This window comes from Anomaloglossus baeobatrachus, chromosome 12 (genome assembly GCF_048569485.1).
Source record: "Anomaloglossus baeobatrachus isolate aAnoBae1 chromosome 12, aAnoBae1.hap1, whole genome shotgun sequence".
NCBI lineage: Eukaryota > Metazoa > Chordata > Amphibia > Anura > Aromobatidae > Anomaloglossus > Anomaloglossus baeobatrachus.
The window spans coordinates 108,832,119-108,904,207 of NC_134364.1; the positions used below are offsets into that span (position 1 = coordinate 108,832,119).

The 72,089-nt window shown below is 42.6% G+C and overlaps 4 protein-coding genes across 5 annotated transcripts; 3 read left to right on the forward strand and 1 right to left on the reverse strand.

Annotated features, from left to right (window-relative positions):
* The first annotated feature begins 2,801 nt into the window (after positions 1 to 2,801).
* LOC142257665 (olfactory receptor 5AR1-like) lies at positions 2,802 to 3,755 on the forward strand. Its single transcript, XM_075329801.1, has one exon. The coding sequence runs from the start codon at positions 2,802 to 2,804 to the stop codon at positions 3,753 to 3,755; it is 954 nt and encodes a 317-aa protein (XP_075185916.1).
* Positions 3,756 to 15,371: 11,616 nt separating this feature from the next.
* LOC142257780 (C-reactive protein-like) lies at positions 15,372 to 53,236 on the reverse strand. Of its 2 annotated transcripts, none has more exons than XM_075329974.1 (3): positions 53,198 to 53,236; positions 49,751 to 49,881; positions 15,372 to 16,094 (listed from the first exon to the last, which is right to left on the reverse strand). In XM_075329974.1, exons 2-3 carry the CDS (start codon positions 49,779 to 49,781, stop codon positions 15,439 to 15,441), a joined length of 687 nt encoding a protein of 228 aa, XP_075186089.1. In that variant the 5' UTR covers positions 49,782 to 49,881; positions 53,198 to 53,236; the 3' UTR covers positions 15,372 to 15,438. The 2 variants fall into 2 exon arrangements, with proteins under 2 accessions (XP_075186089.1, XP_075186088.1); XM_075329973.1 differs by lacking the exons at positions 49,751 to 49,881; positions 53,198 to 53,236 and adding exons at positions 28,993 to 29,051; positions 32,733 to 32,789.
* On the forward strand, positions 52,214 to 53,152 carry LOC142257666 (olfactory receptor 6F1-like). Its single transcript, XM_075329804.1, has one exon. It carries the CDS (start codon positions 52,214 to 52,216, stop codon positions 53,150 to 53,152), a length of 939 nt encoding a protein of 312 aa, XP_075185919.1.
* Positions 53,237 to 62,782: 9,546 nt separating the features above from the next.
* Positions 62,783 to 63,721, forward strand: LOC142257667 (olfactory receptor 6F1-like). The gene has a single exon (XM_075329805.1). It carries the CDS (start codon positions 62,783 to 62,785, stop codon positions 63,719 to 63,721), a length of 939 nt encoding a protein of 312 aa, XP_075185920.1.
* Positions 63,722 to 72,089: the final 8,368 nt, after the last annotated feature.

Consider the following 72,089-nt stretch of genomic DNA (forward strand, 5'->3'; position numbering starts at 1 on the left):
TAAAACATATTTATGGGATATTTTTGTAAACTGCCTTTGAATGCTTCTAAAATCAGACAGCATCATCCCAATAAATAGTTCCTTCTCTCAGAGTCATGCAAAAAATGTTGAGACATTTTCCCTCAGATAGTGTCTAACTTGAAGCCAAGAACATTTGCATAATTGATTAAGAATATAGACACAGTATTGTGATATACAGAGTTTTTACTGTTTTTTGTGTATGCCTCCATACAAAAATTAATGCATATGGCTCTTGAGTCTTGAGCTCCATGAAAGATCTTGAAGGAAAAGCATACCAGCTTTGGATGCATTAAGGTCCTTGGTAAGATGCTTAGACAAAATTCAGCCAGACTTGTTGACATGATGGATAAACAATCTAATGTGCATGGGGTCTTTCTTTCTATCCACATTTATGTGACTTAGTAATGGTTGGACATTTGTTCTCTTGGCCCCAACAATGTGATCTTAGGGTGCCATAGCAGTTGATCATCTACTGAAGGCCGCCTTCACTATCATGTTTGCGCCTCTAGCATTGAGGCCCCGTCACACTAAGCAACATCGCTAGCAACATCGCTGCTAACGAACAACTTTTGTGACGTTGCTAGCGATGTTGCTGTGTGTGACATCCAGCAACAACCTGGCCCCTGCTGTGAGGTCGTTGGTTGTTGCTGAATGTCCTGGACCATTTTTTAGTTGTTGCTGTCCCGCTGTGAAGCACACATCGCTGTGTGTGACAGCGAGACAGCAACAACTAAATGTGCAGGCAGCAGGAGCCGGCTTCTGCGGAGGCTGGTAACCACGGTAAACATCGGGTAACCAAGAAGCCCTGTCCTTGGTTACCCGATATTTACCTTTGTTACCAGCCTCCGCCGCTCTCACTGTCAGTGCCGGCTCCTGCTCTGTGCACATGTAGCTGCAGCACACATTGGGTTAATTAACCCAATGTGTGCTGTAACTAGGAGAGCAAGGAGCCAGCGCTAAGCATTGTGCACTGCTCCCTGCTCTGTGCACATTTAGCTGCAGCACACATCGCGTAATTAACCCGATGTGTGCTGTAACTAGGAGAGCAGGGAGCCAGCGCTCAGTGTGCGCTGCTCCCTGCTCTCTGCACGTGTAGCTCCGTGCGCTGGTAACCAAGGTAAATATCGGGTTGGTTACCCGATATTTACCTTAGTTACCAAGCGCAGCATCTTCCACGCGGCGCTGGGGGCTTGTCACTGGTTGCTGGTGAGCTCACCAGCAACTCGTGTAGCCACGCTCCAGCGATCCCTGCCAGGTCAGGTTGCTGGTGGGATCGCTGGAGCGTCGCAGTGTGACATCTCACCAGCAACCTCCTAGCAACTTACCAGCGATCCCTATCGTTGTTGGGATTGCTGGTAAGTTGCTTAGTGTGACTGGACCTTTAGGCTTTGCAAGAGATTGGAAATCTTATTATGGACTGCAAAAATAAAGTATCATTGTTCAAGTGATCAAATGAACACTGGTTCAAGGAAGAAAATATATATAAAAAAAAAAATTAAAATAATATCAATAAAATAAAAATAAAAGTTTGATTGATTTCCTGTTTTCCCATAAAAAAATAAGAGTGAAAAAAGTTAACATATATGGAATCATTATGTTGATAAATTATTTTCAATGAAAAGATAAAATTATTTAACCCGTTATTACTTTTTTAAACCACTTAACTACATACAAAAGTAAACAAGTCTACCATTGTCATATTTGTACTAACGTGAAGAATTATGTTGCAAGGTAACTTTTACCACATAATGAATGATGTAAAAATTAAACTTAAAAATTAAATCGGGCTCCTCCACTACTCTCCGTGAAAGTTAGACAGGATTTTCGGATTATGAGTCAGTGGATGTGACCTCTGGTGAACTGAGTGACGTCACCTGCTCCCAGTTGGGCTCCCCCGGCTACTGTCAGTGTTTCCTGGAGCCTGAGGAGAGTGGACATGTTTTTTCTCTCTCCAGGCTCCGGATGTAGCATTGCAGGGATCGTTGTGGAACCTTGTATGGATAATGTCAGATCTATAATTGTTTATTTGTTGTTAATAAAGTGGTGAAAAAGGGTCTGCTATGAGAAGGCGTGAAAGCGCTTCATTTATTCTAATAACCCTTGGTGAGCCATATGTTACCTCCCCAGGCACTCCCCACTTTTGTGAATTTCCATGCGTGGTGCAGCAAATACTTCAGTATGAATAAGACCTTGTGTTAATCCGCACTCTCTATACGTATCTATGTGTGCACCTGCAATGAGTTAAAAAATAATAAAAATAACCTTACAAAATGTAAATTAAGGAGTGTGCAGCAAAATTATCTTTGCTTGGATATATCAGGGGCGCAAAGTAACCCCCTTCCTCTTGCACCTCATTTTACAACTGTGTGCACATCATTATTCCATTGGCTATCATAATGTGCTGAAATGCATTGTCTGATGCTGACCACTAATTGAATCTAATTGTCTGTCAGACATACACAAGGTGGCTATATTTATTTTTATTAAAAGCTATGTTTTAATGAAAATGAATGCCTTGGAGTGATACGCTGGAAGGATTTATATCTTTTTGTCAAGTGACTAATGAGTGTGCTTCCACCATCCATCTCTGTGCCGGATGCGCCAGTTACTTAGCAATCACACCGGATGTCTGACTGGGGTAAGCTGACTGTTTATATGTCATTCAATAAATGAAGTTGTGATACATTCTTTGAGTGAACGTACCAATAACAGCATTATTACATTATATTTTATGTCTTTGTTTATTCTGGTCTTGATAATGATTACCAGGTATCTTGACGATGGGATCCTTCAACCAAACTAAAATCGAAAACTTCATATTGATTGGACTCTCCAGGGACCCAAAAACAAAGATTGCAATGTTTATAATATTCTCTTTGGTTTACGCTACTTCAATAACTGGAAATATAACATTGATCATAGTTACTCAACTTGTTAACGAGCTCCAGACACCAATGTACAGATTCATATGCAATTTATCTCTTTTGGATATCGCATTTACATCGGTAACTGTTCCAAAAATGCTCATCGGGCTGCACTTAGACCGGAACTACATATCATATGTTGGATGTTTTACTCAGCTCTATTTCTTTCACTTCTTTGGAAGTTCTGAAAGCTTTTTGTTAAGTATTATGGGATACGACCGATACGTTGCTATTTGCCATCCCTTACGGTACTTTCAAATCATGGACAACAAAACCTGTATTCTACTTGCTTTGGGTTGTTGGGTAACTGGGTTTCTTTACTCATTTGTTCATACAATACTTACTTCAACTCTATCTTTTTGCTCTTCTAAGGAAGTAAATCACTTCTTCTGTGACATGCCACCCCTACTGAAACTATCGTGCTCTGATACAAAAGTCAATGTCATCGTTATTTTGGGTTTAGGTGGTCTTGCTACTACTGCCTCCTTTTTGTTGACCCTAATATCCTACTTTTATATTATTTCTACAATTTTACAAATCCGTTCTAAGGAAGGCAGATATAAAGCCTTTTCCACTTGTGCATCCCACCTTCTAATTGTGTTAATATTTTATGGCACCATCATAATTATGTATCTAAGACCCCAATCAAGTTACTCTATGGAACACGATAAAATGCTCTCAGTATTTTACAATGTAATAACTCCAATGTTAAATCCTATGATATATAGCATGAGAAACAAAGAAGTCAAGCGTGCACTTAGAAAAGTTTGTATGAGGAAAAGAATTTGGCAAAAAAACATAAGCTATTGAAATTGTAACATTTTCATCCTCTTAAAAGTAAGAAAAAAATCTCCTAAAAATGTACAAGAAAAAAATAACAAAAAACATGACATTTTAATTTGACAGGGTAATTTGTTTTGCATCATAGTAGTTCTACATGGACCCCAAAGCATAACTAACTAAAATTGAGTGGATCATGAAAAATATGAATTTGCGTGTTCTTGTGGTTTTTTTTCACAGAACAGAACCTTTATGCACTGGAGATAAAAATTAGAGAACAATGTTTGATCACTTGCTTTTTTCAGAAATAATGTAATCTACATTCATCAACATTTGAAGGTTTTTTGTAAGGCGTGCACCATGCCATGGGAATAGTGTTTTACAAAAGATCCATAATTTATCAATATGAAATTTTATTTTGACCAAAACATGATGAAAAACATTCTCCTCACCAAAGGTGTGTCTAGCCTTTTCATTCTTTCTGCTAATGATAGGTTTGGTCACTGCGGAGTGGGCTTTCAGTCCAAATGCTCTTAAACATCGTGACACTGTATGACAAGGGAGATCCTTACCCTTTTCAGTGTTGAACTGGTGAGCAATTCCAGCTGCAGTGTTGAAATGTTTATGCATGGAGATTCTCTGTCCTCTCTTGCATTTGCGTTTTGAGGGTGACCAGCTTTCTAGGGGGATTTGAAACAGTTTGTGATGTTGTAAAGATGCAATATTCCTGAAATTACAGACTTGGAATGACCAACTTCTCTTGCTATAGCTGATAGGGTCACCCCTTTGGCCTTCATCTGGACAACGTGCGGCCGGAGGGTTTCAGTCCCTTTGGAATGGCACACCCTTTTTGCAAAGTCAGTGCAAACTGGAAAGTTAGGCTAACAGTTACATAGGGTTTGAAATCCTATAACAGGACAAAAAATAGAAGAGTGGCTCTACTCACGATAATAACAACCTATAGTGAACACGAGTATATGAGCCAAGATACATTTGAATTAAAAGAAAATAATTATGTAAACCTTTTTGTAAAAATATGGGAATTAAAAAGAGGAGGTCACTAACAGAAAGCCCAAGGTGGTCAAGACAAAGAATTATTTATACATATTCAAAAATTGTCAATATATCATGAATTTACAGTATCCAGGTACATGCAAAAAAGATTCAGAATAGAATCCATACAAGTCAGATGAATAGGGTAAACAATAATCTTCAAAGAATGGTGGTATATATAAGAAAAATGATCTATCAGTATCGTATCTGCATAATATATGCTATAAATAAATCTCAGATAATTAGAAGACACAAAAATGAGTGCCACAGAGAACCAAATTGAATGTAACCATACAAGGGGAACAATTATTGCAAAGGAACTACTAGTAACACTATAATTTCCACAGGAAACAAATTTTGCCCCAATCCTGAGACAAAGAACAATTCTCCATGGTGAGGACAACAAAATATAGATGGCAAAAAAATAGATGATCCAGAGGATGCAGTATGGAAATAAGATGTTTCAAAGTTTGGTAATAAATATGTATCTGCAAGATATGTATCTCAGAAAAATACAGGACACAAAAAAAGTCAGAAAAAAACAGCCTGAATATAAAAAAAACTGTCTTGTGGCCGGGAAAAAAACTATTAACCCAAAAATATCCAAACAATTAACCAAACATAAAAACTATTAACCCAAAAATATCCACACAAAAACATGTAGTCCAATTTCAGGGTTAAATAGGGAAAAGACACCCCAGGGTAGGGTAACAAGACAAGGACGGATAGAAGAAAAATAAGCAGAAAAAGAGAAGTCGCAATGTTCTCGATATGTCCACATGGTGGCAGTAATCTCAGAAAAAGACAATTGTAATATAATTAGCATCAAAGCAGAAAGGAGCATCTAGAAAGAAATGTAAGATATGCAGAGAATAACTGCAACACAACCAGGGAATATCCAGAGAGAGATATTAAGAAGGTAAATATACGGGTATGAACCAGGAAAAATATTGTGGTAGACAACCTGAAGGTCAAGAAAGTACCCCTACACGCGTTTTGCAATATGCTTCTTTCAGGGAGTCTGGAAAAAGCATCATGTGAAACGTGCATAGGGGTACTTCTTAATATCTCTCTCTGATGTTCCCGGAAGCTTCACAGAAGTTTATAATGTTGAGCTGTGAAAATAAAAAAATAATTTTTTTACCACAAAATTGTTACTTCAAGCAGATATCTTCATTTTTTTTTTTTTTTACAACAGTAACAGGAAAAAATGCACCAAAAATGTATTGTGCAATTTCTTCTGACTACGCTGATACCTCAGATGTAGTGTAAATGAATTGTTTGAGCGCACGGCAGGGCTCGAAAGGGAAGGAGTGCCATTTGACCGCAAAATTGGCTGGAATCATTAGCAAACACCATGTCGCGTTTGGAGAGCCCTAAGGTGCCTAAACAATAGAGCTCCTCTACAAGTGACCCCATTCTGGAAACAAGACACTTCAAGGCTTTTATTCAGCGGTGTAAGGAGTATTTTGAATCCACGAGTACTTCACAGAATTTTATAACCTTAGGTTGCCATATTGAAAATTTTCATTTTTTTCACAAAAATGTTGATTTAGCACCAAATTTCTCACTTTTTCAAGAGGAAGCACCAAAAAATGGACCACACAGTTTGTTTTCCAATTTCTTATGAGCTCAGGGATACCCCACATGTGGCTAAAAACCTCTGTTTGGACAAACGGGAGGGCTTGGAATGGAAGGAGCAATATCTGAATTTTGGAAAAGTTTAAATAAATTGCGAGAACCATGTCACATTTGCAGGGCCCCTAAAGGTACCTATACCGTGGAAACCCCCACAAGTGACCTCATTTTTTAAACTAGACCCCTCAAGGATTTTATTCAGGGGTATAGTGAGCATTTTGAATCCACAGGTACTTCACAAAAATGTTGCTGTAGTGCCAAATTTCTCACTTTTAGGCTATGTGTCTTTGATCTGGTAACACTGAGTCTAGTACACAGTGCCAGCTGTCCTGCAGAGATGTGAGTGTTGTCCACAGGAAAACACATCTGCCCTTCCCCACGATCAAGGTTCAGGCTGCTGCGGACTATAGCTCTATTCTCCCCATGGAGAACACTCTCATCTCTGCAGCATAAACTGACATGCTGAGGCTCGGGAAGCTACACCACAGGTCATTTTATGCTGCAGAGAAAAGAAGAACAGTGGGCAGGAGATTTCTAAAAATCCTTCCACTGCCCTTGTACTGCACAACAGAGCTTTATGGATGCTGTGAAAACACTTTGCGCCCAAAACGGTGCAAACCCTGATCATGGTCACGCAGCCTAAAAAGCTAGGATGGATAGATGTCAAACATATATAATAACCTACCCCCTGCATATTCTAAGCTGCCACCCTTTAGTGACTTTCATATGGCACTAAAGGGTGTTTAACCTTGTATTTAGCAAAACAATAAATAAATAAACTATGTGGGGTCCCCCCATTTTTGATAGACAGTGAGGGTAAAGCAGACAGCGGCAGCCTGCAGCCACAGCTGTCAGCTTCACCTTGGCTGGTAATCCAAAATGGAGGGCATCCCAGGTTGTTTTTTTTTAAAAACATTTATAAATAATTAAAAGAAAATAAAAACGTGGGGTCTCCCCCAAATTGGAATCACCAGTCAAGGTGAAGCTGAAAGCTGGGGTCTGGTATTTTCAGGGCGGGAAGAGCCACGGTTAGTGGACTCTTCCCAGCCTAAAAATGGCAGGCCGCAGCCACCCCAGAAGTGGCACATCCATTAGATGTGCCAATCCTGGCACTGCGCACTAGCTCATCCTGTTGCCCTGGGGTGGTGGCAAACGGGGTAATATATGGTAATATACTAGCAATGTAATGTTACCTGGCATCAAGCTCAGTGGTTAATAATGTAACAGCGTTTATTAGATACCCGAGATCACTGACGGACAGTAATTAAAAAAAAAACATGATAAAACAATTATTTGAAAAAAACACTCCCAAACATATTCCCTCTTTCACCAATTTATTGAAGAGAAAAAAAAATCCAGTCTGCCGTAATCCATTTTGGAGGTCCCTTGATGATTCTAGACCTTCCAAAATATGGGGGTATGCTCAGGGAACGTAGCCACCATTTTATGGAAGTGCAGACCCTCCGTGAGAGGAATGTGGTTACACCCACTCTTCTTGGGTCCACAGTAGGGAGTGCAGCATGCTCAGCATCACTGAATGGAGGAAGGCGGCTGACAGGCACTTTGCACATGCGGCCAGCATCTTGTGTGAAGGAGGAGGATCAATGCTGAGCAAGGTACAAGGGACACAGGGGAACACCGGGGGGTTATAGGTGGTGACCTAGCTGGACCAGGGGAGGAGTTTTCTGTCGCATGTGTCATGACACATGCAACAGAAACCAGAGGAGGAGGATGAATGTGGTTGGTGCGTGCCACCATCTTGAATTATGGAGAGGTGGTTATAGGTCGAGGGGACACTTTGGTGACTCTGAGGGACCGAAGGGGACCAGGGGAGGAGATTTATTTCCCATCTGACATGTTTGATCATGGCAGGTGGGATATAAATCATTTTTTACCAGCGCCGCCATTTACTGTAACATGACCATCATTATATGGTGTATAACAATGATCATGTGACAGTAGCTGAAATCCCGGATATTCTCTGACTCTGGGGGGTGCTATTTATTTTTTTCTTGCTTGCGTTTATAAATGGCGAAACAGAATAAGTACCCTATTCTACCGCTGTTTATCTCCGTAAGGCTGTCATAATGGGGTTAATCTCCCAGATGCACTTCTGAAGAAGGACATGGGTAAAGCATAATATCAGATCACTGTTGCTGCATTTCTTCAATATAAACATTCTTCTATCCAAAAGAATCTTTGAGTGAAATCTTTATTATTATTCAGCTGATTAACCCTGAATTGCAGATCTCCAGGTAATTATTTATTTTTTATTATAATTTTATTTTAGTTTTTTTCTATTACAACTTTGGGAGGTGTTAGGAGTGGATTTTGTTTGGCAATGCTGAACTAATAAGCCTTTTGCGGAACAAACCTTTAGCATGGGGTACAAAAGAGAAGGATTCTGTTAACAATAAAAACAAAAAGAAAGAGGGAGCGCTCCCTGTGTAAAACCTGTAAAAGTTTTGAGTGGGCTCAAAGAGGTGATTATACCCATTCAAACGGAACAATACTCCCTGGAATCTTCCTCCTGCAGCAATATCCCAGTCATCGGTCATTTTCCAAGGCAGGGAGTGGACTCAAAGAGGTGATTATAACCTTCCAATTGGAACAATACACCCCCAATTCCTCCTTCCACAACAAGATCCCAGTCATGGGTGATGGTCTAAGACGGGGAGTGAACTCAAAGAGTTGATTATAACCATCCAACTGCAACAATATTCCCCCAAATCCTCCTCCTGCACCAAGATCCCAGTCATCGGTGATTTTCCAAGGCAGGGAGTGGACTCAAAGAGGTGATTATAACCCTTCCAATTGGAACAATACACCCCCAATTCCTCCTTCCGCAACAAGATCCCAGTCATGGGTGATGGTCTAAGACGGGGTTTGGACTCAAAGAGGTGATTATAACCATCCAACTGCAACAATACTCCCCAAAATCCTCCTCCTGCACCAAGATCCCAGTCATGGGTGATGGTCCAAGGTGGCGAGTGGGCTCATAGAGGTGATTATAACCATCCAAACGGAACACTACTCCCCCAGAATCCTCCTCCCGCACTGAGATAAATCAATCTGTCTATATAAGATGGGGTTATAGTGTTTATAACTTATGCGCCCAAGGAAGATGGCATATCTGCTCCGAAACGCGTAGGGCCTTTTTCTTAGTAAATAAAAATAATTTGTATTTATTTTTTTGTCTCAGTACACACCTGTGTAGCAGTGCAAGACCATGTTGCAATTTTTTTTACTTACTCTCCTGAAGGATTTTGTTAAGACATGTTCCTAATGGTGAATGACACAAGGGGGCACCAACTAGTCTCTTTGCCTTACACTGGCTATTTAAAGATAGGGATATAAAAACAAATGTCATCTTTGCCCCCAAACAAATAAAACATTAACTAAACCTCTGCCTTTAATGTCAACCATTGTAAATTAAAATTTAACAAAAAGTAACTAGAAATTTCACTCAGTTGCATTATCCTCATATTCTGCTCACAAACTCTCATTTTTTTGGTACATTTCAGAACCTGAGATTGAAAAATATCCACCCAAATAAACAATTAGTATCACACAGAAGAATAATGTAGAGACATAGAACCTGATTCCAACAATGTATCACTTACTTTACTGAGTGCAGAAGTTGTGTTACAATCCCAGTTTTCTAGCAGAGCTCTAAATGCAGAGTATTTCATAGGCCCCACTAACACTACTGATAGGAAGATTTCTGTGTACATTGTATATTGAGAAAAAACTGCTCTGCTAAGCAGTGGCTATGAGCAAGTTTGGACCAAAAGGCATGAGACACCTAATCATCTCATGATAATCTCCTGCTGATAAAACTCAGATTTTATTGAAACAAAAACATATTCCATCTCAGACCCTAAATCGTGGCGCTCTTAGATCACATAGCAAACATTTTAAGGTAACTACTACCAAAACAGAGGCCTATACGAAAAATGTGGACAAAAAAAGAGCAGAATAGGGTTTATCAGGTAGGGTTTATAGGGTACCTTATATATACTATAAAACAAAGGCCTGACAGTGTTCAAAGTGAAATTTTACAAAATTTCAACCATCCATAAGCTTTAATGTTAACATAGTTTCAGGGTTTAGAGTTGAAATTTCACAAAAACTGGAAAGTCTCAGACTGGTGATCCCTGCATCAACTGTATACATTTTTTTTTCCATATGGATGAAGTCATAAGATTTTCATTATTGTATTTAAAATTTTGTCAAAATTTTTCAATAAAGGACTATTTTTGGCTCCAGTGTTCCTAGGGCATAGCAAAGTGGCAAAAACTTACCTACTGTGTCTGACACAGCAATGTCTGCATGTCCTATCCCTTTAAAGGCTTAAATGGACAATAGTAAACATGGAAACATGCATGAGCTGACTGTTACTGTACTGAAGAGAACCATTGACCAATATTCTTTCCTTGTCCTAGATTATGAATGCTCATTCCCCAAAAATCTCTTTTAATTCAACTGTGGAGCTAAGTGTTTGATCTGCAAGAAATATGTCCCAGAGGTGGATAAGATGCAGCAGTTGACTAATTATGGTAGGAAAAGATTCAATATACTGGTCAATTTTACACATCTGACATCTGTGGTCTAAGTACTGACCGTGATGTCCATAACAGCTCTAAATCTCCAGACCTGAAGCCTCTTTTGATATAAAAGAAGCTTGAGTTTGGTTCAGTTGAACCTCAACCAATGTGGACATCATTGTCCATACTCAATTCAATATCCAGAACATATATGGGTCTTCTAAGTCACATTTAACATCCTCATAGATATATAAAAGCCTGTTGAATTGAAGTCTAGAAATCCACAGCCAAACTTTAAGTCAATGTTGGACAAGTGAAACTAGCATTGCTCATTATCTTACTAATTGTAGCAGTCAAGTGAGCAGTCACAGTCAGTGATTGTTAGGCTATCCTGTATGTCTTCGTATTTTGAGATAACATGAATAATCAGTGACCTTTCATAGAAACATGATCAAATAAAGTAGAAGACAGGAGTTATAATGCCCAGGATGCAAGTTCAGAAGCAGAGGAGCAAAAGAACACACGCACATTCCTTTCCCAATAAGCTACAAAAACACTAGTGCATGCCCTCATTATCTCCAATCTGGACTATTGCAACCTTCTACTCTCTAGCCCCCCTTGTAACAATCTCCCACCCCTACAATCTATTCTAAACTATGCTGCCCGACTAATCCACCTGTCCCCCCGGCACTCCCCGACCTCTCCTCTCTGCCAATACCTTTACTGTCTTCCCATTGCCCAATGACTCCAGTTCAAAACTCTCACCATTACCTACAAAGCCATGCACAACCTGTTTCCCCCTTACATCTGTGACCTTTTCTCCTGGTACTTACCCGCAAATAACCTTGGATCCTCATCAGATCTCCTTATCTACTCCCCTCTTCCCACCATCGCATCCAAGATTTCTCTTGTTTATCTCCCATACACTAGAACGGTCTTCCCCAACACATCAGACTCTCAACTATCTTGACAAGCTTCAAAATGGAACCTGAAGACCCACCTGTTCCGACAAGCCTACAACCTGCCATTTGTTCCTTTTATATTGTTTTTCTCCCTCTATATTATTATTACTATTTGTAATGGAATTACGTTCGCTGTCATCGTCTTGGACTACCAACTTCACACACCTATGTACCTTTTCATAGCTGTATTATCCATTATTGAGATTTGTATTGTCACAACGGTCTACCCAACGATCTTTGAACTTTTCCTCAAAGGAAGGGCATATATTTCTTTTGAGTGTTGTTTTTTGCAAATGTATGCTTTTGATGCATTCTTAAAAACAGATAATTATATGCTGAGTGTTATGGCTTATGACCAATTTGTAGCTATTTGTAAGGCTCTCCGATATCACGCGATAATGACTTTAGAATTATGTAAGATACTAATATGTTTGTGTTGACTTCTCAATCTGCTGAGTCCTTTGACCATGATCACCATGGTTTACCGGCTTCCCTTCTGTAGCCCAAATGAAATTGATCATCTATTCTGTGACTGTTCCCCACTGGCAACACTAGCTTGCATTGATAGTAACCTTAAAGTTACAATGGACTTAACAGTTAGCTCCTTCTACATTACCTTGAATTTTATCTTTCTTGTTTTAAAACATGCAAAAATCCCAGTCACAATACTGAAAATGAAGACATCGGAAGACCGAAGAAAAGCCTTCTCCACCTGCATGTCTCACCTTTTTATGTCTCTTTTATTCTACGGAAGTGTTACCTTCATGTACATCAATCTTCAGTCAACTTATTCTCCTGCTTATGACTTAGCAGCATCGGTATATCTTTCTGTGTTCGCTCCACTTTTGAGTCCGCTTGTCTACAGTTTTCAAAATAAAGAAATCAAAAACTATTTGAAGAAACAACTTCAAACCAAAAGTCTTCTTATATGGAAGAAAAACAAGACTCTCAGAAAAAAAATGGTTGATGTGAAATGAGTATTGTTTTATAGCTTTTGAACTCTTCTGTCTGTATGATTATATAAAAAAAGAATGGGAACCACAATGTGAATTTTATTGTCATATTCTTATGACTTAAAGATTTGGGCTTACAAAATTTATTCCCCAAAATGAGGTATTATATCATAACAATATAGATGTGTTTCCTCTCACCAGGTTAAGACAGGAAAGTTTTTGCTTTTATTTTATTGCCGCTGCTCCCTTAATCATTGTTTTTTCTTTTCTCCTTATTCAGTAGAAATTTTGATGGTCTTAGCTAAGGGTCACAGGTCATTTTGCAAGCAGAACTGTGGAAATCTTGTAAATAAATTAGGGGTCCTGTCTAGGGATGATTGAATACCTCAATTATTCGGCTTCACGAATATTCAACGAATAGGTCACCGCTATGTGAATATATGATGCACAATGTAAGTCTATGGGGAGTCCGAATAGTTCCGAATAGTTGTTATTCGGGTTTCCCATAGACTTACATTTTGCATTGAGTATTCGTGAATAGTCGAATAGCGGCAACCTTTTCGGAAAATATTTGCGAAGCTGAATATTTGAGGTATTCGATCATCCCCAGTCCTATCTTTGCGTAATCCTTCTTCGTCCACTATTTTTAATTGAATGCCTCCTGGTATGTATATTATGCAGGTGTCACACTTAAACGGGAAGTCTGGAAAACTGAAAAAAACATACTAAATGCTAGAGATGAGTGGATAAGGCAAAATTCGAATTCGCCTGTTAGCTCGGTTTTTGACGGTAAATTTGATTAGCAGAGAAATTATTCTCTGCGAATTTAATATCTTTTCTTATGCTTTTGGGAATGCCTACATCACAGAGAATAATGAAAGTAATATATAAAAGATAAAGTAGATCCTTATACTCACCTGAACACTGACCCGTCCACTCCTCACCGTCTCCCATCCAGTCCTTGCCACATCCTCAGAATGCTGCCGATCATGCATAAATCCATGGGCTTCTCATGGTGGCCGAGACTTCCAGTTTTGATGGTCCATCAAAGTTCTACACAAAAGGTTATGGTTAACTTGATAATGACTCCGGTCTGGAACTGAAAACGGATGTGTGTTTTAAGATTTTTCTAATAAAAGAATTACACCTAAAATTGGTAAGAGACTTCTTTATTTGAAGAACAGTGAACTCTCGAAGACCAGCTGTTCACTTATCCTAACCCACTTGGAGGACCGAACGGGGAGATTTCAGTGCTGCAGTTCCTCACAGAGGCGAGTGTCTACCACACACTTACTGTATATGCAAATATAAGATGTATGTTACTGTTTTAACCTGTAAAGCTCACCTGCCTCCTGAATTCATCATTTACCAACAAATAAAGCTTATACCAGGCTTCATTAAAAACAGGACAGACGGCTAGTTCACCAACAGATGAGATTGCAACTGTCTTTAGATGTCTATAGAGAAGAGAAGGGGGTGGTGTAAAATGAGAGAGGTAGAGAGTCTTCTAGTAAGTGTATTATTTCACTCCAATCCTAGGCTCACTGCTGCTGCAAATTGTGTGCCTTGTATTATGAGAGAAATAGGTGACCAGGAAACCCATATGTCTCTGTGTATTGTGTATGGGAGATATCATGGCACCTAATCTTCACCCACAAGCTCACTTGCTTAGACAGTATTGCTAGGAGAGCTTGTAGAGAAGAAAACTGATGTAAACTGTACGACATAGCAGTATAGCGAGGGACAGGGAGCTTTTTTACTGTCCCTCATGCTAGGGGACCCTAGGCTATCCCTAACCCCAGGGTTACCCCTAATGGTAGAGATGCCTGAGTCCATGACTGACTATTGTCCTGAAAAGAACTAATCTGCCCCCCCCTCTCCCAGGGAAGGAAGAGGCAGGTGTGTGCTGGCGACACAAAGACTGACAGGAAAAAAAAAACAAAACAAAAATAAGGCACACTGCAAACTGAAACATAGGAGAAAAGCAAGAGGAGTAAAGAAGCAACAGAATGACAACAAGGTGTAACTCCACAACTGATCACAGCTATAAAGTACTACAACTATCAGTATGTCCAGATCACACCAATTCTTCAAACCTGTATAGACTAGCTATAGCTGGCTTTAATGGAAGCGACCAGCCAGCATATATACAAAATGAGCGAATGTGAAGGGCTCCCCCACAGCATGTGATCAAAGGAGATTAACAAGCAGTCCAGCAGAGATTAATTCTTGCTAGCCTGCCTGTGAACTAAAAGTCTGTGGGTCGACGCCTGAGTCTCCCTGCGCTGGCCACAGACATCAGAGAAGTTAACAGGCAGAGTGCAGTAATCTTTAGTCTCCACAGATCCTGAACCCACCATAACAGTTGGCGATGCTTGCAAAAACCTCCTTGTGACAGGCACAAGTCATTTAAAGGTCAAAAATAATGTTATTCATTGCATACACACAACATTTTTTTTTCAAAAAGTCAGTCAAAATTGGATTAAACTTTTTTATTCCACATTGAAGATTATATTGTCATGCAAACGTCATTATAACCTTCTGTAGTTTAGATATCTGATCAACTGAAGCATTGAGTATACAGTGATGCGGTATAGCCCCAGGATTTACATTGAAGTTTTGGTTGTATCAAGACATTGCCATGAATTTCAAAATTTAAAGCTTTCCAGTTAATGACATTTCCGGGATAATCATCGGCGACCACTTTTTGAATGTTGTCTGGCGTCAGCACATAATCCCACATATGGACATCACTCATCTCACCCATGAAGCTTTGGTTTGAGTCAAAGTCACCCCCAAATGAGTCCTGATCCTGTCCAAGAATAATTCTCATTTCTGTTTTATAAGAAAACCCTTTATGTGACACTCTTCTGGGAAACAGTTTACCATTGATCCAAAGCTGAATGACTCCAGTTTCTGAATCCCACGTTACACATGTATGTTTCCAATCGAGAACATCCACATCTGTCTTGATTTTGTGTTCTTCCTGATTTATAAAGACATAACTAAAATCAGGGGGCTGAGGAAAAATGAGAAATGCATTATCTTGATTTGAACCAGACAAGGCCAAAGAAAAAAGGCTGTAACTGCGGGAAAGTTCAGTGTAAGACCTCAGGCAAACAGAAAACTTCTGGAGAGGAGCTTTTAGTTCTGGTTTTAACACCACATACGAATTCCAAGTTTCTCTTGGGAAGAGGAAGACTTGGCTTCCCAAATCTAAAAATGAAATAAAAAATAATCAAACAGCATAAGAATTTAGTAGAAGACTTACAAATCTAAAAAGTAACTAACCTTACATGTTAGTGGCTTTCAAAATGCTGCTTTTCATTAGTCCATTGCGTGCCTTCAGCTGCACTGATATCAGAATGTACTCCTTTGGAGTACAGATGATGGCAATGTTGGGTCAGCTCAGCACCTACAGTACAGACCAAAAGTTTGGACACAACTTCTCATTTAAAGAGTTTTCTTTATTTTCAGGACTCTGAAAATTGGAAATTCACATTGAAGGCATCAAAACTATGAATTAACACATGTGGAATGAAATACTTAACAAAAAAGTGTGAAACAACTGAAAATATGTCTTATATTCTAGGTTCTTCAAAGTAGCCACCTTTTGCTTTGATTACTGCTTTGCACACTCTTGGCATTCTCTTGATGAGCTTCAAGAGGTAGTCACCGGAAATGGTCTTCCAACATTCTTGAAGGAGTTCCCAGAGATGCTTAGCACTTGTTGGCCCTTTTGCCTTCACTTTGCGGTCCAGCTCACCTCAAACCATCTTGATTGGGTTCAGGTCTGGTGACTGTGGAGACCAGGTCATCTGGCGTAGCACCCCATCACTCTCCTTCTTAGTCAAATAGCCCTTACACAGCCTGGAGGTGTGTTTGGGGTCATTGTCCTGTTGAAAAATAAATGATGGTCCAACTAAACGCAAACCGGATGGAATAGCACGCCGCTGCAAGATACTGTGGTAGCCATGCTGGTTCTGTATGCCTTCAATTTTGAATAAATCCCCAACAGTGTCAACAGCAAAGCACCCCCACACCATCACACCTCCTCCTCCATGCTTCACGGTGGGAACCAGCCATGTAGAGTCCATCCGTTCACCTCTTCTACAAAGACACGGTGGTTGGATCCAAGGATCTCAAATTTGGACTCATCAGACCAAAGCACAGATTTCCACTGGTCTAATGTCCATTCCTTGTGTTCTTTAGCCCAAACAAGTCTCTTCTGCTTGTTGCCTGTCCTTAGCAGTGGTTTCCTAGCAGCTATTTTACCATGAAGGCCTGCTGCACAAAGTCTCCTCTTAACAGTTGTTCTAGAGATGAGAAGGTGTGTCCAAACTTTTGGTCGGTACTGTATGTGTAACTAACTCTGGGGATAAGCTGCAGTTGGACAATGTTCTAGTAACCAGAAGATTCACAGGTGGAGACCAGTGCTGACTCATCACTGCTAGCATCGGACTCCAAAGGAGTATATTCTGATATAACTGTGGCTGAATGGAGGAAAATGGACTGGGGAAAAGCCAGGATTTAGATGCAACTTACATGATTTTTTTTTTACATGAATGAAGTCAAATTCCCCAATGAGATTTGCAAAGTTTCATAAATTTTCATGCTGGACAAAATTATTAAAAGAAAACCTGAAAGTTTAGTTATACTTTAAAGGAGTGATCTAGCATTTCAAATACATAAATAAGTAAATAAAATAGCAGCAGATGTGATAAAATACATATAATGTATACTAAACTCTTCTTTTCCCAGTGATAAAGCTTAGAGGTTTCGGTAGTCCTAAACTGGTCTTTGTTTACAATCAACCAGCATGTGACCGCTGTAGCCAATCAAGCAGTAACATACTTATACATGTGACTGCTGTAGCCAATCGAGTGGTAACATACTGACACAAGTGACTGCTGTAGTCAATCAAGTGGTAATGTACCGATACATGTGACTACTATAGCAAATAATGCGGTATCATACTGATATATGTGACTGCTGTAACCAATGAACTGGTAATGTACAAATGCATATGACTACTTTAGCCAATCAAGTGGTATCGTACTGACACATGACCGCTGTAGCCAATCAAGCAGTAATGTTCTGATACATGTGAGTAATGTACTGACACATGTGACTGCTATAGCTAATGAAGTGGTAATGTATAATACATGTGACCGCTGTAGCCAATGAAGTGGTAATCTACTAATACATGTGACTGCTGTAGCCAATCAGGCGTTAACTTACTGATACAAGTGTCTGCTGTAGGCAATGAAGCAGTAACGTACTGATAGATGTAATGGCTGTAACCAATCAAGCGGTATAATACTGATACATGTGAATGCTGTAGCCAATCAAGCAGTAACATACTGATACATGTGACTACTATAGCCAATGAAGTGGTAATGTACTAATACATGTCACTGCTGTACCAAATCAAGTAGTATCTTACTGATACATGTGACTACTGTAGCCAATCAAGGAGTAATGTACTGACACATGTGACTACTATAGCCAATGAAGTAGTAATGTACTAATACATGTGACTGCTGTAGCAAATCAAGTGGTATTGTACTGACACGTGACCGTTGTAGTCAATCAAGCAGTAACGTACTGATACATGCGACTACTGCAGCCAATCAAGGAGTAATATACTGACACATGTGACTGCTGTAGCCAATGCAGGGGTAATGATGTGACGTGACTGCTGAAGCAAATTAAGCAGTATTGTACTGATAAATGTGACTGCTGTATCCAATTAGGAGGCATCCTAGTGATACATATGACTGCTGTAGCCACACAAGCAGTATCATACTGATATTGCTACTAGGTGATGGGAGTCATGATGCCAGTGATACAGCATGTCCCTGGAATATTGTGAGCACTATATCGATAATGCACCAGCTATTTACAAAGACTTGGGACAATGTCAAAGCTTCTGTTTTGGATTGCTGGGGACAGGAAAAGGGACTATAGTTTTTTATTTATTTTTTTGCTGTATTATCAAATCTGTTGTGGTTTTGTAAGAAATTTGTATGGACTGTATTAATAAGGTTTAAATGAATGCTACTTGTGGTGGTCTGAAGGTCACAGAAAGATGTGTCACTTTGACTAATGCACAGATTGCAGCAATTATTAACTGGGTAATCTCCGTTAGAGACATCAAAACTAAACTGTGAAAACACTTGTGCAGACATTTAGCCAAGCATGCTGAAAAAGTGATCTTTTTTTTTTTTGCTTAAAAGGGTTTTCAAATTAAAAAGGATAGGTGGTAAATGTATAATAAAAGGGTTCTGACCAGTGGGGTAGCAACTGCTTTTGCTGCCCGGGGCAGTCGCCAAATTTGCCACCCCCCTCCATTGGCCGTTGATAATCCAGAATATATATAACTTGGGTATCTTGGGTATTGGGTGACGGATGGAGGGGGGCAGCAGCTGATGGGGAGAGCGGTGGCGTATGAAGGGGGGCAACGGCTGATGGGGAGAGTGGTGGCATATGAAGGGAGGCAGCGGCTGATGGGGAGAGCGATGGCGGATGGAGGGGCGGCAGCAGATGGAGGAGGGCGGTGGCAGATCGGAGGCAGTAGTGGCGGAGCATCGGGGACAATAACTATTGCGGCTGGGGCGGCGCGGCTGAAAAGGGGCAGTGGCGGGGGCAGCGGTGGATCGGGGGCACTTACCAAATGGCACTTGCAGGGATCACTCTCATCAGCTTTCACGGATGAAGTGAAGCTGAGGGGAGTGGTCACCTACAAGTCACCGGCCCCAGATCCAAGGTGATTGGAGAGATCGGTCACAAGGCCGATCTCTCCAATCAGAGCTGGGGGCGGGTGAAACAAAATTCACCCATCTCCAGCCAGTGATCAGCTTGGCAAAGTACTTCGATATTTCGTTCCTGAAACAAGAACCACAACGCACAGGCTTACTTCAATGCATTATGTATGCAGGCACCGCAGGGAGATCCATTCTCCACCTCTGAATGGCTCTCCCAGGGGATAAAACAACGTTCTCGGATGCAGTGTGACACCCCCGCCCCCTTAGTATCTCTCTCGAGCTGTGAGTGACTGCTGAATAGACATACATGCTGTCACTCTCAGATCAGGAGTGCCAGCTAATTAGGTGAATGCATATTCTCCCTCTTCTCCACCCAGAATCCCGCCCATTGCTCAGAGTCCTGCTTGGTACCAAAACTTTATGCCTTCTGTATTGTATAACTGTACCAGGATTGTGTCGCAATCCTTGGTGGCTCTCCTGAGCTGAGAGTGACAGCTGCATAACCATACACGTTGTCACTGTCAGATCAGGAGTGCCGCTGATGATTGTGGTGACCAAGCGCATGGCTAACTAAGAGAATGAATATTCACCCTCTTCTCTCATAATTCCGCCCACTGTTTTGAGTCCTGCACTGTACCTGCACTCTGACTGCTGTATTACCGACACTGCCAGACCAAGGATCACATTTCAATCATCAGTGACTTTTCTGGCTTGAGTGTTACAGCTGCATAGACATACACGCTATCACTCTCAGATGAGGAGAGGAATGATGCGATCCTCAGGCTGCCGGTACCGGTAATACAGTAGGCAGAGTGCAGGTGCAGTGCAGGACTCAAAGCAGTGGGTGGGGTTATGGGAGAGGAGGGTAAATATTCATTCTCTTAATTAACCTGAGTTTAGAGCAACACAAGGGGACAATAAAAGTTATATATCCTGAAATAGGGCTGCACAAACCTTATTTCAGGATACTGTTAGTGTGATTACCTAGCTAGAGCTTTTTTTGGATCAGGGCTTATATTTCAAGCCTACTCCAAAAAGGTCAAAAAATCCTGCTAGGGCTTATTTTCGGGAAAACATGGTAGATGGTAGTTGAAATCTATAGCATAATGCCAGATCTGAGTAAAAATATTCATAGGAACCTGGTTCACTGATGCAGTCGGTAGTCTGTAGTCAAAGGAACAGAATCATGTGATCCTTCTACTACCAGCTGGCATCTGTAACACCTCTGCTGAATAGTAGGCTCACCTCATTGTCACAGATAAGACATGCCGCAGAATAGTGATGCTGTGGGGCCAACCAATCAAAAGAGGCTTTGGTAACATCAGCGGGTAGTAGGAGATTCACAGGGTTTTGATTTGCTGGTTACAGAATACCAATGTTGCCTCTACCTATTACGGGGGGGACCGGCAGTTTAGGACCAGGGGGTATATATCGCAATTGCCAGTCGAGGCCTACCGTGCTCCAGATGGTAATGGAGCTGCTGGCACCCTGTGGGTTAGGTGGAGACTATAGAGCTGATGACTCAGAGATAACCCAGCAGACCTGGGAACTGGTCACGTGTGTAAGGCGACGTCAGACCGGACGACAACCCAGTTAGCATTTCGGTGGAGCGGGCACTACTCCGACCACGTGTGAAGGGAACACGTCAGGCCGGGTGCTGACCAGGTAGCGTTCACCGAGAAGACTACTGCGACAGCGCCCTGTTGGCCACGTGTGTAAGACACGTCAGGGCGAGCAGTCCTCTGATTAGCGTTTCTGGTCACCACTCGACTGGCTACGTGTGTGAAGGACACATTAGACCAGGTAGTCACACCAGTAGCACTTGACTGGGAAGCCGAGGAGGGAAATAGGGTTCACACACCCAATTCAGGAACACCCTGTTAACTCTACAGGGGTTCTGTAATACGCTGTCCGTGCGCGTAGAGGGCACATCCGGACCAGTGGCGCAGCAGGTACGCTGTCCGTGTGCATAGAGGGCACTCTTTGACAGGTGATGCAGCAGGCATGCTGTCCGTGTGCGTGGGAGGCACAAACGGACAAGTAACGCAGCAGCCGCAGTCCAGTTAATGCCACTGAACTGCTATAGCACAACTGGAACGGCAGCAAGGAAACACGGCGCCCGACCCTGATGTGCTGAGCCACGAATTTTGGCGTGACAGGCACCGTTCGCCTAGCCCTACCAACCACTTCCAACAAAGCTTATGGTACCATGAATTCTAAGTGAAGACTGCGCACCTCCATGTTGTCTCCAGCCCCTTTTATAACCTGGGTCTGCCCCAAACCCAGGGTGGAACCACCAAGGTCCAATAGCAGAGTGCCATGTCATCAGTGATGTCACCAGCGGCCTATCCGGAACCGCATGTCATTGATGACCTCATGGCAGCCACGCCCCAAACACTTCACCAGTCATCTTCTGACGACCAATGTTGAGGTGCCAGATCATAGGGGCGGACCTCTGCGAGACAGTCCGGAGTGGCCACGTCATCAGGACACCTGACACCCTCTGCCCTATCAGGACTTGCCACCTCACGGACATGCCCAGTGAGGTCCTTACCGGACCTAGCCTCTAATGCACTAAGTGCCTGAGCATGCTCAGTAGCCTGAACAACAGTCTCGGAAATCAGACTATCTGCCTGAGCATGCTCAGTAGGCACAACACAGGACTTAGACACGACATGATGACCTAGTACCTGTGCAAAGAGGCTTTCGCACTAAAGGGGGCTTTACACGGTAGCAATATCGCTAGCAATTTCTAGTGATAGCGACCGTATAAGTACCCGCCCCCGTCGCGCATGCGATTGTTTGTGATCGCTGCCGTAGCGAACATTATCGCTACGCAGCGTCACTCATACTTACCTGGTCGGCGGCGGCGCTGTGACTGCCGAACAATCCCTCCTTCAAGGGGGAGGGACGTTCGGCATCACAGCGACGTCACCGAAACGTCACTAAGCGTCCGGCCAATCAAAGCGGAGGGGCGGAGATGAGCAGGACGTAACATCCCGCCCACCTCCTTCCTTCCTCATTGCGGCCGGCGGCAGGTAAGGAGACGTTCCTCGCTCATGCGGTGTCACACATAGCGATGTGTGCTGCTGCATGAGCGATGAACCACAACGCTAAACAACCCATACCGATTTTTGACTTTGGGACGACCTCTCTATGGTGAACGAATTTCACCATTTTTGAGGTCGCCTAAGGTCGCTGGTAAGTATTACACGCTGCGATATCGTTAATGACGCCGGATGTGCGTCACTAACAACTTGACCCTGGCAACCAAACATTAACGATATCGTAGCGTGTAAAGCCCCCTTAAGTGTAGGAGCAAGCTCAGTAGCCTGAACCGAGGACTTAGCCTCAGAAATGGCACTATCAGGCTGAGCATGCTCACTAGGCGAAACACTGGACTTAGACTCTGGCTGGGGTAAATCGGGGCGCGCATGCGCACTAGCCGCCTCTCCCCACTAAGACGGGCTTTGCACACTACGACATCGCAGGTGCGATGTTGGTGGGGTCAAATCGAAAGTGACGCACATCCGGCGTCGCTGGCGATATCGTAGTGTGGAAATCCTTTTACATATTATTAACGAGCCAAAAGCGTCATTATCGTATGATCGGTGCAGGGTTCGACATTTCCATAATGCCGCTGTTGCGATGGTACGATGTTGTTCTTCGTTCCTGCAGCAGCACACATCGCGGTGTGAGAAGCCTCAGGAGCGAGGAACATCTCCTACCTGCATCACCGCGGCTCATGCCGGCAATGTGGAAGGACGGAGGTGGGCGGGATGTTTACATCCTGCTCATCTCCGCCCTTCTGCTTCTATTGGCCGCCTGCCGTGTGACATCACTGTGACGACGCACGACCCGCCCCCTAAGGAAGGAGGCGGGTCGCCGGCCAGAGCGACGTCGCAGTGCAGGTGAGTGAATGTGAAGCTGCCGTAGCGATAATGTTTGCTATGGCAGCTATCACAAGATATCGCAGCTGCGACGGGGACGGGGACTATCGCTGCAGCATCGGTAACACATTGTTACCGATGTCACAGCGTGCAAAGCCCGCCTTAGACATGGAGGAAGAAGCAGCCAGCTGGACGACCCGAGGCACTGCCAAAAATGGCAGCCGGTGTCTGGGCGCAACAGGAACCGCAGCAGGCTGCTTGCGGCTATGGCGGCGCCGATTCGTAACACTACCTTTAATTTTTTTTTTACTGAACTCAGAAGCAGATTCTGCAGACTATAAAAACTCATAGTTGTATAGCATGTTTGACAAAACAATTTCTAATGGTCCCACTAAGGCTAAAGTGTATCGGTTGATAGAAATTTAGAAGCAGGTTTTTGATATGTAATCTGAGAGCAACATGATGTAGGGATAGAGAGCTTGATTTCAGTGATGTGTCCCAGGGCTGTGTGCTGTTGTGTCAATAAAGTAAATAATAATAAATATTATAAAAAATAAAAAAAATCAGTGATTTGTCAATGAGATAGTATCACTAAAGGACTAGGTCTATTGTGCCATTTAGTTCTCCTGTTCTGTGTAACCACGCCCCATCACTGATTGGCAGCTTTCTGCCTATGCATAGTAGTGTAAGAAGATTAAACAGGGATTAGTAAGTATTATATGAATCAGGGTCTCTGTCCTTATATAATGCTACTCTTACAAAGCAAGACCTTGTGGAGAGATAGCCCGATAGCAAATGTTACAATGTGAACTGCATACGTTATTATATGCAACATTATAAGCGCACCAATCACCAGAATTTTCGTATATAATCTAAAGCCAGTGCTATACTGGTACTATCAGGCTGATTCTATACATACAGTGCTATACTGGCACTATCAGGCTGATTCTATACATACAGTGCTATACTGGCACTATCAGGCTGATTCTATACATACAGTGCTATATTGGCACTATCAGGCTGATTCTTTACATACAGTACTATACTGGCACTATCAGGCTGATTCTATACATACAGTGCTATACTGGCACTATCAGGCTGATTCTATACATACAGTGCTATACTGGCACTATCAGGCTGAGTCTATACATACAGTACTATACTAGCACTATCAGTCTGATTCTATACATACAGTGCTATACTGGCACTATCAGGCTGAGTCTATACATACAGTGCTATACTGGCACTATCAGGCTGAGTCTATACATACAGTGCTATACTGGCACTATCAGGCTGAGTCTATACATACAGTGCTATACTGGCGCTATCAGGCTGATTCTATACATACAGTGCTATACTGGCACTATCAGGCTGATTCTATACATACAGTGCTATACAGGCACTATCAGGCTGATTCTATACATACAGTGCTATATTGGCACTATCAGGCTGATTCTTTACATACAGTACTATACTGGCACTATCAGGCTGATTCTATACATACAGTGCTATACTGGCACTATCAGGCTGATTCTATACATACAGTGCTATACTGGCACTATCAGGCTGAGTCTATACATACAGTACTATACTAGCACTATCAGTCTGATTCTATACATACAGTGCTATACTGGCACTATCAGGCTGAGTCTATACATACAGTGCTTTACTGGCACTATCAGGCTGATTCTATACATACAGTGCTATACTGGCACTATCAGGCTGATTCTATACATACAGTGCTATACTGGCACTATCAGGCTGATTCTATACATACAGTGCTATATTGGCACTATCAGGCTGATTCTTTACATACAGTACTATACTGGCACTATCAGGCTGATTCTATACATACAGTGCTATACTGGCACTATCAGGCTGATTCTATACATACAGTGCTATACTGGCACTATCAGGCTGAGTCTATACATACAGTACTATACTAGCACTATCAGTCTGATTCTATACATACAGTGCTATACTGGCACTATCAGGCTGAGTCTATACATACAGTGCTTTACTGGCACTATCAGGCTGATTCTATACATACAGTGCTATACTGGCACTATCAGGCTGATTCTATACATACAGTGCTATACTGGCACTATCAGGCTTAGTCTATACATACAGTGCTATACTGGCACTATCAGGCTGATTCTATACATACAGTACTATACTGTCACTATCAGGCTGAGTCTATACATACAGTGCTTTACTGGCACTATCAGGCTGATTCTATACATACAGTGCTATACTGGCACTATCAGGCTTAGTCTATACATACAGTGCTATACTGGCACTATCAGGCTGATTCTATACATACAGTGCTATACTGACACTATCAGGCTGAGTCTATACATACAGTGCTATACTGGCACTATCAGGCTGATTCTCTACATACAGTGCTATACTGGCACTATCAGGCTGAGTCTATACATACAGTGCTTTACTGGCACTATCAGGCTGATTCTATACATGCAGTGCTATACTGGCACTATCAGGCTGATTCTATACATACAGTGCTATACTGGCACTATCAGGCTGATTCTATACATACAGTGCTATACTGACACTATCAGGCTGAGTCTATACATACAGTGCTATACTGGCACTATCAGGCTGATTCTCTACATACAGTGCTATACTGGCACTATCAGGCTGAGTCTATACATACAGTACTATACTGGCACTATCAGGATGATTCTATACATACAGTGCTATACTGGCACTATCAGGCTGAGTCTATACATACAGTACTATACTAGCACTATCAGTCTGATTCTATACATACAGTGCTATACTGGCACTATCAGGCTGAGTCTATACATACAGTGCTATACTGGCACTATCAGGCTGAGTCTATACATACAGTGCTATACTGGCACTATCAGGCTGAGTCTATACATACAGTGCTATACTGGCACTATCAGGCTTAGTCTATACATACAGTGCTATACTGGCGCTATCAGGCTTAGTCTATACATACAGTGCTATACTGGCACTATCAGGCTGATTCTATACATACTTGTAGTGGTCAGCTCGGATGTTTAGGTTTTGAAATCAAAGGAAGTAAAAATTATAAAATGAGCTGCTTGTTGAGTGACAGCAGCTGAGGATCAGATAATAGCTGGGGGGTATTCATAATTATCCCCTCCTTCTGTTAGAATTAGCATAAGTATTATACAAACAATTCACTTTGTCTCTTGCAGGACCTGTGTGAGGTCATACCCATGTGACCATAAGGGGCGGGGCCTCAGCCACTAAAGCTGGATACCAGATCACATGGGTATGATCTCACACAGGTCCTGCAAGAGGGGGAGGGGATAACTGTGAATATATTATCTGCTCCATTGCAACTGTCCCTCAACAAGCAGCTCATTTTATAAGCTTTACTTTTTTGGAGTTCAAAACCTATACATCCGAGCTGACCACTACAGGCATGTAGAGAATCAGCCTGATAGCTTCAGTATAGCACTGGCTTTAGCAGGTTTTCCATAAGCCAGTGTGGACCTGTAGAAGTGCTGTATAGCACGAAACGGCCGTCGTCCTGAAGGGACCCGCATCCATCTCTCCTCTTGCCTTTTATATGCAGTTTTGGAACCAATAAAAGAATTTGTCTTCTGGAACTGGTTGATTCCCTACTTTTCCTGATGGCTTTATGAGAATTTAATTTCTACATCAACGTGCACCCATGACCAGTGCTATATGGGATAACAACCTGATCTGACCTCCTCTTTTCTGGCATTAATGCGGGGCGCAGTGTGGTGGTGCGTGGCCATTCCTTCTCTTTTTGCTTGACTGGCTTTAGCTTATATACAGAAATCCTGCTGATTGGTTCCCTTTAGGTTAAAGAACCATGTCAGAATAGCTCAGTGGTTAGCACTGCAGTCTTGCAGCGCTGGGGTACAGGGTTCGAATCCCACCAAGGACATCTGCAAGGAGTTTGTATGTTCTCCCCGTGTTTGCGTTTGTTTCCTCCAGGTTCTCCGGTTTCTTCCCACACTCCAAAGACATACAGTTAGGGACTCTGGATTGTGAGCCCCAATGGGGTCAGTGTTCCTGATGTATGTGAAGCGCTGCGGAATATGTTAGCGCTATATAAAAAAAAATAAAGAAAAATAAAGCTGTAAAATCCTGATATTAAAATGCGAATTTTATGTCTGGATAAAGAGGAGCTCATGAGTGAAAATGTATTTAGTGTCTGCCCACTCAGCATGATTGACAGGTGCAGCTTATACTACCTAGTGAGATAATAGTAACAAGACAGACACTGAGAAGCTGCTAATTTTTTTTCTTCTTCTTTTTTTTTTTTTTTGACTTGTTGGGTAGAGGGTAAATTTAAACTTTAATAAATTAGGACACCATCATTCCTACATGGATTTCAAGGTAAGTATATTGTTTGCATTTTATATTTTTAAATATTGTGACACATCCACTATAAACTCCAAATGTGTATCTTTTGCCTTGAATGCAAATATGTGTGGTCAGTTATTCTAAAGCGGGCTTTACACGCTACAATATATCTAACGATGTGTCGGCGGGGTCAGTTAGTGATATTGTAGCGTGTGAAATCTCGATTGCGATTGAACGTCAAAACGTTGATCGCATGCACGTCGTTCAATTTCTAAAAATTGAACGTGTGGTTGTTCAATGTTCCCGAGGCAGCACACATCGCAGTGTGTGACACCCCGGGAACGATGAACACAGCTTACCTGCGTCCGGCCGCTATGCAGAAGGAAGGAGGTGGGTGGGATGTTTACGTCCCGCTCATCTCCGCCCCTCCGCTTCTATTGGCTGGCTGCCGTGTGACGTCGCTGTGACGCCGAATGTCCCTCCCACTCCAGGAAGTGAATGTTCGCCGCCCACATCGAGGTCGTATGGTAGGTAAGTACGTGTGACGGGAAATAATCGTTTGTGCGACACGGGCAACAAATTGAACGTGCCGCACATACGATGGGGGCGGGTCACATCCCATACGATATTGTATGTGAAATTGAAAAGTGTAAAGCAGCCTTTATGCTTATATCCCTAAAGTTGTAAGATAAGATTTGTAAGAAACAGCTCAAGGGCATCACCACATTTTTGCTAGGCCATCTGACAGCAGTATGATGTAGGGGCAGAACCCTTGATTACAGCTGTGTATAACCCCACCCACACTACTGATTAGCTACTCTCTGTGTAGACTATGCATAGACAAAACACCGCCAATCAGTGAATGGAGGCGGGGTTATACAGAGGTTACAATTATGGTAGCAGGTTTACTAGTTTGCTAGTCTTAATACTGTAATTTTATTAGGTGGAAAAAACTGCTGACAGTTTCCCTTACATAGCAGTTTACCAGATAACCAAACTAGGATTCTAAAAGTTGTCAAATGTCAGCAAAGAGTAGAAAAATAACTTTTAATAATACTGTCTTTAATTTATATGAGAATAAAATAATTAAAGTAATTCGTATACCTTGCGCTGCTTGAGATCCCATGAGAGCCACCAGAAGAAGAACAGTTAGTGTCATCCACCTTTAATGTATATAATTATAGAAATAGTGATAGTTCTTGAAAACTGGTAGGTAATTAATATATATTGTAATAACAAGTAAAAACAAGGAAGATAAAAAAAACCCTTCCTGACTCATACAAGTACGCAGTGTCGGACTGGCTACCGGAGGAACCACCAGTAATACCAGGCCTGGCCGTGGTTACCTGCATTGCACTCCGAAGCTCTCACCTGAGCTCCGGAGGGCAGCCTGGACTGAACTCAGGGTTTGCAGGACTGAACCGCGAGCGCCGATTGATTCCCCGGTGATTGCGGTTCAGTTCATGACAGCTGCGGACAGGCCGGGCTGCACTCCAGAGCTCAGGTGAGAGCTTTGAAGTTCAGCCTGGCTTGTCCGCAGCTGTCATGATCCATGAACTGAACCACAATTGCCAGGGAATCAGTCAGTGCTCGCGGTTCAGTCCAGCAAAACTTGACTTCAGTCCAGGCTGCACTCCGGAGCTCAGGTTCCTCTATTAGCCAGTCCGACACTGCAAGTACGCATGAATGGCTCAGGATTGGTGACTGACGTGACTGATCTAATCTGCCATCATAATATATCATATCAATGGTACATTCATAGTTATAAACCTAAACAATTGGTGACTTACACTTCTATACACTTCCCAAACAAATTTAGTGTTAGGCATTAGAGGAGAACTGGGAACTAAAGATGAGCAAATAGATTTGTGGGATACTGGTTTATTGGGGTCTATTGGTCAGGATCCTCGGAATAGCTTTTGATTATTCCTGTGGGCACAATATAACTGTGGCGCCGATTAAACGCACCAGGGATCCCAGAAAGTAAAATATTGGCGAGCCTCCTGTCCGGCAAAGAACAGACACTGGAATTACTGACCCAGTCGATGGACCGAAGTACCACAAATCACTTTGTTCATTTTTATTGGGGACATAACCATTGGATTCAAATTGATAGGTACTGGAGATTAGCGAAACCGTTGAAGTTTGTGTTTGTCAGGCTCAGCTGGACTTTGGATAAGGTTTGAGTTGGGACCAGGACTTGACCTGAACCTAATTTGAAGTTACTGATTTGGCAGTTTAGCTCTCCACCCACATACAGCTAGCCATAAATAAAGCATTTCCAGGGGAGGGGTTTTGGGGTTCAATGGAGTGGTTAGCATGCAGAAAGCTCCCAAACTCCGAACTCAGACACAGATTTTTTAAAAGTCCATATTTAGTACAAACCACAGACTTTACAGTTAGGGTTCGCTCATCTCTAAGGGGCACACCTCATATCAAGATATAAATCTGTGACACCCTTGATGAGAGTGTGACTGCTTCATACAAGGTAGTTTTTAAGAAGTCTCAGAAGGTGCCCTGGAAACCCCAAATTATTGGGTAGAGGCTGAATGTATACTCAAAACGTTGAACTAATTTCACACATGCTTTTGTATCAGTATTTTTATGTGGGTTTTTTCTACTTTATTTTGTTTGGGGGGGTTAACTTACATTTTTAACATTACAAATCTTGTGATTTATTGGTCATGTCAATCAAAAATTCCTTTTATAATCACATTATTTGGGACATTAAAAGTGTAACAACTCCCTAAAAATACAAAAAAAAACACAATGCAAGTTAAAGGGAACCTGTCTGTCAAAATTTTCATTTCAAACTAACTACATACACAATAATAAGAATCATTCTTTTTGTTTTTGAAATCTCTTCCTCATTTGCCCCCCAAAATAACTTTTTTGTAATGTATAAATGAGAATATTTGGTGCAAACTCCGCAAGACTGAGCGCCTTGGTGCACCCACTAATTTAGATCACCACTGATGACAGCATTGTAAGAAGATAAACCTATGTTATGCGCACACTGTCTCTCTACAGGAGTAAATTCTCACATCATTTTCTTCTCTCTGCCAACATAGCTGATATCACATCAGTGCAGAAATGATCACAGACATCACTCTCTCCTCTCTGCTGACATTGCTTGAAGTACAGCTATACCTGAGTGATATCAGCAGAGAGGAGAGAGTGATGCTCTCTCCTGGACACGGACAGTGCACACATAATGGAGATTTATCTATAGATAGTGTTGAGTCTGGACATCAATATAAAGGAGATGGTAATCTAAATAAGTGGTTGAAATAGTGCACCGAAGTGTTTAGTCTCCTAAAACAGTGGACTGAGTTTCTTCATTTACATATTATAATAAAGTTCTATATAGGGGCAATAGGTGCATATAAAAGTGCATGCCCTCATCATCTCCCGCCTCGACTACTGCAACCTCCTGCTCTCTGGCCTCTCTTCCAACACTCTTGCACCCCTACAATCTATCCTAAACTCTGCAGCCCGTTTAAGCCACCTCTCCCCTCGCTATTCCCCAGCCTCGCCACTCTGCCAATCCCTTCACTGGCTTCCCATCGCCCAACGACTCCAGTTCAAAACACTAACCATGACATACAAAGCCATCCACAACCTGTCTCCTCCCTACATCTGTGACCTAGTCTCCCGGTACCTACCTGCACGCAACCTCAGATCCTCACAAGATCTCCTTCTCTGATCCTCTCTTATCTCCTCTTCCCACAATCGCATACAAGATTTCTCCCGTGCCTCCTCCATACTTTGGAACGCTCTACCCAAGCACATCAGACTCTCCCCTACCGTGGAAAGCTTCAAGAGGAACCTCAAGACTCACCTCTTCCAACAAGCCTACAACCTACAATAGCCCTCAGTCCAGTACACCACTGCGCAACCAGCTCTGTCCTCACCTATTGTACCATCACCCATTCCCTGTAGACTGTGAGCCCTCACGGGCAGGGTCCTCTCTCCTCCTGTAGACTGTGAGCCCTCACGGGCAGGGTCCTCTCTCCTCCTATACCAGTCTGTCTTGTACTGTTAATTATTGTTGTACGTATACCCTCTTTCACTTGTAAAGCGCCATGGAATAAATGGTGCTATAATAATAAATAATAATAATAATAATAGAGGAACAGATTTAAAAACTTAAAGAGTGACTTTTATTGTTTCTCAATTTCATACATGGCTATTTTGAGAGTTTGAAAAGTAAATTTTGTTGTTCAGACTTTTTTAATATTTAGAAAAAAATGTACTTGAGAGAAAATCACTAAAAAATTGTTTAGAAAATGTCATACTTATACTGTAAAAAACGCTGTTATAAAATTACGCGAAATTAAAAAAACAACTCCACAATTTAATGTATACTACTTTTTGCAGACATTTCTACAACTAGAATTGAACTTCACTTATAAAGGGTTGTCACTGGATTTCTGTAAAACCGCACAGGAAATATGAAGCAATATGAGAAACCTAATGTTTTTGATAGTATTTATGTACCACTTTACACTTCCCCTTTTTTCCTCTACTTTAATTTCATAGAGAATATTATATTAAAATAAGGACCATTAAATACTATAAAGCCATGTACAGATCATATATCAATTATTCAAATAGTTTCATAACTCTAGGCACATATCACAGTATATATACACACACACTATTTTAGATATATATATATATATATACATATATATATATATATATATATACTGTATTATAAAATATATTATACATGCATATATATATATATATATATATATATATATATATATATATATATATATATATATATATATATATATACACTAAGAAGCATATTTATGCTTCGTCATGCACCCTACCTCATATTGTGCAGTATTCTTTTCCTTATTTTTTCAGCCTTTTCTCCACGCTGTGCTTTTAATGTTAGAGTCCACGTTATATATTGGAGGCTTGTGACCATCCCATTTTTGCAAACAGTAAAATGTTGCAATACACTTTCCCAATAAATGTTAGTAAATGCTTATGTCAACTACCAAACAGAACAGATCTTTATCGACCTCTGAATGGTTTGGTAATATTTATTCATGAATAGATTAGATTTTTAACTGAACTTTTAACCTTCAGCTTAACATAGTGTTGCACAATGACACGAAAGAGAAATGCAAAATATAAACTGTGAACTGCAAAACCTAAAAGATACCAATGTGATATAAAAACTAAGGTAAGTAAAGGCCCAGTCACACTAAACAACTTACCAGCGATCCCAACAATGATAAAACCTGATAGGGAACGCTGGTAAGTTGCTAGGAGGTTGCTGGTGAGATGTCACACTGCGACGCTCCAGCGAACCCACCAGCAACCTGACCTGGCAGGGATCGCTGGAGCGTCGCTACACGTGGAAGCATGCTGCGCTTGGTAACTAAGGTAAATATCGGGTAACCAACCCGATATTTACCTTGGTTACCAGCGCACACTGCTTAGCGCTGACTCCCTGCTCTCCTATCTACAGTACACATGGGGTTAATTACCCAATGTGTACTGCAGCTACATGTGCACAGAGCAGGAGCCGGCACTGGCAGCGTGAGAGCGGCGGACGCTGGTAACGAAGGTAAATATCAGGTAACCAAGGAAAGGGCTTCTTGGTTACCCACTGTGTACCTTGGTTACCAGCGTCTGCAGATGCCGGCTCCTGCTGCCTGCACATTCAGTTGTTGCTCTGTCGCTGTCACACACAGCGATCTGTGCTTCACAGCGGGGGAGCAACAACTAAAAAATGGCCCAGGACATTCAGCAACAACCAGCGACCTCACAGCAGAGGCCAGGTTGTTGCTGGATGTCACACTAAGCAACATTGCTAGCAAGTTGTGCATCAGCAGCGATGTTGCTAGCGATGTTGCTAGCGATGTTGCTTAGTGTGACGGTACCTTTAGGTTTAAGGTGATGATATATTCACTCAAGGTGGATAATTTTACATTGACTTTGTGTTTCTATGTGGCATGAAAACCATAGATACTGACATTATCTTCATAAAGACTATGCCTGTTTGGACGTTGAAGCGACCATATACTCTGAGACTGAAAAATTACCTAGACACTTCTCTTATGTCATCAGCGTTTCTCACATGTCTCGGCTCCAGCACCGGCTCTTGCTCCCTTTTCCTTCTCCACAGAGATCTCTCCCATGATCTGTTTGTACGAAGGACTGTGACAAGAACAAGGGGGCATTCTCTTCGATTGGAGGAAAGAAAATTTCTACATCAGCATAGAAGAGGGTTCTTTACGATAAGAGCTGGAAGAGCGTACCCGCCCCCATCGGTTGTGCGACACAGGCAAATCGCTGCCCGTGTCGCACAACATCGCCCGGACCCGTCACACTACTTACCTGCCCTGCGACGTCGTTGTGACCGGCGAACCGCCTCCTTTCTAAAAGGGTGGTTCGTTCGGCGTCACAGCAACGTCACTAAGCGGCCGCCCAATCAAAGCGGAGGGGCGGAGATGAGCGGGAAAAACATCCAGCCCACCTCCTTCCTTCCTCATCGCTGGCGGAACGCAGGTAAGGAGAGGTTCCTCGTTCCAGCGGTGTCACACGTAGCGATGTGTGCTGCCGCAGGAATGAGGAACAATGTCGTGCCTTAAGCAGCAACAATATTCGAGAAGGGACACCCATGTCACCGATGAGCAATTTTGCACGTTTTTCCGACGATGCAAAATCGCTCATAGGTGTCACACGCAACATCGCTAATGCGGCCGGATGTGCGTCACAAATTCCATGACCCCAACGACATAGCATTAGCAATGTCGTAGCGTGTAAACCGGCCTTAAGACTCTGGAACTCTCTTCCTGAGGAAGTGGTTATGGCCAACTCACTGAATGAATTTAAGAGAGGAATGGATGCTTTTCTGGAAAGCAACGGTATAGAAGGTTATGAATAACATAATATTACAGGTAGATAGTTAACCCAGATTAGGAGTCGGGAAAGAATATTTTTCCCTATGAAGAAAATTGGCTCCTAGGCTGTGGGTTTTTACCTTCCCCTGGTTCAACACTGCAGAACAGCGGCACTTAAATAGGCTGAACTAGATGGACATAAGGTCTTCCTTCCGCCTTACAAACCATGTTACTATGTTACTATGTAAGTCCATGGCACCTTCTAACACCATACTACTAGACCTTTGATGGATAGCTCAGGCACACATATGCACCTGAATATTTAGTAATCCCTGATTGCGCATACATCTATTCTTGTGTGCGTCCACAGCTCTCTGGAAGTAAGTAACAAAATTGCCTATACACCTATCTATGGTTCCATGTGAATCTGCACACTTGATTCTTCTTCTAGATAGCGAGCAAGTTAAGAGGATGAGCTCTTGTCAATGTAGATCCCAAAAAAATCTTGCAAAAAAAGAAATAGCTTTACCAACACCAGGTGAAATTTCCAATGCAATAGCAAGATTCAGCAGACCTCCCTGATTAGGGAAAGGGCAACAAAGGTGCAAAATACTGATAAAGCAACCACTCACCAACATATTAAATCAAGGAAGGGGTGTTTACCAAGTATTAAAAATGCTGCGGACGAGGTTTTCATAGGGTGGCAATCACACATGTGGATTCACAATTAATTTTAGAAAACAAGATAATAACACAAACTGATATATATGCGTTACTTAGGGGTACTTTGCACACTGCGACATCGCTAGCCGATGCTAGCGATGCCGAGCACGATAGCACCCGCTCCCGTCGCACATGCGATATCTTGTGATAGCTGCCATAGCGAACATTATCACTATGGCAGCTTCACATGCACTTACCTGCCCTGCGACGTCACTCTGGCTGGCAAACCGCCTCCTTCCTAAGGGGGTGGGTCGTGCGGCATCATAGCGACGTCACGTGGCAGGCGGCCAATAGAAGCGGAGGGGCGGAGATGAACGGGACGTAAACATCCCACCCACCCCCTTCCTTCCGCATAGCCGTTGGAGGCAGGTAAGGAGATGTTCCTCGCTCCTGCAGCTTCACACACAGCGGTGTGTGCTGCCGCAGGAACGAGGAACAACATTGTACCGACATTATGGAAATGACCAACGCTACACAGATCGCCGATTTACGACGCTTTTGCGATCGTTTATCGGCGCATCTAGGCTTTACTCGTTGCGACATCGTTACCGGAGCCGGATGTGCGTCACTTTCGATTTGACCCCGACGATATCGCAGTAGCGAAGTCGCAACGTGCAAAGTACCCCTTAGTTTGAAAATACATGTAACTTATTTTGTGTCCACCCAGCCTGAATTTCATATCTTTAGTGTTCCTTCTTCCTGATACTTCATAAACTCCTCCCGCCTAATCTAACTGACTGCTCCTCAGTGTGTCTCCTGCTGCTGAGATCTCACATTACTCTATGGAAGCTGTGGCTGTCAGTAAGGCCGACTGAGAGGAGATTTCAATACAGTGTGATAGAAGAGTAATTTTATTTAACTACTGGTCTTATAAAAAGCTCATTTTTTATATCAGAATTATACAGACATTCTGACATACATGAAAAAGGATAAAGTGGCGAGTCCCATAATTTAAATCTTCATCTTTATTCAGCAAATTTTTAAAACATCATGATGGTTGAATTATAGTCTCAACATGTTTCAGGCAAGTGTGCCCTTAGTCACTGAGATACAGAATCACTATAACCAAAGGTTTAACCCCTTCACGACCATGGACGGATCTTTCCGTCATGGATCGTGTCCCGGTAAGCCCCGCCCCCTGCCGCGGGCAGGTGGCGTGGATCGGCACACATATCAGCTGTTTTCAACAGCTGACATGTGTGCCTACGTGTTCCGAGTGGAATCGCATTCCACCCGGAACATTAACCCCTTAGAAATCTCTGCCAAAGTCCGGCAGCGAGATCTATATGCGCGCGGCCATGTTTTCTACTTACCGCCGCCCCCTCCGGACGTCATGTGAGTGATCACGTGACGTTTGGTGGTTGCCATCGTAGCATAGGGTCATGTGATGACGCCTGCTGCTAAGAAGTTTCACTTTCCTTTTTCCTCGGCACGGAGCAGAGGAAAAAAGAAAGTGACTATTTCTGCTGTTTACAGCGGTATAGCTGTGATCAGCAGATAGCGATCAGCGATCGGATTGCTGATTGCTATAGCCCTTCAGGGGGACTAGTAAAATAAAATAAAAAAAGTAAAAAAAAAGTTTTAAAAAATTAAAAAAAAAACAAAAAACCTAAAAGTTCAAATCACCCCCCTTTCCCCCCATTGAAAATTCAAGGGTAAAAAAGAAATAAATATACACATATTTGGTATCGCCGTGTTCAGAAATGCCCTATCTATCAAAATATAAAATCAATTAATCTGATTGGTAAACGGCGTAGTGGCAAAAAAATTCCAAACGCCAAAATTACGTTTTTTGGTCACCGCAAGTGCAACAGGCGATCAAAACATAGCATCTGCACAAAAATGCTACCATTAGAAACATCAGCTTGAGATGCAAAAAATAAGCCGTCACTGAGCCAAAGATCCCAAAAAATGAGAACTCTACGGGTTTCGGAAAATGGCGCAAAACGTACGCCACTTTTATTGGACAAGCTTGTGAATTTTTTTTAACCCCTTAGATACAAGTAAACATATACATGTTTGGTGTCTACAAACTCGCACCAACCTCAGGCATTATACCCACACATCAGTTTTACCATATAGTGAACACCGTGAATAAAAGATCCCAAAAACTATTGTGCCATCACACTTTTTTTGCAATTTTTCCAGACTTGGAATTTTTTTGCTGCTTTCCAGTACACCATATGGTAAAACTTATGATTTCATTTAAAAGTACAACTTGTCCCACAAAAAACAAGCCCTCATATGGCAAGATTGACGGAAAAATAAAAAAGTTACGGCTCTTGGAAGAAGGGGAGCAAAAAACAAAAACGCAAAAACGGAAAGTGCCCCGGGGCTGAAGGGGTTAAAAGCCCTAATTCAACAACCAATGATCATGTAGACATCTGTTAGCAATAATTACACATATGAAGATCATTTACATAATCACAAGTCACTCCACGAATTTATTCAAATGAATCAATAGAGATACATTTTATTTTTAATATTGGTAATGTGCTCCGCTATCCGTTTTTTTATTTTTCTTATTGTACAACCAACATATTTAATTTCACATTCTTTGCAGTATATACAATAAACCACAAAATTCGTGTTGCAATTAATAATTTTTTTTATATCCAAATTCGTGTCAATTTTTTTTGTTTGTAAAACATATTGGCATACATTACATTTCGGGCCTGAGCATTTATAGAAGCCCTTGCAGCTTAACCATGTCTTTATCTTTCTGTGGCACATATAAACTCGGTGACAAAATTGCACCTAGTGATTTTCCCCTTCTTGGGACACAGGTAAATCCTTTACTGAGTATTTTATTCAAATGTTGGTCTTGATATAGAATTGGGATATATTTCTGTATAATTTTTTTTATGTCATAAAACTGACAACTATAGGGAGTACTGAAAACGACGTTAATATTGGATTTATTATATTTACTCAATCTCATGTTTTTGTCTAAAGGGTACTTTACATGCTGCTAGCGAGCATACCCGCCCCCGTCGGTTGTGCGACACGGGCAAATCGCTGCCCATGCCGCACAACATCGCTTACACCCGTTACACGTACTTACCTTCCCTGCGACGTCGCTGTGGCCGGCGATCCGCCTCCTTTCTAAGGGGGCGGTCCGTGCAGCATCACAGTGACGTCACACGGCAGCCATCCAATAGAAGCGGAGGGGCGGAGATGAGCGGGACGTAACATCCCGCCCACCTCCTTTCTTCATCATTGTCGGTGGACGCAGGTAAGGAGATGTTTGTCATCCCTGCGGTGTCACACATAGTGATGTGTGGTGCCGTAGGAACGACGACCAACATCGTACCTGCAGCAGCAACGATATTATGGAAATGAGCAACGTGTCAACGATCACCGATTTTGGTCGTTTTTGCGATCGGAGATCGTCGCTCATTGGTGTCACACGCTGCGATGTTGCTATCGGCGCCGGATGTGCGTCACTAATGACGTGACCCCGACGATATATCGGTAGCAATGTCGCAGCGTGTAAAGCACCCTTTAGTCCATGCTTTTATCTCTATCAGTCATAGTATTTTTTTCAATTACTTTTTAAATGGCTACATCCACCTGTCTTTTCTTATATCCCCTTTCCAAAAGTCTCATTTTTGCTATCCCACTTTGTTCTTTAAACCAGATTTTGTTTGAACAATTTCTATAGACTCTATTCATCTCTCCATATGGTATAGAATTAATAGTATGACCTGGATGGCAGCCATCTGCTCTTAGGCTATGTTCGCACGTTGCGTTTTTTACCGCGTTTCTGCAGCGTTTTTGGCAGCAGCGTTTTTGGGCAAAAAGGCATGCGTTTTTGATTTCCAGCAAAGTCTATGGTAAAAGCAGAAATCCTGTCTGCACTTTGCTTTTTGTTCAGCAGCGTTTAATTTGCATATTTGTGGTCAAAAACCATGCTGAAAAAGAAGCAGCATGTCAGTTGTTTTTGCCATTTCTGCAGCGTTTCCTTAACATTGGAGTCAATGAGAAATGGCAAAAAGCAACCAAAATCACAATTCCTGCGTTTTTCATGCTTTTTACCTGCTTTTCAACTGCGTTTTTGGCTCCAAAAACGCATGCTTTTCTGGCCAAAAATTAATGGGTTCTAATGTTCCTTTACACACACACAATAACCGAAAATTTAAATGCTAAAAAATAATAAACTTTAGCTATTTTTCTGATAAAATGTGCATAACCGCTATTATTACATTAAAATTGATAATTTCCCATTTAATTTTATTAAAAGTTAATTTTAGACTTTTTTTCTCTTTTTTCATTCTTTTTGACTAATTCAACTTTATTTCTCAGTGTCTTGATCTCAAAAACGCATCTGCAGAAACGCAGGTGAAAACGCAGGTAAAAAGCGCTAAAAACGCACTAAAAACGCGGTAAAAACGCATGCGTTTTTAGCGCTAAAAAATGGTCAAAAGCCATTTGGTCAAAAACCAAGGGAAGGTAAACGTGCAGAATAAACTGCAGGTACACCGACGCAACGTGCGAACATAGCCTTAGGGTTGTGTTCCCACTAATCAGTTTCCTATAGTTGCGGTAATTGATTTTATGTGTTTCCTGATTACCCATTAGGTATAGATCTAAAAAAACTGACTTGGTTTTGTGGTTCGTTACATGTAAATTTTAGATTGATACCATTCGTATTGATGTATTTGATAAATAGGGGGATTCTCTCCAGTTCCCCCACCCATATTATTAGTATGTCATCCAAATATCTTAAAATACTCAGTAAAGGATTTACCTGTGTCCCAAGAAGGGGAAAATCACTAGGTGCAATTTTGTCACCGAGTTTATATGTGTCACAGAAAGATAAAGACATAGTTAAGCTGCAAGGGCTTCTATAAAGGCTCATGCCCGAAGTGTAATGTATGCCAATATGTTTTACAAACAAAAAAAATTGACACGAATATGGATATAAAAAATGTATTAATTGCAACACGAATTTTATGGTTTATTGCATATACATTGGAAGAAATTCATGGAGTGACTTGTGATTATGTAAATGATCTTCATATGTGTAATTATTGCTAACAGATGTCTATATGATCATTGGTTGGTGAATTAGTGCTTTTAAACCTTGGGTTATAGTGATTTTGTATCTCAGTGACTAAGGCGGGCTTTACACTCTGCGACATCGCTAGCATCGGCTAGCGATGTCGAGCGCGATAGCACCCGCCCCTGTCGTACATGCAATATGGTGTGATCCCTGCCGTAGCGAACATTATTGCTACGGCAGCGTCACACGCACATACCTGGTCTGCAACATCGCGGTGACTGCCGAACAATCCCTCCTTCAAGGGGGTGGGTCGTGTGGCGTCACTGCGACGCCACTAAGCGGCCGGCTTATAGAAGCAGAGAGGCGGAGATGAGCAGGACATAACATCCCGGCCACCTCCTTCATTCCTCATTGCCGGCGGAACGCAGGTAAGGAGATGTTTGTCGCTCCTGCGTTGTCACACACAGCGATGTGTGCTGCTGCAGGAACGACAAACAACATCGTACCGGCAGCAGTAACGACATTATGGAATGGAGTGACGGGTGATCGCCGCGCCTAGGGTTTACACACTGCGATGTCTGTAACGGCACCGGATGTGTGTCACTAATGACCTGACCCCGACGATATATCGTTACTAGTGATGAGCGAGTACTAAAAAGCTCGGGTGCTCGAAGCTCGGGCCGAGCCTCCCAAGATACTCGTGTACTCGGCCCGAGCAACGAGCCCAATGTTATCCTATGGGAGACCCGAGTATTTTTGTGAAATGACCCCCCGGCAGCATGGAAAAACCCTAAAAATGTCCGAAAAGTCTCAGAAAAGTGCTCAAATGACATGGCAACAGCATGGGGAAGACCCCTTGAAGCATTTATCACTGAAAAGTCACAGCTGTGAACAATTTTGTCCGCGTTTTACGCCATTTTTACGGACTCACCAGAAAACCTTCCAAAATGACCCCAAAATGATTTTTCATGGCGGAAATGTTAAGGGCACATAACCAATAGTGAGATAGAGCTGGTGTATGTTACTTTTTGAGATTAATACATGAAAGATTTTACGTGAAAACATTGTGTGGCACTCCGATGTCCCTGAGAAGAGACGTACATGAAGGCCTCTTGAGTCTAATGTGCCCATTTTGAGGAAGTGAGTCTTTGTAGTATTTTCCTTTGCCAGGGCAGTCCAAAATTGTGAGGTTCACCAATGCCCCTGCATACAGACGTGCATGAGGGCCTGTAAACCTGAAGTGCCCATTGTAAGGAAGTGGGTCTATTGTAGTATAGCCCTTAGGCAGGGCAGCCAAAAATTGGGAGGCTCCACATTGTCCCTGGATAGAGACGTGCATGATGGCCTGTAAACCTGAAGTGCCCATTGTAAGGAAGTGGGTCTATTGTAGTATAGCCCTTAGGCAGGGCAGCCAAAAATTGGGAGGCTCCACGTTGTCCCTGGATAGAGACGTGCATGAGGGCCTGTAAACCTGAAGTGCCCATTGGAAGGAAGTGGGTCTATTGTAGTATAGCCCTTAGGCAGGGCAGCCAAAAATTGGGAGGCTCCACGTTGTCCCTGGGTAGAGACGTGCATGAGGGCCTCAAAACATTAAGTGTCCATTGTCAGGAAGTGGGTGTATTATAGTATAGCCCTTAGGCAGGGCAGCCAAAAATTGGGAGGCTCCACGTTGTCCCTGGGTAGAGACGTGCATGAGGGCCTCAAAACATTAAGTGTCCATTGTCAGGAAGTGGGTGTATTATAGTATAGCCCTTAGGCAGGGCAGCCAAAAATTGGGAGGCTCCACATTGTCCCTGGATAGAGACGTGCATGATGGCCTGTAAACCTGAAGTGCCCATTGTAAGGAAGTGGGTCTATTGTAGTATAGCCCTTAGGCAGGGCAGCCAAAAATTGGGAGGCTCCACGTTGTCCCTGGATAGAGACGTGCATGAGGGCCTGTAAACCTGAAGTGCCCATTGGAAGGAAGTGGGTCTATTGTAGTATAGCCCTTAGGCAGGGCAGCCAAAAATTGGGAGGCTCCACGTTCTCCCTGGGTAGAGACGTGCATGAGGGCCTCAAAACATTAAGTGTCCATTGTCAGGAAGTGGGTGTATTATAGTATAGCCCTTAGGCAGGGCAGCCAAAAATTGGGAGGCTCCACGTTGTCCCTGGGTAGAGACGTGCATGAGGGCCTCAAAACATTAAGTGTCCATTGTCAGGAAGTGGGTGTATTATAGTATAGCCCTTAGGCAGGGCAGCCAAAAATTGGGAGGCTCCACATTGTCCCTGGATAGAGACGTGCATGATGGCCTGTAAACCTGAAGTGCCCATTGTAAGGAAGTGGGTCTATTGTAGTATAGCCCTTAGGCAGGGCAGCCAAAAATTGGGAGGCTCCACGTTGTCCCTGGATAGAGACGTGCATGAGGGCCTGTAAACCTGAAGTGCCCATTGGAAGGAAGTGGGTCTATTGTAGTATAGCCCTTAGGCAGGGCAGCCAAAAATTGGGAGGCTCCACGTTCTCCCTGGGTAGAGACGTGCATGAGGGCCTCAAAACATTAAGTGTCCATTGTCAGGAAGTGGGTGTATTATAGTATAGCCCTTAGGCAGGGCAGCCAAAAATTGGGAGGCTCCACGTTGTCCCTGGGTAGAGACGTGCATGAGGGCCTCAAAACATTAAGTGTCCATTGTCAGGAAGTGGGTGTATTATAGTATAGCCCTTAGGCAGGGCAGCCAAAAATTGGGAGGCTCCACGTTGTCCCTGGGTAGAGACGTGCATGAGGGCCTCAAAACATTAAGTGTCCATTGTCAGGAAGTGGGTGTATTATAGTATAGCCCTTAGGCAGGGCAGCCAAAAATTGGGAGGCTCCACGTTGTCCCTGGGTAGAGACGTGCATGAGGGCCTCAAAACATTGTTCCCATTGCAAAGGAGCGGGTCTCCTGTCGTTGTAATGTCCATTCTGCAAAGAATGGGCGAAAAAATTTACCACTGGGGGTATACCTGAAACAAAGGCCTAAGTATTGCAATTTGTAACGGTCATCATCATGGTGGCGCATGAGGAGAAGGAGGAGCAGCCCAGCGATTATCCAAAGTCCAGAAGTGTGTACCCATGGGTGAGTGGAGGTACATGGCAAACTTTAAATTCCGCTCTCATTTGCTGGTGGTATGGTGAAGTCTGGCCCAATCCAACCCTTGTTCATCTTGATCAGAGTCAGCCTGTCAGCATTTTCAGTTGACAGGCGGGTGCGTTTATCTGTAATGATTCCACCTGCGGCACTAAAAACACGCTCTGACAAAACGCTAGCAGCAGGGCAGGCCAGGACTTCCAAGGCATAGAGAGCCAATTCATGCCACGTGTCCAGCTTGGATACCCAATAATTGTAAGGCACAGAGGAATGTCGGAGTACAGTTGTTCTATCTGCAAGGTACTCCTTCAGCATCTGGGCAAACTTAGGATTTCTTGTGGCACTACCCCGCACCTCAGGGGCTGTGGTACATGAGGGGCTGAGAAAACTGTCCCACATCTTAAAGACTGTTCCCCTACCTCTGGCGGATTGGACTTGTGCCTCTCTCGGCTGTACGCCTCGGTTGTCCACTGATTCATGACCTATGCCGCTAGCGTTTTGTGAGGGGAATGCTTTGCCTACTTCCGTGACTATGGCCTTCCGGAACTGCTGCATTTTGGTTGACCTCTCGTCCACGGGAATAAGAGACAAAAAGTTCTCCTTGTAGCGTGGGTCTAACAGTGTTACCAACCAGTAATGATTGTCGGCCAAGATGTTCTTAACGCGAGGGTCACGAGACAGGCAGCTTACCATAAAGTCAGCCATGTGCGCCAGACTCTTAACAGCCAGGACTTCAGTAGCCTGACCAACAAGATGACTGAACATGCTGTCCTCCTCCTCCTCCTCCTCCTCATCTACCCTGTCCTCTGGCCAGCCACGCTGAACCGAGGATATGACTGGTGTGCATGTCATATCCTCAATTTGGCCGGAGAGTTGCTCCATGTCTTCATCCTCCTCCTCGTCATAGTCCTCCACTGCACGTTGTGATGAGACGAGGCTGGGCTGTGTGTTATCATCACCCACACCCACTACTGTTTCTTGCTGCAACTCATCGCGCTACGCCTGCAATGCATCATGTTTGTTTTTCAGCAGAGACCGTTTTAGAAGGCAGAGTAGCGGTATGGTGACGCTAATAATGGCGTCATCACCACTCACCATCTTGGTGGAGTCCTCAAAGTTTTGGAGGATGGTACATAGGTCTGACATCCATCTCCACTCCTCAGGTGTTATGTGTGGAGTTTGACCCATTTCCCGACGGCTTAGGTGATGCAGGTACTCAACAACTGCCCTCTTCTGCTCACATATCCTGACCAACATGTGCAGAGTTGAATTCCAACGCGTGGGGACATCACACACCAGTCTGTGAGCCGGAAGATGCAAACTGCGCTGAAAGCCGGCAAGGCCGGCTGAAGCAGTAGGTGACTTTCGAAAATGTGCAGACAGGCGGCGAACTTTTACCAGCAGATCAGACAGCTCTGGGTATGACTTTAGAAACCGCTGAACCACGAGGTTGAGCACATGGGCCACGCATGGAACATGTGTCAGCTGGCCTCGCCTCAAAGCCGCCACCAGGTTCCGGCCATTGTCACACACGACCTTTCCTGGCTTTAGGTTCAGAGGTGTGAGCCAGTGATCTGCCTGCTGTTTCAGAGCTGTCCACAGCTCTTCTGCATTGTGGGGTTTGTCACCTATGCAGATTAGCTTCAGCACAGCCTGTTGCCGCTTCGCCGAGGCAGTGCTGCAGTGCTTCCAGCTTGTGACTGGTGTGGAGGGTACAGTGGATGAGGATGCGCAGGAGGAGGAGGAGGCTGAAGAGCATGACATTCCGGAGCTGTAGAGTGTGGGTGAAACACTGACTGAGGTAGGGCCTGCAAACCTTGGTGTGGGAAGGACGTGTTCCGTCCCTCGCTCAGACTGGGTCCCAGCTTCCACAATATTAACCCAGTGTGCCGTCAACGAGATGTAGCGGCCTTGCCCACAAGCACTTGTCCACGTGTCTGTGGTTAGGTGGACCTTGGGTGAAACAGCGTTGTTCAGGGCACGTGTGATGTTTTGTGACACGTGGTTATGCAACGCGGGGACGGCACACCGGGAGAAATAGTGGCGGCTGGGGACCGAGTAACGTGGGACAGCTGCCGCCATCAGGTCACGTAATGCTTCTGTCTCCACCAGCCTAAAAGGCAACATTTCCAGCGCAAGCAGTCGCGAAATGTTAGCATTTAGAACTGTGGCATGTGGGGTGTTGGCAGTGTATTTGCGCCTGCGTTCAAAGGTTTGCTGAATGGATAACTGAACGCTGCGCTGGGACAAGGACGTGCTTGATGATGGTGTTCTTTCTGCGTAGGCAACTGCAGGTGCAGGAGTGGAGGAGGCTTGTTCGCAGGCAGCATGGACAGGGGATTGGCTCGCATGCACAACCAGCGAAGACGTAGCAGTGACATCAGCAAGCACTGCTCCTCGACTCTGTTGTACTTCCCACAAAGTCGGGTGCTTGGCTGACATGTGCCTGATCATGCTGGTGGTGGTCAGGCTGCTAGTTTTGGTACCCCTGCTGATGCTGGCACGGCAGGTGTTGCAAATGGCCTTTTTTGAATCATCTGGATCCAACTTAAAAAACTGCCAGACTCGGGAAGACCTAACATTTGTACAGGCACCTTGTGTCGTCGTGTTGTTCCGGGGAACGGTTGCCTGACTTCTGCCTGGGGCCACCACCCTGCTTCTTACTGCCTGTTGTGATGCTACGCCTCCCTCCCCCTGTGCACTGCTGTCCTCGCTTTGCATATCCTCCTGCCAGGTTGGGTCAGTTACTGGATCATCCACCACGTCGTCTTCCTCTTCCGCACCCTGCTCCTCCTCCTGACTTCCTGTCAATTGTGTCTCATCATCGTCCACCACTTGTTGAGACACGTTGCCAACTTCGTGAGAATGTGGCTGCTCAAATATTTGGCCATCTGTACAGACGATCTCCTCATGACCCACTTCAATATGAGCTGGCGAGAGGCCAGAATGTGTGAATGGAAACGTGAACAGCTCTTCCGAGTGTCCAAGTGTGGGATCATTAATGTCCGAGGAGGACGTGTACTCAGCCTGGTGGTAGGAAGGAGGATCAGGTTCAGAAATGTGCGGTGCAGTATCACGGCTACTGACACTTGACCGTGTGGAAGACAGAGTGTTTGTGGTGGTGCCAATCTGACTGGAAGCATTATCTGCTATCCAACTAACAACCTGTTGACACTGGTCTTGGTTCAAGAGCGGTGTACTGCTGCGGTCCCCAAGAATTTGGGACAGGACGTGCGAGCGACTAGATGTGGCCCTTTGTTGTGGCGAAATTAGAGCTTGCCCACGACCTCGGCCTCTGCCTGCACCACCATCACGTCCACTTCCTTGTTCCTTGCCAATGCCCTTGCGCATTTTGCAATGCTGTGCACTGCTGACGTGTATATTCACTACTTGTGCGTTATATCAAAGTTTGTGGAAATTGCACACAAGTGCACCTGTACGCTGCCACCAACAGGCACACACGTGCGGTTTTAAAAACCAAGCACGGACGCAATAAGAACCTAACAGGTTTTTTTGGGGAGCGACAATTACAGACAAGTCAGACACTATCTGGACTGTTTTACACTGTGTACACCAGCCCCAGATATGATGAAGGCTGGTATACGGTCACCACTACCCTGCCTGCCTGCCTGCCTGTATACTGGTACAATAGTCCTGACAAGGACTCTTCTGGTCACTAGCCTGTATTCAGACCTGGCTATACCCTGCCTGTATATAGCAACAATAGTCCTGAGAAGGACTCTGCTACTGTACTCCGACCTGGCTATACCCTGCCTGCCTGTATACAACTAGAATAGTCCTGAGAAGGACTTTTGGTCACACTGTTTGCAGCCCTGCAACTGAAAAAGCTATAAAGGGCCGCAAAGCTTTCCCTGAATCAGCGACACTCTCCCTGCACTGACTGTCTGGATAGCTGTGAGCAGAGCACAGCGCGCCGGCCGGTATAAAGGCTCGGTCATGCTGTGCAGGCCGGCCAATCACTGCAATTCCACAACTAACAGGGCTGTGGCATTGCAGTGGTCTGCCAGCCAATCCCTGCATGAGGGCTGGCTCTCAAAAGAGCGCCAACATGCAGAAATGAAGACCACGAGTACAGCACGAGTATCGCGAGATTACTCGGTCCCCGCCGAGCAGCCCGAGTACAGCGATACTCATGCGAGTACCGAGTAGTTACAAGCATGCTCGCTCATCACTAATCGTTACCGATGTCACAGCATGTAAATCCCACCTTAGGGCATGCTTGCCTGAAACATGTTGAGACTATAATTCAACCATCATGATGTTTTAAAAATTTGCTGAATAAAGATGAAGATTTTAATTATGGGGCTCGCCCTTTATCCTTTTTCATGAGAAGCTTCCGAGTCTAAGCTGTTGCTGGAGACCCAGACAAACAAAGCGGACTACATCATTCAATAAGACACGGTGAGGCACGGTTATACTGTATATATAATTCTGACATACAGAAGATGAAATAAGTATTGGATGAAGAACACATCAACAATTTTCTAAGCAAATATATTTCTAAAGGTGCTATTGACATAAAATTCGCATCAGATGTCGGTTAGACCTCATCCAATCCATAGAAGCAAAGAAATCAAACCGTAGCTGCCCATAAATTAAGTTACATGTAATAATGAGATATGACACACAAAAAGTATTGAACATACAGTACCTACTGAAATGTATTTAATACTTGATACAAAAGCCTTTTTTGCTGAAAAAGCTCCGGGATGTCGCCTATATGGAGAAACTAGTGATATGCATTGCACAGGTGTGATTTTAGCCCATTCGTCTACATAAACACTTTCACATCCTGAAGGTCCCATGGTCTCCTTCAATGAACTTTGAGCATAAGTTGCTTCCATAATTTTCTATTGGATTAAAGTCAGGTAATTGCCTGGCCATATGTGTATTTTTTTTAATCTGAAAACAATTGAGAGTTTCCTTGGCTATGTGTTTGGGATCATTGTGTTGCTGAAATATTCATCCTCATTTCATCTTTCTCATCCCGGTTGATGGCAGCAGAATTTTCTCAAGAACATTCCGGTACATTTGTCTATTCCTCCTTCATTTATATGAAGTTTATCAGTGTCATATGTTGAAAAAGAGCCCCACACCCTGATGTTCTCAGCTCCAAACTTCCCAGTTGACATGGTATTTTTGAGGTTATATGCAGTGCGTTTTGGTCTCCAAATATGGTTTGTATTATGACATCCAAAGAGTTCATTTTTGGTCTCATTTGACCAGATTATATTCTCCCAGTATTTCAAAGGCTTCTCTAAATGTTAAGTAAACTTAAATGGCCAGACATTTTTGTTCAACAATGGAGTCTTGCGTGGTGAGCATGCATACAGGCCATGGATGGGGAGTGTATTACTTATTTTTTTTAGACAATTGTATCTGCTGATTGCAGGTCTTTCTGTAGCTCTCTACTGGTGGTTCTTGGTTCTTGAACAACTCTTCTGATAATTATTTTCACAACTCTGTCTGAAATTTTAAAAGGAGCACATGGTCATTGCAGGTTTATGGTCAAATTATATTCTTTCCACTTCTGGTTTATGGCCCCAACAGTGCTCACGGGATCCTTCAGTAGTTTAAAATTTCTTCTATAACCAATGCCATTAGTATGTTTTGCAAAAATAAGGTTGCAAATGTCTTGAAATAGCTCAATGGTTTTACCCATCATGAGAGGTTTCTTGTGTGGCCCCTTGGTAAGGAGACACCTCTTTATAGTTCATTACTTTAACCAGCTGATATTATTGTTCACTAATACCATGACTTTTTGCACTTCTATGTATTCATGTGCTCAATACTTTTCCCTGTGTCAATTATAATTTTTACACATAACTTTACCGACATACAGTGAGAAATTCATATCAATAGCACAATTAGAAATATATTTACTTAAAAATTGGTGACATGTTCAATACTTATTTCATCCGCTGTATATTTTTAAACTGTGTACACCAATCTATTTGGAATAAGAGACCCATTCAATAATATAGCTTGTATTCTTCCACATGCTAGCTTTGTCATCTACATGGCATGTGGAATAAAGAGTTCTCATCAGACGAGACCAAATTAAAACTTTTAGGGCTAAATGCAAAATGCTATGTGTGGTAGAAAACTAACACTGCACATCACCCTGAAAACACCATACCCATCGTCACACATGGTGGTAGCAAGATCATGCTGTGGGAAGGCTTTTCTTCAGAAGGAACAGGGAAGCTGGTCAGACTTGATGGGAAGATGGATGGAGCTAAATAATACAGGGTAATCCTGGAGAGAAACCTGTTAGAGGATAAAAAAGCTTTGAGACTGGAGAGTAGGATCATCTTCCATAGACTACAACCAAGAACAGAACTGCCAGAATTACAATGAATGGTGTCAAATCATATTCATGTGTTTGAATGGCCCAGTCAAAGTCCAGCCCGAAATCCCATTGAGAATTTGGGGAAAGACTCGGAAATTACTTTTCACAGATGTCTCCATCCAATCTCAGTGATTTCAGACAACAGGAGAAAAGCAGGTTTAAATACCGCGCCAAACCACAGGAGTCCAGATGAAGTTAGTAAATCTCTTTTCTTTATTTTCACAGGTCTACGTGTTTCAAGGACATATCCGTCCTCTTCCTCAGGACAAAATGCAGAGAATACTAACATGATAGTATTCTCTGCATTTTGTCCTGAGGAAGAGGACAGATATGTCCTTGAAACGCGTAGACCTGTGAAAATAAAGAAAAGAGATTTACTAACTTCATCTGGACTCCTGTGGTTTGGCGCGGTATTTAAACCTGCTTTTCTACTGTTGTCTGAAATCACTCCGTTTTTGCGGGACTGCTGCCTTCCACGTTACTTTCATGCTGTCAAAGGGGTTGTGACTGGCACAACCGCATCAGGTGAGTGTTCCTGTTATACATTCACCTCCCATTGTTATACCGGGTAAGACCCTATTTGCGCCTTTCTTCCCACAGTTTTCTCCATCCAATCTCACTGAGCTACAGATATTTTGCAAAGAATAATGGGAAAAAATGTCAGGCTCTAGATGTGCAAAATTGGTTGAGACAACGTCAAAAGACTTTCAGTAGTAATTGTAGCAAAAGGAGATTCTACAAAGTATTGACTCCATGAGGCTGAATGAAAATTCATGTCACAAATTTCAGATTTTTAAAATATTTAGAAAACCCTGTATCATTTAATTTACACTACACAAATACTTGTACCCAATGTTGGTATATCACATAAAATAAATTTAAGTATGTGAGCGTAGTGGGAAAAAATGGAAAGCTTCAAGGGGTATGAATACTTTTTCAATGCACTGTATAAACAAGTATTATAAATAATTATAATAATATTAGAAATAATGTATTATTCTGCAGCCTAGGAGAAAAAGAGTTAACTAGCAGAGACCTTAGGCCAAGGAGGATTATAATATTTGTACATAGATTGACTCCTTTTTCCTAAGGGGACCGTCAGTATTGAAAACTACTGGGAATATTACTATTGCAAAAATGTATAAATTACAGGCTGGTGTTAACGAGCAAGAGATTATCTCTGCCGCACAATCTAACAAGCCATACAAGGTGTAATAAATGTGTCCTGCATAATGTGCATATACAGGTATGTACAAACACAAACAAAAAAAAATTCAATATTTTTTTCCTATACTTTTTTAATATATTTTCATATATTTTAGGTTTGATTTCAGAAATGAATATATGAATTTATGAATTGGCTAATTATAATAAAAATATAGAAAAAATGTGAAAAACTGAACTCTTTATTAGCCATTTTAATTTTCCTTTTTATCATAAAGCCTTAATATTATATATTTGTAAATTCAAACACTTGAAGGAGAAAATATATATTTTGTTTAGTTTTTTCTCAATCACATTGCAAAATAAAATGATATTATAACCTTATATTATACCTTTTATATGGTGATACAGTATTTAGGATAGTATCTTGACTAGAATAACTTTTCTCATTATGGGAATTTAAATATTTTACAATTGGAGAAAATCATTGGTGGAGGTACACTGATGCTAGTGAGTGATTTCTGACTGATGGGAAATGCCCCCAAATTAATGCACAGGTTTTAAGAGAATCAATGGTTCTTCTGCTATAGAGGTCCTGCACATCGCAGCTCCTTTAGTGCACCTCCCGTTGAGAGCTTATACTACTTTCGTGATATGGAGAAAAAATGTAATGTCATTTTCTGATACACCTACTTTAAGTTCAAATATGAAAGTTTTACTTCATATGTTAAAGTTTTTTTTCTATACCTTTTTTTATGGAAATCTGTTTTTTTTTTTTTTACACTTTTAAAGCTGTTAACTCTAGAAGTCCTAGGAATTTCGAGATCCATAGGGTTCCAATAGTAGAAATGTCAAATGACCCCTCTCTGGGACTTCTAGTATTAAAGGATATTGAAAGAACCAATATTGTGATACACAGTGAAAAATAGATCCTTTCAAAAAAATTTCACCACACTGTCTATTCACTTAACAAGCCATAAAATCTAGCATTCAGCAATAGCTATTCCTGCTTCAAAATTGTCTAAAAAAAATTACCTAAATGTTCTTCTATACACAACATCAGGTCAAAATAGATCAAGAATGAAGATGAACTTTCAAAATAACAGCCATGGAAAAGAGTTGCTTCTTCTTGGGTTTTCAGAAGTTCCTGACCTTCAGTTGTCACTTTTTGTTGTCTTCCTTCTCACATATTTTCTCACTGTTTTAGGAAACCTTATTATAATTCTTATCATCTGTCTTAGCCAAGAACTGCACAACCCCATGTACTTTTTTATCAGTAATTTATCGTTTCTTGATATATCCTACTCTTCTGTTACTCAGCCGCAGCTTCTCTTCATTCTCGCAGCAGGTCCAAGAAAGATCTCATTTGCGGCTTGCATCACCCAACTCTATATTTTTATGTCGTTGGCTTGCACTGAATTTGTCTCTTTGACGGCCATGTCTTATGATCGGTATGTGGCCATTTGCAAGCCATTGCATTATCCAATTTTAATGAACAAGAAGGTATGTTTACTCCTGGCAACTGCCTCTTGGGTGGTGGGATTTTTGGATCCATTGGCACATACGGTGGTCATATCACAACTACCTATATGTAGGCCCCGTGTCATCAATCATTTTTTCTGTGACTTGTCAGTGTTATTAAATCTATCCTGCGTTGATAAGCTGTTCATTGAAATTATGACTTATGTTGTTGGCTCGGTGGTAGCCCTCCCAGCCTTTTTGCTTACATTGATTTCATACATTTTCATCATATCAAATATCCTTAAAATTACTTCTTCAGCTGGAAGGCATAAGGCCTTCTCTACTTGTGCATCACACTTAACTGTTGTAATTCTGTATTATGGATCTGTACTAATCATGCACATGAGACCTTCATCTCAGTATTTGCTTGCTCAAGACAAACCCTTGTCTGTGCTATACACCGCCATCATCCCTATGCTAAACCCTCTCATTTATAGTCTAAGGAACAAAGATGTAAAAAAAGCGCTGTTCAAACTGACAACTGTCAATTTATATAAGTCATAATCTACAGATTAATGTAATGCATTTCAGGTGAATAAAGTGACATACCTGTAAAAACTCAGCTCTACGTTTTCTGTAAAAACTGAATCCGATGAGGATCGTCTAATCCTCACATAATCAGGATGATGGCTGGTTGGAGAGTAGTGTCACTCTTGAAGAGAGAAGATAGTGAATGCAAAGTGTTTGGGGTACTTTGCACGCTGCGACATCGCAAGCCAATGCTGCGATGCAGAGCGCGATAGTCCCCACCCCCGTCGCAGCTGCAATATCATTGTGATAGCTGCAGTAGCGAACATTATCGCTACGGCAGCTTCACATGTACTCACCTGCTGTCCAACGTCGCTCTGGCCGGTGACCCGCCTCCTTATCAAGGGGGCGGGTTGTGCGGCATCAATGCGACGTCACACGGCAGGCAGCCAATAGGAGCGGAGGGGCGGAGATGAACGGGATGTAAACATCCCGCCCACCTCCTTCCTTCCGCATATCCTACGGGAACCGTGGTGACGCCGGTAGGAGATGTTCCTCGCTCTTGCGACTTCACACACAGCGATGTGTGCTGCCGCAGGAGCGAGGAACAACATCAGACCATCACGTCAGCGTAATTATGGATCACGCCGACGTTACACCGATGATACGATTACGACGCTTTTGCGCTCGTTAATCGTATCATCTAGGATTTACACACTATGATATCGCCTGCGATGCCGGATGTGCGTCACTTTTAATTTGACCCCACCGACATCGCACCTGCGATGTCGTATTGTGCAAAGTGCCCCTTTGGGCAACAGTTAACTAACACATTAAACCCTTGGCTGGGTTCACCTTTGGTTTTATCCTACAGTCAGTGGCTCTATCAGTGCTTAAGTCTGAAGCTCTAGAAGGCAGGATTTAGAAAAGATTTGGATGAATACACTGACAGGGCCACTGGCTGTAATGATGTAGATGGAAACATCTTGTGCTTTGTCGGACATTATTTTTGGTCTGTATACATCTATTTGAGGTGGATTCTAAGATTAATTTAAATAAATTTTGGAGCCTGCCTCGAAAAGGTGAATACAGTCACTATTGTGTTTTGAATAATTATTTTTGTGGGACAACTAGTGATGAGTGAGTGTAATCGTTACTATTCGCATGGATAGCACGGTATTCGAGTTACTCGTTATATTGCAAGTTTTTGTGTACTCACCTCACAATATTTGTATGCCCCTCCCAACAGGTTTGGCATCTGATTTACAGCCACTAAACATGCTTGGCTTCTTAACAAATCACAGTGGTGCTGCAGCCATCTTGGTTGTGGTATTACTGTGATTGGCTGGCAGCATCATAGGGTCCATAAAACCCCTTGCGCTGCCATTTTGCGCACATTAAATCTAGAGCCAGCATTGTATTAGCATTGGGACAGAGCAAGCAGCTGCTAAGGAGAGTGTTTAGGACTTTTAATCACACAAAAGCCCTTTTCAGGGCTACGTACCTGCAGTGTAAAAGTCAGTGTAATGTAGGGAGGTATAGATGTTCGAGCAGGGACAGAGTTTAAAGGAGCCTGTCACTGCCTCCATAGCACCAGAATGCAAGAGCTCTTTCAAGAGCTGAAACCACTGAACAAAGTCACAGCAGGGAGGGAAACATTGTGAATTAGGTAGAGAGAGGTCAACCTGTTCTTCCAGTGTCCATATAAGAACAGGTCTTGTCAGAGGCAGACCTCTTTTTTTCCAGCACACAGAGTAGTGTCATTTTGTGCTGCCTCTTGTTTAAAAGCATGGTCCTTTTTCTTCCATTATTTTTGGGGGTCACAGCTTGGTTTGTGCCATCCACATTAGCCACATTAATACATTGCTAGGGTGCTTGCCAAATGCAAGCAGTACTACTAGCATTGTGTGTTGCATGACATACTAAATGCACCGGTCCTGTTTCCCCAATATTTAGGGGGACACAGAATGGCTGGTGTTGTCAACATCAGCCACATTAATACGATGCTAGTGGGCTTGCCAAATACAAAGCAGTACTATCAGCATTTTGCACTGCCTGATACACTATATGCACCTCTCCTTATATGCCTTTCTAGGCTGCTACTGTGATGTTAGAGTGTATTTTCAGCTGGGCCAGAAGTGGTCCAGTACCATACGTTTGGAAGGGACTGTTCTTACTTATACATTTGGGCGGTTCCTCCCTCATACATATGCCACAGCAGTTTACAATGCGCCCATTGTAGCGTTGGGCTTTATCCTCCTCCTCCATGTCATTCTGCAGATTGCTATTGAATATTTATCCCCTATCTCAGTCACAATGTGGGACGACTCAGGGATTTTTTTGCCAGCTATGGTGACTGACAGTAGGTTTCTATCGAATATGTATCCCTTTTCTTAGTCACAATGTGGTACAACTCATGACAAGGGTCTCCAATGAGAAATATTAGTTTGGTAGGATTATTGTCCTGGTTTGACCACTACACAATGTTCATTGTGTACAAAAATTAGCCCTATGGCCTGAGTCATGATTGATGCATGGAGTCACCATCACAAGGGCCTCCAATGACAAATACTAGTTAGGCTGCAGTAGGAGTACTGTCCTGGTTAGTCCACCACTGCACAATGTGCATAGTGTTTACAAAAATTAGCCCTATGGGTTGAGTCATGGTTGACACAGGAAGGTAACAGCTTTATATGGGAAGGGGTGGACATTAATAGCAGTAGTCAAAACCAACATTTTGGCTTGCTCTCATCTGGAGGGATTACAAACTTTGGAGAAATCCAGTTCTTGTTGAATTTAATCAGAGTAAGTCTGTCTGCATTTTCTGTGGAGAGGCGTGTACGCCTATCAGGGATGATTGCCCCTGCAGAACTGAAATCCAGCTCCGATATCACACTAGCAGCCAGGCAAGCCAGCAACTCCAAGGCGCAAAAGGAGAGGTCGGGTCAAGTGTTCAGCTTAGACACACAATAATTAAAGGGAACTGAAGCATCAGAAAGGACACAGGTAGGGTCTCTTAATTACCCCTTGACCATGTTGTGCAACTTCTCCCTCCTTGGCATTGTTACAGGCACAGATAGCCCTTGCTGAAATGGCGGTTTATTGAAGATGGCCCAGTTTGGGCACATTTTCCCCTACTTCTGTGTCTCTCCCCATTAATCCTTGGTGTTGAAAAGAGTTGGTAACTCTGCCACCAGTGTTGTCTGAGGGTGATGTTTTCAGCAACTGATCTACAACGACTCTGTTGAAGGATTCCATTGTGCAACTCTTTGGTGACTCCAAACGGAAGGAAGGAACTTTCTCTTTGTAATGTGGGTCCAGAAAGGTGGCCAATCAGTATAGGTTGTTGGATAAAATGTGTATCACACGAGGATCTTACCACAGACACTTACAAGTGATCTGTGCCATGTGGGCCAAGCTGCAAGTAGGCAAAGGTTCTGTGTCTGCACCAGGAAGAACAATACCCATCCTTTCCTCACACTGACTCGTCTCTTCCTCCACCCCCTCCTCTCTAGCTCATCCATGCTGGACAGACATGAAGCTGGGGTTGAGAGTCCCCTGTGTCAGTATAACACGTCCTCTCCCTCCTCATCCTCCTCATCATCACCTTATGTTGCCTCAGAATATTGGCTGGGTTGAGTAGTATCACCATTTGCAAAATCTGGGTCCATAGCCACATGCTGGGCACTCAAAGCTTCCTCTTTGAGATTATGCAGTGATTGTTTCAGCAGACATAGCAGTGAGATGGTTAAGTTGATAATAGTATGATCACCGCTCATGAGCTTGCTGCAGTACTCAAAGTTCTCACAAATGTCAGCGATCAACACCCACTCAACAGCTGGTGCGGTGGCTGACTCCCAGTCTTACCGTCATGTTGAAACTGGTATTCAGCTACTGCCCATCTGCCGCTCACTAATCCTTGCCAACATATGATATGTAGAGTATCACCGTGTGGGCAGGTCACACATGAGTCAGTGAGTTTGCAAATTCAAGTGCTTTTGCTGCACTGTAAAAACAGGAAAAGCGGTAGAGGAATGGTGGAAATGGGCGCTAATAATAAAGCTGCCACCAGTTTACGCCCATTATCGCAGATGACCAGACCGAGTTAGAGGTGCAGCAGGGAGAATCACTGATCGGTCTGTTCTTCTAAACCTTGCCATAGCTCTGCTGCAGTGTTTGGTTTATGACCTAGACAGCAACAAAACTGCAGAAGAAGAAAGTGCAATAGGGTTTTAACCGGTTACCTCTTAAGTATATATGTCAGAATCACTCACTTATAGCGGTTGTGAAAGTCGAAACCCCTATTTTAGCTGAATATAAAGTGGTAAGCTGCAGCTCCCCGAGGTTAATGCATGGAAGTGTATAGGAGAAAGGGTTTTTTTGCCCCGCTCTCACCACACTGCTCGATTGTATTAAATTTATGTCTTTTTAATTCCATTGTAGGCCCAGGTCAACACGTTTCGAGGGACGCAGCCCTCTTCATCAGGACAGCAAGCCAAAAGAACATAAATATAGTGTTAAAAGCTGACATCATAAGGACATCCCGCCTTCAGAAACTTGGCGGGCTCATCAACAGTTAACATAATGGTATATAGATTTCAGAAACAATACATCAAATTCCATCAAAAAACAGATAAAGAGGAATGTAATTCAAATTGTCGTTAATATCTGCAAAATAAAAAGTTTTTTTTGATGACATGTATACTTTCATTCATTTATAAATAAATACAATGGGAAAGAAAAAATAAAAAGCCTCTATCCAGCCTAGAACTCACATGCTGTCAAATGTGTTATTTCATTATATACATGAAAAAATCTATTCTTATGCTGTTTTGACTGCTAATCCAGAGCGATCCCTGTAGGAATGCTTTCAAGAGATGGATAAGAAAAAGAAAGAAAAGAAGAATTATTTCCAATAAAATATATCAAAAGTTTTTACACTTCCTTTCCAAAGCTCTAAGGCATGGACAACTAGACGCTTTGCTGGGACATGGAAGTGGCTGTGGTCGATGTTAGCTGTGTCTGAGCAATCGCAACTTGTGAGCAGGATGTATGAGCACCTGATTGTAAAGGACGTAGCACTGGCGACAAGGCAGTGGTTTGACACACAGACATAAATTTGGTACCCTCGTGTTCTTCCCATCTACTGGGGTGCTTGGCTACCATGTGGTTTTGCATACTGGTTGTGCTCACGTTGCCTTTCCCCTGGCCTCTGCTCAACTTGGTATGGCAGATGCTACAGATTACAATGTTTTTTTCTGAAGGACTTTCAGAAAAAAACTTCCAGACAATGGCTGCTCTTCAGAACAGTTGACCCAGTTCTCACTCTGGACAAACCACTACCCCTTGGTGCCTGTGTTTGTGCTACATACCCATCTTCCTGTGTGTTGCTTTGCTGGCTATGCATGACAACGGTCCAAGTTGGAACAGTGGCTTCATCATCGACCACCTCTTCTACAATTTCATCCTCCTTCCCAGTTGAGATTGTAGGCTGACCTGATGGCAGCTGTGTCTCATCTTCATCAGCCTCCACCTCTAGAGAAAGTAAATCAGGTTCCTCAAAGTGGCTTTGTTCTAGCCATAGGTCCTTAAACAGTTGCGCATCAAGGAACACCACCTCCTCACGTGCTGCATGGTGAGAGGCCAGAGCCATCCATAGGATACGTACAAAACAGATCCTCAGAGTTGCCAAGCTTGAGGTCACATGTCTCCTGTTACTTAATATGGGGGGAGGAAGGAGGACCAGGTTGAGCATTGGATGGGCCAGCCTTCTGTGTATCCACAGTAATTTGTGTGGTCATGAAAAATGTGTTGCTGCTTGAGAAATGTGAAGAGGCTTTGTCTGTCATCCAAAACAAAATTTGCTCTTGCCCTTCTGGCTTTCACACACGTTTACATTCCAGATCGGGAAGTTTGGCAAGAAACATAATGGATGCATCAAGCTTCATCTGACCTGATACAGACTCAGTGCCTTGTTGCCCACCACTGACAACATTACACCCACATCCATATCCCTATTCCTTATGAACTGGCTTTTTTGTCATTCTGGGTTTTGGGGACATACCGTCATATGAAATAGTTTGGGCACCCCTATTAATGTTAACCTTTTTTCTTTATAACAATTTGGGTTTTTGCAGCAGCTATTTCAGTTTCATATATCTAATAACTGATGGACTCAGTAATATTTCTTGATTGAAATGAGGTTTATTGTACTAACTGAAAGTGTGCAATCCGCATTTCAACTAAATTTGACCGGTGCAAAAGTATGGGCACCTCAACATAAAAGTGACATTTATATTTTGTAGATCCTCCTTTTGCAAAAATAACAGCCTCTAGTCACTTGCTGTAGCTTTTAATGAGTTCCTGGATCCTGGATGAAGGTATATTTGACCATTCCTGTTTACAAAACAAGTCCAGTTCAGTTAAGTTTGATGGTCGCCGAGCATGGACAGCCGCTTCACATCATCCCACAGATTTTCAATGATATTCAGGTCTGGGGACTGGGATGGCCATTCCAGAACATTGTAATTGTTCCTCTGCCTGAAAGCCTGAGTAGATTTGGAGCGATGTTTTGGAGCATTGTCTTGTTGAAATATCCATCCCCTGCGTAACTTCAACTTCGTCACTGATTCTTGCACATAATTGTCAAGAATCTGCTGATAATGAGTTGAATCCATGTGACCCTCAACTTTAACAAGATTCACGGTGTCGGCATTGGCCACACAGCCCCAAAGCATGATGGAACCTCCACCAAATTTTACTGTGGCTAGCAAGTGCTTTTCTTGGAATGCCGTGTTTTTTTGCCTCCATGCATAACGTCTTTTTGTATGACCAAACAACTCAATCTTTGTTTCATCAGTCGACAGGACTTTCTTCCAAAATGTAACTGGCTTGTCCAAATGTGCTTTTGCATACCTCAGGCGACTCTGTTTGTGGCGTGCTTGCAGAAACGGCTTCTTTCGCATCACTCTCCCATACAGCTTCTCCTTGTGCAACGTGCGCTGTATTGGTGACCGATGAACATTGACACTTTCTGCAGCAACATGAAGCTGCAGGTCTTTGGAGGTGGTCTGTGGATTGTCCTTGACTGTTCTCACCATTCTTCTTCTCTGCCTTTCTGATAGTTTTCTTGGCCTGCCACTTCTGGACTTAACAAGAACTGTACCTGTGTTCTTCCATTTCCTTACTATGTTCCTCACAGTGGAAACTAACAGTTTAAACCTCTGAGACAACTTTTTGTACCTTCCCCTGAACAACTATGTTGAATAATCTTTGTTTTCAGATCATTTGAGAGTTGTTTTGAGGATCCCATGATGCCACTCTTCATAGGAGATTCAAATAGGAGAACAACTTGCAAGTGGCCACCTTAAATAGCTTTTCTTATGATTGGATACACCTGCCTACGAAGTGCAAAGCTCAATGAGGTTACAAAACCAATTTAGTGCTTTAATAAGTCAGTAAAAAGTAGTTAGGAGTGTTCAAATCAAGAAATTGATAAAGGTGCCCATACTTTTGCACCGGTCAAATTTTGTTTAAATGTGGATTGCACATTTTCTGTTAGTACAATAAACCTCATTTCAATCCAGAAATATTACTCAGTCCATCAGTTATTAGATATATAAAACTGAAATAGCTGTTGCAAAAACCCATATTGTTATAAAGAAAAAAAGGTTAACATTTATAGGGGTGCCCAAACTTTTTCATATGACTGTATAAGAACACAATCCCAACTGTGAAAGAATGGGGTGACATCATCATGTTGTGGGGTTGTTTTGCTGTAGGAGGGACTGGTTTACTTCACAAAATAGATGGCTTCCTGTGGATAGAAGATTATGTTCCAATACTGAAGCAATGTCACAAGACATCAGCCACTAACTTAAACCTTGGGTAGAAATGGGTCTGCAAATTGACAATGATCCAAAGTATACTGCCAAACTGGTTGCAAAGTGACTTAAGGATAACAAAGTCAATGTTTTGAAGTGGCCATCACAACACCCTGATCTCAGTCCTATTGAAAATTTATGGACAAAGCTAAAAAGGCCGGTGAGATCAAGGCAACCTTCAAACATCTCTCAATTACACCAGTTCTGTCAGGTGGAATGGGCCCAGATTCCTACCAACTATTGTGAGAAGCTTGTGGAAGGATATCCAAAACATGTCACCCAAGTTATACAGTTTAAGGCAATGCTACCAAATACTAATAAAATGTATAAAAAATATGAACTTTTGACTACAGCTTTTCTAGAGCTGCTCAGGCACGCATATGTGCATAAATTATTTAGTAATTCATGATTACACAAACATCTATTATTCCTGTGTGCATACTAGACGTTTTCTAGACCTGGTCAGGCACGTATAAAGTGTGTTCATAAATGTTTTAGTAATTCATGATTGCGCATATGCTTACTATTCCTGTGTGCATTGACAGCTCTCTGGAAGCAAGTAACAAAATTGCCTATACACCTATTGTTCCCATGTGAATCTGCACACTTGAATGGGCTTCTAGATAGCTAGCAAGTGAGGATGTCCTCATGATGAGGAGTTCTTGCTATCAAATTGGATTCATATAAAGTCCCACACAAAAAGAAACAGCCTTACCGAGACCAGGTCAGATTACCAATGCAATAGTAAGATTCAGCAGACCCCCAAGATGAAGGCAGGGGCAGCACCCTCAGACCTACCAAATCATGGATGGGTGTGGTTACCTAGTATTAAAAATGTCACAGATGAGGCCTGCATTGGGTACCTGTCACACAGCTGGATCTGCAACCAAATTTTACAAAACAATACAATGCCACAACTGATACATACAGTATGTGTTACTAAGTTTGAAAACACATGTAAGGCCGGAGTTCCAGTTTCGTTTGACTCGTGGAAGTGGAGAATATGGAAAATGGAACTCGTGAATATGGAGAAGGAGCAGGATGAGCTGTAACATTATCTAATGTGTTTGATGGACCCTGTGTTATCAACTGTTTACAGAAGGGTAACCAGTCATTTTTATCCTGCCTCTGATGATAATGAGCTTTCTGAATTCTCTCCCTTAAAGGATTGTAAAAGTGTAAAATAGCTGTGAAAATTCCAATATTACAAATATTTTCAACACAGATAGAGACATGAAAAAATTACAAGGTGCCTTTTACATTTTTTAAAAGATTTTTAAGGTATTTATTGTGTATTCAGTATGTCTATTTAGTGAGAGAGATGGGTTTTCTAATGTATTAATATATTAATAATATATATATATTGATAGTTCTGGAAGAAAAAAAAATATTTAATTATATGCTTAGAAGAATGTTTTCTTAGAGCCTGACGACTTGAAATTAATCTACACGTTTTAAGGGAATTGGTGGTTCTTCTGCTATAGAGGTCCTGCACATCGCAGCTCCTTTACAGCACCTCTAGTTTAGAGCTTTCATTACCTTTGTGCTATGAAAAAAATGCAAAAAGGAATTTTCTGAGATACCCCCTTTAAGTTCAAATATGACAGTTTTACTTCATATGTCAAAGTTTTTTTCTATACTTGTTTTTATGGAAATCTGTATTTTTTTACACTTTTAAAGCTGTTCAAGGATATTCAAAGAATCGATATTGCAAAATGCGGAAAAAAAATACCAAAATTTTCTTCTATACATAACATCAGGTCAAAACACATCAAGAATGAAAATGAATTTTCAAAATAACAGTCATGGCAAAGCATTGCTTCTTCTTGGGTTTTCAGAAGTTCCTGACCTCCAGTTGTCACTTTTTGTTGTCTTCCTCCTTATATATATTGTGACTGTTTTAGGAAACCTTATTATAATTCTTATCATCTGTCTTAGTCAGGAACTGCACAACCCCATGTACTTTCTTATCAGTAATTTATCATTTCTTGATATATCCTACTCTTCTGTTACTCAGCCGCAGCTTCTCTCCATTCTCGCAGCAGGTCCAAGCAAGATCTCATTTGCGGCTTGCATCACCCAACTCTATGTTTTTATGTCGTTGGCTTGCACTGAATTTGTCTCTTTGACGGCCATGTCTTATGATCGGTATGTGGCCATTTGCAAGCCATTGCATTATCCAATTTTAATGAACAAGAAGGTATGTTTACTCCTGGCAACTGCCTCCTGGGTGGTGGGATTTTTGGATCCATTGGCACATACTGTGGTCATATCACAACTACCTTTATGTAGGCCCCGTGTAATCAATCATTTTTTTTGTGACTTGTCAGAGTTATTAAATCTATCCTGCGTTGATAAGCTGTTCATTGAAATCATGTCTTATGTTTTTGGCTCAGTGGTAGGCCTTCCAGCTTTTTTGCTTACATTGATTTCATACATTTTCATCATATCAAATATCCTTAAAATTACTTCTTCAGCTGGAAGGCATAAGGCATTCTCTACTTGTGCATCACACTTAACTGTTGTAATTCTGTATTATGGATCTGTACTAATCATGCACATGAGACCTTCATCCCAGCATTTGCTTGCCCAAGACAAACCCTTGTCTGTGCTATACACCGCCATCATCCCTATGCTAAACCCTCTCATATATAGTCTAAGGAACAAAGATGTAAAAAAAGCGCTGTTCAAACTGACAACTGTCAATTTATATAAGTCATAATCTACAAATTAATGTAATGGATATCAGGTGAATAAAAGTGACATACCTGTAAAAACTCAGCTCTACGTTTTCTGTAAAAACTGAATCCGATGAGGATCGTCCGATCCTCGTGCAATCAGGATGATGGCTGGTTGGAGAGTAGTGTCGCTCTTTAAGAGAGAAGAAGGTGCAACCTCTAAATTTTCTGAATGCAAGGTGTTTGGGCAACAGTTAACTAACACATTAAACCCTTGGTTGAGTTCACCGTTGGTTTTAGCCTACAGTCAGTGGCTCTATCGGTACTTAGGTATGAAGCTCTAGAAGACATACACTATTTTTGGTCTGTATATATCTATTTTAGGTGGATTCCAAGATGAATTTGAATACATTTTGGAGCCTGCCTCGAAAAGGAGAATACAGTCAACTTTTGCTGACTTCTCATCTCTTGTCTCCCTCCCACACGAACAATCTAGTAAAAGGAAAAATCATAGAGGGATAAAAATGTCATGTATATACAAAAGTGCACGCTATTTTTAATGAATGTATATAGCAAATTCACTTTGTTTCAAATGCTCTATTGAGTTTTGAATAATTATTTTTGTAGGACAACCTTTAAAAGGGGTTGAACCCCATATCCAAAATCCTTTCCATTCTCAAGAACAGGATGATTTTTAATTCTATAGTTCATTGCTCATTGCCTAAGTTATCAGCCACCTCTGCAGACTCAGAGTGGCCTATAACTAGAGATGAGCAAACCTCCCATGGCTTGGTTCGCCAAGGGGAACTGAGCCGGAGGCACGCTCGCGAACCTTTAGCGAATCAAACTTCGAGCCTTTATTGAACCTCTCCAAATCCCATTGGATTCAATGGGAGGCCAAACGTAAGGTACAGGAAAAACCTTTAGGGGGATTGAGAAGCTTCCAAAACAGCAGAAATATGTTTTACAGTCCACCAACACTGTTTTGGCATAGTCATTAGCTTCCTAGGCTATTGACAGTAGAAATATAAAGATGGATGATAGATAGGTGTACAGCTGGTGCTCCCATACCTCTACCAGTACAGAAAAGACCCATCTTGGAGCTTTGAGATTCAAAATCCTTCCAGGGATACAGCGGTACAAAAACATTAATTGCCCCCCCCCTCTAAATGCTACGGTGACTAGTCTAGCCTTCTTGGTCATAGAATCCTACCACTATCCACCAGACATAAGTTTCACCCCCATTTTGTACTCTGGACATAAAAAAATCCTTCCAGGGACACAGTAGTACAATACCATGAATTGTCCCTCTCCCCATATTGCTTGAAAACACCAGGGAGTTACGGTCCATGCAACACAGGCTGTGGGACAGTATTTTTTTTTATTTTTTTTAATCAAGGCATGAAGTAGTGGGTCTGTGGCAGGTGAAGGCCTCTATTTCCAATAACATTGGAAGTAACCTCTCCACAACATTTGGAGACACATTTTGGAGTCTCTGTCTTAAAAAAGAGCAGGACAATACCATTGATTGCCCCTGCCCCATGGGAATTTCCCCCTCCCCATAGGGGCTTAAAACACCAGGAAGTTATGGTTCATGCAACGCATAAGCTGTGAGATGACATTTTTTTAAAACAGTGAAGACGTGTATTACACTATAGTTCACTAATGAAGAATGTTGTTTAAACCTCACAGAATTTTGCTAGTCCTAAATTTTAGGCAAAACCTTATTAATGATAACTTTGATTGGTACACCCAACTAATGCGCTCATGAGATGTTGATCATAGCAGGAGTAGGAAGCAGCAGATGCGGTTGAATTGGTGGTCGGTGGTTTGGTAGGCATGGTAGTCTGCATTTTAACGCAGTGAGATTACCATAGTAATGAATGTTGATTGCGCATGTGCCAGTTAATGCATGTAGTAGTCAAATTAATTGCATTTTTGCCACTACTAAGTTTTTTACAATGTTGGCCAAAAATGGAGTTAAACTGGAAGTGGATAACAGACAGGTGTAGGCCTGGTGCTCCCATACCACAACAGACAAGACCCAACTTGAAGACCCATCTTGGAGCCTCCAGATTCAAAAATCTTGCAGGCAGACAGCAGATCAGTATAGTAGCATCAATTTCCCCTACCCCTTAGTGCTTTAAAACACCAGGGAGTTACAGTTCTGTGGGCTGTTTTTTTGTTTTTGCTTTTCTTTTTAAATCAAGACATACATTAATGGGCCAGTGGCAGGCCAGAACACTGGAGCAACCTCTCCACAACATTTCAAGACACATATTTTTGTCTCTGTCTACTCAAACAGCAGTGCACTACCATCAATTGCCCAAGCCTCGTAGAGAATTGCCCCCTTCCCATACGGCTTTCAAACATGAGGCAGCTACGGTCCACAAAACATATAGGCTCTGGGCTGGTTATTTAAAAAAATAACAAAAAAATCAAGACATGAATTAGTGGGCCATTGGCAGGCCAGAACTCTGGCATTAACCTCTATATAACATTTGGAGACACATCTTTTATTCTCTGACTACAAAGACAGCAGTTTAATACCATCAATTGCCCCATCCCTATAGGGCTCTAAAACACCAGGGTGTTCCGGTCCATGCAATCCACAGGCTGTGGCTCTGCATTTAAATTTTTCAAATCAAGACATGCCTGGGTGCCAGGTGTAGTCCTCGTGCCCCCAGAAGACTGGCACTACAGAAAAAAGCAAACTTGGAGACACTACTTCGGGGTCTCCATATTTCCAAAAATTAAGGTGAGACTACAGGAAGAGTGGCCACAATTGGCACAAAATTCCGATAGGCCAACAAAGCAACATGGCTGCATGGGAAAGGCATAAGGCCTGTAACAGCATTTTTTAACTCATCAGAGCAAGCAAAATTACAGACAAGCATAGGCCTCTTGCTCACAGAAGCCTGGCATTACACCATCATCTAATCTACACATTCTGGGTCTGGGGTGGCAAAGTCACTGGACATCCACGACTTGTTCATCTTTATGAATGTTAGATGCTGGACACTTTTAGGGGACAAACAGTTGTGCTTATCCATCAATACACCACTAGAAGACACATTCTGAGAGAACACTGGCTGCGGGGCAGGCCAAAACTTCGAAGGCGTGAGTGGCAAGCTCAGGCCACTCTTGCATTTTTGAAGAACAAATGTAAAAGGGTCCAATCTCCCTGTATTGCATCCATATTGAGCTCTAGATAATCTAGTACCATCCTCTTTAGTCGTTGACCATGTGTCAGACTTCTAGCTTGTTCTGCTGGTGCATGCTATGGTGTCAAATATGTGTTCCAACAAGCATATAAATTGGTTCTGGCACTTGAACTGCTGCTAATGTTTTAGCATTGAGGATGGTTGGAATTATGTGATTTCCATGCTCGCTGTGTGCCTCCCTGCTGGCTTGTGGAAAAGTACTGTTAAGATGGTCTACAAGCTTGTTTCGATACTCCAGCATCCGCGCGTCCCTTTTCAGGGGTGGAAGCATCTTGCTAACTTGACTCTTGTAACGTGGATCTAACAGAGTTGCATCACAGCAGTCAGCACTGTTTCTAATCTTAATGATACAGACATCTTGTTGGAAATAGTGCAGCAAGAAGGTGCTCATGTATTGGATGCTTCCATGCAGTCCAATTCCATGTTGAGTTGTTGGTGGGTTAACATTCAAGCTTGCCTCCTCCTCCTCTGTTGCCTCACACCAACCACGGTCAAAAGAGACAGGACTAATATCTTCTTCATCTGCAGAGTTTTCTGCCCCATCACCTCTTGCTCCTCTATTTGGTGCTTGGCTTCTGCACCTTCACGACCAGTTTATCTGTTAACATGAGCCCGTCTCCATCAATTGCCTACACTCTCCTGTGACACCCACCAGTGTGACGACTCTCCGGACCTTCCAGGAAATGTTATACCTTCCTCATACCCCTCTGCTTCCTCCTCTTCCTCTGGGGCCTCAACCTCCACCTGCAAATTATTCAAAGTGTGTGCCAACATGTAGATCAGCGGAATAGTGATGCTAATGATGGCATCGTCATCAGTGCTAACCATGTTTGTAGCCATTTCAAAACTGGCAAGGAGGGTGCAGAGGGCCTTGATCTGTGACCACTCCACAAATGTGAATTCCCCCACCTCTGTACTGTGTCATCCAAAGTGTATTGCACCTTGCTGCTACTGGCACAGTCACTGCAACATGTGTAGAGTGGAATCCCACCGTGTCGGCACATTGCATATAAGCCGCTTTCGGTAGGCCGAAACTCCTTTATATTTTTGCCAGTTGATTAGCCTTGGACTGTGAACGGCAGAAGTGACCACACACCAACCCTACCTTCTGCAGCAGTGCATCCAGCCCAGGATACTGGGATATAAATTTTTGTACAAATAGGTTTAGAACATGAGCCATGCGCAGATCAAAGTGCGCCAGCGCAGGACCTCACTGTCGGCTAGTGTAGATGACGTAGAAGGCGTCATCCACTCTATCTTCAGAAGGAGGACAAAGATGGCAGAAAGAAGAGGTGCGGGCCCCAGAGAATAGAGACGCCCATCCGATCTGTCTGCTCCGCATCGACTGTTAGGTAAGTATTATACATATCCGGTGACAGGTTCCTATTAAATATTGATAAAGGCAATTACAATTGCCAACATGCAGTGTGTACACTGCACTAACAATTTTTTAAGACCACCAATAACACATGGCTATAGTGGCTAAAACCAGACCGATCTTTTTAAATGTTTGTAAAGGCAATTGCAACTTCCAACATTAAAGGCTGCTTTACACCAGACAATCTATCGTGCGATAGATCGTCGGGGTCACGGTTTTTGTGACGCACATTCGGCATCGCTGGTGATGCCGGCCTGTGTGACACCTCCTAGCGACGCAGTATCGCTCACAAAATCGTGAGTCGTGTACTGCTCGCTAGGTTCCATAATATTGTTTAATTTAGTTGTTCATCCTTTCCGGGGTAGCACACGTCGCTCTGTGTGACACCCCGGGAACGATGAACAGCAGCTCACCTGCGTCACGCGGCCGCCGCCGGCTATGTGAAGGAAGGAGGTGGGTGGGATGTTTACGTCCCGCTCATCTCCACCCCTCCGCTTCCATTGGCCGGCGGCCGTGTGACGTCGCTGTGACGCCGAACGTCCCTCCCACTCCAGGAAGTGAACGTTCGCCGCCCACAGCGTGGTCGCACGAGAGGTAAGTACGTGTGACGGGTGTTACCGACTTTGTGCGCCACAGGCAGCGATTTGCTCGTGACGCAAAAAGGACGGGGGCGGGTACGATCGATTGTGAAATTGCACAATCGGTCGTACCGTGTAAAGCAGACTGCACTAACAATACCTATAAATGTGCTGGCCTGTGTAATTTGGAGCAGGCAGCAATACATATTTGGATGCCTCAGTGCCTGGCAACTGTTTTTGACGCACTACAAGTACCTGCAATCCTTATTTCTATGATTTCATGTACCAATTTGTGGCACACCAACACCTCTCCCTACACTGCACATCCTTATTCCAAACTATTGATGGCCTAACTAGCTAAACTACCTAGCATTAAACCCGTAATTTCACTGCCTACCAGTAACACCTTCCCTGACGAACAACAATCTAAAAATGGAGCCCACACAAAATGACCGCTATTTATATGCACAAGAAAACTTGAAATAGCAATAACAGGGAATGTATAACATATAGTAGTAACAAGACAATTCCCCAAGATTACACATTTATTAAATTACAATAAAAACATAAGAAATTCCGCACAAAGTGCAAATATATATATGCCATATATATGCCACCTGGCTCGGGAATGAAAAGAGTGCACCCAACCCAGAGCCTAGATACAGATATGGCACACCCCAAAATACAACTTTTCAACAGTTGGGAAGTTGTATTTTGGGGTGGACCATATCTGTATCTAGGCTCTGGGTTGGTTGCCGTCTTTTCATTCACGAGCCAGTGTGGCATATACACTGCACAAAAAATTAAAGGGAACACTCAAATATCACATCCTACATCTGAATGAATGAAATATTCTCATTGAATACTTTGTTCTGTACAAAGTTGAATGTGCTGACAACAAAATCACACAAAAATCATCAATAAGAATCAAATGTTTAAACCAATGGAGGACTGGATTTGAAGACATACACAAAATGAAAATGGAAACAAGTCAAAATGAAAATAAAAATAAGACAAAATTAAAGTGGAAACAAGTCAAAATGAGGCTCAGTATTGTGTGGCCTCCATGTGCCTGTATGACCTCCCTACAATGCCTGGGCATGCTCCTGATGAGGTTGTGGATGGTCTCCTGAGGGATCTCCTCTCAGACCTGGACTAAAGCATCCTGGACAGTCTGTGGTGCCCACTGTGCTTGTTTTTTCCGCAGCAAACACTACCTGCGGTGCATCTTTCCAGACCGCAGCATGTCAGTTTTTTGCTGCGGATTCACATGTGTCCTCTGTAGGGAAAACACAAGCGAGAAACTGCAGCACACTGAATCCTGATCTTGGGTACGTACGAGCAACTGCGGTCTCTTGCGGAGGAGACTCGCAGACCCGCAGGTCAGGACCCGCTGTGTCCAGGATGCAGTGAGTCCTGATCATGGGCATATACCCTTACACAGCCATATTAATTTCAAAGTGACCTCACCACAGAAATATTTATGATTTTACATGTTTTTTGTACAAGTGATGGTGCTTTTACTAGTGGCTCCCATATTTATCTTTTACATTAACCGCTTTTACTTTTATTATACAATTTGTGCAACACTATAATTAACTTTTGACTATACGTTAACCCTGATAATTAAACTCTTGCAAAAACTGACATAGCAAGAAATGTTCAGTATGTAGGAAGGTGCAGAAAAATGCACTAAATCTTTACATATTTGGTTATCAAGTTAGATTAGCAAAACAAGTGTTCAAAATCATATCATATATGCACTGTTAGATGTACAGTGGAACTTTGCTTAAGGAGAACAATCCGTTCTGGGACTGTGCTTGTTAATCAAGCTACTCGTTCAGCAAAGCAACATTTCCCATAGGAAATCATTGCAATGCAGACAATTTGTTCCACAATGTGTTAAATGTCCCATCCTGGTCCCCTATTCTATCATTCCATACACGCACAAACACACACAAACATGTACAAACTCACACAAACACACAAGCACACATGCACACGCACAAATTATATGCTCACTTTACCTTCCGTTCCATCGCCGGTCTCCTGGGACATGCTGTTCTCCGGTGCGGGCTGTGTATCGGGTAACCATAACGACGAGGGCGGAACTTCCTGCCAGAGCGCTGACGTCAAAGGCAGAGCCGCTTGCCTCTCATTGGCCAGCGCGCTGCCTTTGAGTAGCGGTGACAGGAACCACGAAGTTCCTGCATCGTCGCTATGGATGCTGATGCCTGGATCTCTGGAGTGGAGTGGAGCAGAGCGGTGCACTACAGGACCCAGGAGACCGGCGATGAAACGGAAGGTATGCATATTATATGCTCACCTTACCTTCCGTTCCACCGACGGCCTCATGGTACTTGTAGTTCACCGCGATGTACCCGGGAACTACAAGAACCATGAGGCCGGCGGTGGAACGGAAGGTAAGGTGAGCATAATACTGTATGTGTGTGCATGCGTGTGTGTTTGTGTGGACTGCAAGTGCGGGTTAGAGCGCGGTGGATGTTTGGAACTGGAAGTGTGTGCGGTGAGTATTTCGCTCGTACAGCAAAGCTTTCTCGTAAAGCGGGTTACAAATTTACAGAAAGCTTTGCTTGTTAAGCAAAATTCTTGTAGAGTGGGTTACTCGTTAAACGAGGTACCACTGTATAGTTTAAAAAAAGTTTACATATTTTTTTAACAATTTTTTTTAACAAATTCAACCTCATGGCATGTACGGATGTAAAATTAGTCCAGTAAAACTGATATCAAAACAGAAACTGATTGCAACACTTTCACTTTGTGAGGTAGACAATTAATGCTAAATGTTTGAATTATGGGGAATTTTCTTTTTGTATTTTTAAGCAATAATTATTCCCATACCAATAAAATATATACCGTATGTATTTCTTTTCTGTGACTTGCAGTTGCTTTCTAGTACATTAAGAATAAAGAAAAAGGTGTAATTGTATATTAAATATTGAAGAACAAATGGAAGCTATGCCATATCATTGATAAATCACATAGTGTCTGTCACTGCTGCTGGCACCTCTGAACAGCAGATGTCACCGCTCATCAGAGGCGCCAGGTCTCACACAGCGCAGCATGACCTGGAATGACCTGGTGCCTGAACAGCAATAATGTTATTGATTTCACCGCTCTTCAGAGTCGTTGAGTCTCATGCAGTGCAACGTGACTCGGAATTGCTTGTAAGAAAAGTCTATAGAGTGTCTGGATGATGCTCCAAAGACTT

Coding starts and splice junctions, on each gene's coding strand:
- LOC142257665 (XM_075329801.1), top strand. CDS start 2,802: ATGGGATCCTTCAACCAAACTAAAATCGAAAACTTCATATTGATTGGA.
- LOC142257780 (XM_075329973.1), bottom strand. Junction 16,095..28,992: donor GGGATCTCAAGCAGCGCAAG/GTATACGAATTA, acceptor TTTCATTTTTAG/ATTTGGGAAGCCAAGTCTTC.
- LOC142257666 (XM_075329804.1), top strand. CDS start 52,214: ATGAACTTTCAAAATAACAGCCATGGAAAAGAGTTGCTTCTTCTTGGG.
- LOC142257667 (XM_075329805.1), top strand. CDS start 62,783: ATGAATTTTCAAAATAACAGTCATGGCAAAGCATTGCTTCTTCTTGGG.